The 71,643-nt window shown below is 44.6% G+C and overlaps 1 long non-coding RNA gene and 1 pseudogene across 17 annotated transcripts; one reads left to right on the top strand and one right to left on the bottom strand.

Annotated features, from left to right (window-relative positions):
• The first annotated feature begins 37,809 nt into the window (after positions 1–37,809).
• On the top strand, positions 37,810–61,735 carry LOC309654099. 16 transcript variants are annotated; one of them, XR_014259835.1, is made up of 6 exons: positions 37,810–37,928; positions 50,478–50,625; positions 53,414–53,470; positions 59,427–59,600; positions 59,758–59,804; positions 60,512–61,735. It is a non-coding gene; the product is annotated as an uncharacterized lncRNA (long non-coding RNA). The 16 variants fall into 16 exon arrangements; XR_014259838.1 differs by lacking the exon at positions 37,810–37,928 and adding an exon at positions 41,913–42,017; XR_014259842.1 differs by lacking the exon at positions 37,810–37,928 and adding an exon at positions 42,013–42,146.
• Positions 54,645–58,724, bottom strand: LOC309654098 (RING finger protein 11-like; annotated as a pseudogene). Its single transcript has 3 exons — positions 56,630–58,724; positions 54,906–56,415; positions 54,645–54,770 (listed from the first exon to the last, which is right to left on the bottom strand). The product of its transcript is annotated as an RING finger protein 11-like (transcript).
• Positions 61,736–71,643: the final 9,908 nt, after the last annotated feature.

Here is a 71,643-nt window from a genome sequence, read left to right as displayed (position 1 = left end):
TCTTACTGGTGATCATTTCATGTCACTGATCCTTGGCTCTCTTTGTATCTCATAGGACTGTTGTAAGTCCAATACAAAATGAGTCTTCTTTTTAAAAAACTGAAATGTTTTACAAAGCCTAGCATTCTCATAGAGAGTCCTTTGAATTCTCCCCACTTTCCCGAGAGGCTAAGAACACTTCACACCATGAACTAGGAGAGGGGGTAGAGCCCTTTCTGATGAAATATAGAAACAAAGACAGAGTCTTAGCCTGCTTGCTCTCTGGACAGGATCTCGGACCACAAGGTCTTAAATCCTGGTATAAATGACGGAAGTGAGGACAGTTCAACTGGCACTCTCATAACAAGAGTTCTGAAACACCTTCCAAAGAGACTGTAGCAGTAGACGAGGGAAGGGAGTGCTACAGTGTGGTAGTACAGGGGGAATGCTCGGCTACAGCAGTGAAAAATGTGGTACCTATTGGTGTGCTCTTGGGGTTCTTGTACATGTAGCATAGATGACCTTTACAGTGTCCCTCCCACCTTCCCACCTGCATTAGGTGTTCTGTTTTTTTGTTTGCTTTTTTTTTTTAATTTACGTTTATTGATTGATTGATTGATTGAACTTATTTATTCTACGTATTTATTTTTTTGGCTGCACTGGGTCCTCATTGGTGTGCACGGGCTTTCTCTAGTTGCGGCTAGCGGGGTCTACTCTTGGTTGCGGTGTGCGGGCTTCTCATCGCGGTGGCCTCTCTTGTTGCGGAGCATGGGCTGTAGGCGCGTGGGCTTCGGTAGTTGCGGCTCACGGGCTCTGGAATGCTGGCTCAGTCGTTGTGGCACATGCGCTTAGTTGCTGCACGGCATGTGGGATCTTCGCAGACCGGGGCTCGAAGCCGTGTCCCCTGCATTGGCAGGCGCCACCAGGGAAGCCCTAGCTGTTCTTATATAGAGTCTAAAAACAGAGAGCACTGAGAGAAGGTAGTGGTTATTAAAGGCTCAGGATCTAAATTCTACCTGTCTCTACACCCCTTCCCAGCTGTCGATTTGACCCCGTTTGTGAATGCCGACCTCATTCTTCAACTTTCTCTGCCGTTTGTATACTCACCTTGAAAACTTGTTTCTGTGATGCGTTGAGCAGACACAGGGTGGCAGATTGCAGAGGTGGAAGCTGGTGGTCGGATATTTGTGGGCTGAATCTCCTTCAGTCCCATTCCCATTTCTGGTTGCGCAGAGGCCCTACTTCCTGTGTATGACGCGGAGCCATAGGATTGCGGTCAGGAGCCAAGTTCTCCATACAGTGAAGACCCCAGTGTGCCTTGGTTATAGTAATATACCTGGCTTCCTTCCTGGTAGGGAAGTGACAGGCGGCTATGCCCCTGATTTGTTCGTGGGCCTCCTGATACAGCAGTTCCCTTGGCTCTGGCCCTGTCGTCAGCTGCCCCTAGGAGGACTCTGAGCCCTAGCCACTTCTCTGGTAGATTTGCCTATTCCCCCACTATAATCACACCTGAATAAGGCAACTCAAACCTTTCAGAGATGTGTCGTGAACCTCTTGTTTTCTGAAATACCTATCTGGTGGTTGTGAGACTTAAGGCCAACCTCCCCGAGAGACTTTGTTTCTATTTCTCCTAGTAAACCTAGACTCATCTCCTGTCACCTTCAACTCTACTCCAATTGTGTTCTTTCAACCCAGACCCCTGACCCTGCTTTTTACTTCTGCCATTTCATCCTCACTCCTGCTTCCTTTCCTAAATCCATACGTCTCTTTTGGCCTTCCTAGCCCTGGGCCAAGTTCCTTCCTCTTTCCTCAGTTTTTACCCCTTTCCTTCATTCTCCCATCCAACTTTCAGGCCTTCCTTTCTCACGCCCCAGTTAGCAGCATCTCAAAATTCGAAAGGTTTATTACTCATCTATTAATTCTATTCCATTTACTTATTCGGTTCTATACCTATCTTACCTATGTATGGAAGAACCGCTGGTAGCCAAGGTGGCAGCAAGAATCCTAGCAGCTGTCACCTGACGTATCCGTAGTAGTCAGCAATTTCCATTTCTTTGTCCCTCTGGGTGAAAAATTGCAGCTTCCCCGAAGAGGTGTATCTGGCAGCATTCTCCCGTTGTTGTTGAGCCCGCCTCTTCATGGCCTCTCGCTCTGGCCTCTGCTCTTGTTCGATGGGCTTTGACATGACTGGCTCAGGCACGTTGGGTTCCCTCCATGGAACTCGTTGCTTGCTGAAGTCTTGGAGTAGAAGTTGGGTTTGGAGCTTGGGTGGGGACTGGCGCTTAGTCACAGCAGGGGGAACAGGCTCGCGCTGGAGAGAAGCGCCAGATGAAGTTTTGTAGGGTGCAGGCCTAGGAGCAGCAGGCTGAGGGACACGAGGCTGGGTATGGTTGGTCCAAGCCGGTTGGGTTGGGTTGGCCACAGTTGGCTGAGCTGGTTTGGCGGGACCTGGCAAAGAGGCAGGAGCTGGCTGGGATGAATTGACTGCAGCAGGTTGAGCTGAGTCAGTAGAACCAGGCTGGGCACGGTAAGCCACAGCAGGCCGATGTGAGGCCAGAGACTGTGGCCTCCGAGGAGCGGGTCGAGCTTGAGGCTTGTCCCAGGCAGAAAAAGGCAGAGGTATCAACTTGACCTTCCCAGGAGGAGGCCGCTCACACTGGGATGGAGATGGACACTCTGTTTCAGCACTGCTGTCTGGTTTCTGGGCTTGGACTTGCGTTTTCTCAGGCCTCTTACCCTCACGTGGGGTATGCCGCCGTGGCTGGATCGCTGGGGGTGGCTGGGGGTCTTTGGGGTTGCTTGAATTTCCCAAGAGCCGACAGGAAGAGAGCCCAGTTTTCGTCTCATTCTTCTTCCCCAGCGCATGAAGAACCTTCACAGACTCCAGCATGCGCACGCCAAGGGAGGTTCGAGGCTTTTGAAAGCTCTCTTGGCGAAGCTCAGTTTGGTGTTCCTTTCGCTTCGTGTTGGGGATTGCTGGCTTGTCTTCTGCCTTGACTTTGTTCCCTGACTGCTTGTTCTCTTCAGCCTTGTTTCTTCCTCTGGTCCTTTTGGTCTTTTCCTGCCCATGGCTCTCAGTTTTGCTGATCTTTCCGGATGCAGCTTTCTGAGGTTTGCCTTGAGAGTGCTTGGCCGTGTTCGCAGGAGCCCTGTCACTGACTGCAGCAGTGCATATAACCGCTTCTCCCCCTAACAGGCACTCTGGATCCTTTGGCTGGATTTTGGCCTTGGGAGCACCACCGATAGGCTCAGAGGCTTTCTGTTTGTTCTTCCTGGGTTGATCAGAGGGAACCTTTACGACACTTGGCTTTTCCTGCACCTGATTCACCTTAATGGCTCTGGTGTCTTCAGCTTTGATCACGTTGGGACCTTGGGATCGATCAAGATCTTTCCAAGAATTAAAGAGCTGGGGAAGGTGAATATCCTCCGCCAGTGTAGTAATGTCTGCAAGACCACTGCTAGGTTCAGTCCCATTTTCAAGTGTCCCTAGGTCCTGACGACTCAGGCTGTTCTCTCCCAGATCAGCATTTTCAGAACCAGGCTGCTCCTCTTGGCTGAGGGGATCGGTGCAGGCCAGCGGCTGGGGAATATCAGGGATTCCCAAAGGGAGTAGTGGAGGATCTTGGTTTTCTATTGGGATCTGGTAGGCCTCCAGAGGCTTTGACAGCTTGGTTTTGATATCCTCCACGTTCTTACTCTCTGTTTGTCCCTGGCTTGGAGCTGGAGGCAGGGCCAGGAGACGCCTGGCACTCTGGACTGGAGCTGTCACTGAAATGTCCCCAAGTTCAGATGGTGGGTTACTCTCAAGTATGTGACTGTTTCTGCTACTGCAGGACTTGGGGAGTTCTTGAGTTTGTGTCACACAAAACGTCTGGCTTGGAGGTTGCAATCCCAGGGAATTTTTCATCACCAGGGAAGTCTCCATCACTACAAAGGGATCAAGGGAGAAGTCAGTCCCTGGTAAATGAGATGCTCCCCCTAAACACCAACACAGCAGTCATGTACCTTTCAAGGGGTTCAGGGGCAAGATGGGCAAGGCATTTCTACTAACTCTTCTTAAGGATCATGGACAGTGCCCTATGCTACGAGGTAAGCGGTGACTGTTGTAATGCTTAACTGGTGATCATTTCATGTCACTGATCCTTGGCTCTCTTTGTATCTCATAGGACTGTTGTAAGTCCAATACAAAATGAGTCTTCTTTTTAAACAACTGAAATGTTTTACAAAGCCTAGCATTCTCATATAGAGTCCTTTCAATTCTCCCCACTTTCCCGAGAGGCTAAGAACACTTCACACCATGAACTAGGAGAGGGGGTAGAGCCCTTTCTGATGAAATACAGAAACAAAGACAGAGTCTTAGCCTGCTTGCTCTCTGGACAGGATCTCGGACCACAAGGTCTTAAATCCTGGTATAAATGACGGAAGTGAGGACACTTCAACTGGCACTCTCATAACAAGAGTTCTGAGACACCTTCCAAAGAGACTGTAGCAGTAGACGAGGGAAGGGAGTGCTACAGTGTGGTAGTACAGGGGGAATGCTCGGCTACAGCAGTGAAAAATGTGGTACCTATTGGTGTGCTCTCGGGGTTCTTGTACATGTAGCATAGATGACCTTTACAGTGTCCCTGCCACCTTCCCACCTGCATTAGGTGTTCTTTTTGTTTTTTTGTTTTTTTTAATTTACGTTTATTTATTGATTGATTGTTTGAACTTATTTATTCTACGTATTTATTTTTTTGGCTGCACAGGGTCTTCATTGCTGTGCACGGGCTTTCTCTAGTTGCGGCTAGCGGGGTCTACTCTTGGTTGCGCTGTGCGGGCTTCTCTTGTTGCGGAGCATGCGCTCTAGGCGCGTGGGCTTCGGTAGTTGCGGCTCACGGGCTCTAGAATGCAGGCTCAGTCGTTGTGGCACATGGGCTTAGTTGCTCCACGGCATGTGGGATCTTCCCAGACCAGGGCTCGAACCCGTGTCCCCCGCATTGCATTGGCAGGCGGATTCTTAACCACGGCGCCACCAGGGAAGCCCTAGGTGTTCTTATATAGAGTCTAAAAACAGAGGGCACTGAGCGAAGGTAGTGGTTACTAAAGGCTCAGGATCTAAATTCTACCTGTCTCTACACCCCTTCCCAGCTGTCGATTTGACCCCATTTGTGAATGCCGACCTCATTCTTCAGCTTTCTCTGCCGTTTGTATACTCACCTTGAAAACTTGTTTCTGTGATGCGTTGAGCAGACACAGGGTGGCAGATTGCAGAGGTGGAAGCTGGTGGTCGGATATTTGTGGGCTGAATCTCCTTCAGTCCCATTCCCATTTCTGGTTGCGCAGAGGCCCTACTTCCTGTGTATGACGCGGAGCCATAGGATTGCGGGCAGGAGCCAAGTTCTCCATACAGTGAAGACCCCAGTGTGCCTTGGTTATAGTAATATACCTGGCTTCCTTCCTGGTAGGGAAGTGACAGGCGGCTATGCCCCTGATTTGGAATCTGAGATGGTGCTCCCTGAGCAAGCCTGGCAGAAAGTGATGGATATAGAGGGACCATGTTATTGGCGTCTGAAGTTTTATCATACTGGGCTGCCATAAACATGGAGGAAGCAGCTGGGTGCCGGTCAGTGAGTGCCAGAGTAAAGTCTCCGAGTGAAGAGGAATTCTTTTCAGTGCTTCCTGTGATGTCCCACTCAAGAACACCTGGATAGGAAGGAGCTGAAGTGGAGATCTGGCTGTGGTCAGTAACTCCAGATAACATAGTCGTGCTGGAATGTTGGTAAAGGTAGGCACTACCCATGAGTGTCTGGAAAGAGGTACCGGTAGCCGATGCCGAACTGACGGCAGGGGCAGAGACTCTGGAGAAGTTGCAGACACTTCGTGTTAGGGAAGTTGCATTGCTCACCACAGGAAGAGAATGCTGCAGAGAATTTAGAGTTCCAAGTAGAGATGGATTTTGGAAATTTTCTGTAAGAACAAGAGGGTCATGAAAAACTCAGGGAGGTTGAGAAATTCTCACTACGTTTGAGGAACAGCATTATCTTAAGGTTCTTGCTCTCAGGACACCTCTACTATCGACCCTTCCTGAGAAACCCAAAATCAGACAGTTAATGATGGCTGTAAGGACTGAGCAGTTTTCCACTCTTCTGTATTAACTGCCTGTGCTCCCATCTTGGGCACAGATGGGCAGAAGAGCCAAGTGGTATGGTTCAGACATTGTTCTCTAGGCTGGAAGCAACCTTCTCCCTGCCCTGTCTTTCCCTTCAGCCTGCACTCGTATTGACTTCTATGCTATTTCCTAGACTGGAAGCATTTTAGAACTAGGAGGCCCTTAGAGAACTTTCTCTTTTTTCAGTCTCATTTCACGAGTAAGGAAACTGAGGCTCAGAGAGGTCGGGTTGACTTGTTCAAGTTCTCTCATTATGTTAGTGTCATTACCAGGTTTCAGAACCTAAGTATCCTGACTTCCTTGCCAGGACTCCACTCTGAGCATGATAGTGCCAGAAAGCAGGAGAAATAGAACTTATAATATAAGCATTTTTTTTGTCCATTAGAAAACAGTACGGCCATTACCATTGTCATCTTCAGTGTCTCCCTTTGCTTGTGCAGTTCCCACGCTATTACCTAGAGTTGACGTATAGCTCAGTCCAACTGGTGAACTGAAAGAGTCATTTTTGCCCTCTTCAAGCCTGGTTTCTCATCCTACCTCAAAATGATTACCCGAAAGTGGATTTCTTAAGTGCTTTTGGAAAGAGAAAAGTTATCTGATTACTTCAGATTACTCATCTATAAAGTGGTTATAACACCACCACCAATAATAATAGCAGTAATAATTAATAGATGAATAAGCTGATCTATTGCGTATGATTTATATGGAGGAAGATACAATAAGTTCTAGAAAGACAAAGAAAAATCATGAAAAACATGTTACGTAACGAAAAAGAAATCCATAGATATTAATGAAAACTGGGGTATGTGGGCAAGTATCAAAGCCTAATGAATTTACTAACAAATGACATTCTGTACCATACATGCAATATTATGAAAGTGAATTTTGCCCACTCTATTTTAGTGAATACTATTAACCAAAAAACACGATGGAGGTGATAGAGGTGAATGAATTCCTAGCCAATGCATACAGACAGAGACGATAAATCAGTAAAAAATGCACAACAAGCAACAGAATGCAACAAATGTGAATGTATAGGTAGCCACAACATATATAGACAAGTATTTCAATGAAAACCGGTACAAAGCAGACAGCAAAATAGTAAGTGTAAAAGAGTTTCATTATTGTGCTCATTCATATTTTTACCCAGCAAGTAACAGGTATTAAGCCTAGGAGAAATATATCTTTCCATGAATATAACTCATATAATAAGCAGAAAGGAAGCTTAAAAAGTATCAAGAAGGTTTTTGTATTTATCCTAGAACTTAGAATCATCTTCCACATCCAAGAAGACGACATCCCAAGACCTCAAAAAACCATCATCCCTAGAATCCAATTAAAAAAGATTTTCAAATGTAAGAAAATCCAAAGGACTCCACAACATTGTTTTAGATAAATGTGGATGTTTGTGTTTTCTTTTTTTCTCTTGCCGCGCCGCGTGGCCCTGGCCGTGAAAGCACCGAGTCCTAAAGCGCTGGACCGCCAGGGAATTCCCTAAATGGGGAATTAGAGATGTGGGGCTTGACTTTTTCTTTTTCTTCTCCGGTAGCTAAGATCTACAAGCGAACGATGGCTGTTGATCAATGTGCTCTCTGTGTTAGGAAGGAAATAACTGTAAAAATGAAAAGCAACCTTGCCTTAGAAGCTACATATCACACAAAGGAAATAGTCCTTCTGATTCAATGTAGAAGATATCATTTAAAATGTTTAATTGGTCAAATGTCTACCTAGTTTAAAAATTAGAAAGAATAGAACACTGAAAAGCAGCCCCCTAGATAACCACTTTGGTTTCTGGTTTCTAGGAAGCATCATTTCTAAAACATACTTCTAAAATGTTTCTATTCCAAACTGTCAAGTGCCAGCTGTATTCAGAGAGGCAATAAAAGAAAGAAAACGGAGTATGACTTTTCTGATAGGCTGCCCTTCCTGGTGATCCCCTGTTCTGGCCTTACTTTCCTTCTTAGTCTGTTAATGTAAGGATTTGCTACCATCAGCTTTGTTTTGCCCTGCTCTGAGCAGATTTCCCTCTGTGCTGTTTCTGCTTTAATTTAAAATCTTTGGCTCCCATCAACATTCCATGGCAAACTGCCTCTTTCTTGAGAGCTCCTCTATGCTTTCCCTCTTCATTCTTATATTTTTTTCCCATCTCTTGGTTCCTGTTGGCCTGTGCTAATGAAAACAATCCTAAACTTGCTTACGTTTGACTCTGTGCCTCCCTATATAGCCCAGTACTCTCCATCCTCTCTCCCTATTCTCTCTTTTCAACTAGTCGAAATACTAGTGGAGGGAGACCATTGGAGATGAAACATCTTGGTATATATCGCTAGTTTTCTGTGTCACCTGGCTTTTCTATGTTTCTGTTGAAACACTCTTTTGAGAAGTCTCTGATTTCATTTTCTACATGGGTACCCTTTAAGGCTCAATATTGGAAAAGAAGGGGATCAGAGTGATCAACCCAATGTGGTATCCTAACGTAACAGATAAGGAAAGCAGCAGGCTTTGTGAGGCAGTCAGTGATTTGTCCAAAGTCACACAGACAGTAAACGTCAAAGTCAAAACTGAAATTAGGTCTCCAGACTTGTAGTTCAATACTTTCCCTCATTATTCCACGCTATTTTGAATCTCCTCCTCAATTTAGGGGCAAAAGAAATCGAACGCAAAACTTTCCAAAGTTTCTTTTCTTACCTGACATGGTCAGAGAAGAGGAGACATCAACTGCAGGTACAAGGGATGAGGAGACAACACTAGAGGATGTCTGAGTGGCTGCAGCTGAACGGCGCACGTGTCCAGTACAAAGGTCACTGGTTACTGGTCCAAACGGCTCCACGGAAACCCCAAGACCTCTACCAAGTGGTAGTAGGTTTGGTAGGAGAGTGATGTCACAAAGCAGGCAGTTGAAAGGTATGAGCTAGCCAATAGGGAGGTCCGATCCCCAACAGGAGGGCGGGCTTGGGTGAAGAGAGCGTAGGAGAGCTAAAACAACCCCTCAATTTCTGAGCTCTGGGGAGGAAATCCTAGAAGACAGATTTACCTCCCCCAGGCTCTTCCATTAGGGAAATCATTGCAACATTTCTTACAGACGTTCATTAATATAATTAACTAACAGTTACTTATATTCTACAGAGTATTCTATTTTATGTATCATATACTTAGAGCTATATAGATCTTATTTAACTAGTATCCTTAGGAAGGAAAGAGCCATGTAGTTTGAACTATTACAGTTGTAACTTGGTTAAAGAGCAGGGTGAAGTTTGTTGAGTGTACCCTGTGGAGAATGTTGTGGTCCAAGGCTCTTCTCTTTTAGTTTCTTCTCCTTGACTCCTACCTTCCTTGGGCTGGGCTAGGCTGGGGGCCAGGTTGGACTTGCGACTTAACATTTCTCTTCCGCTTTCTTTTTTTTTTTTTTTCTTCCATTATGGGCATTGCTTCTAGGACAAGCCTTGGTCTTGCATTGGATGTTCCTTCCTGTCAACTTCCAGCAGCAGGAGTCTTCTTTTCAGTGCTTGATGCTTCACGAAATAGACTCTGCCCATTGGCAGCAAATACCAGAGAGCCAGGAGACAGAGCTGGTTGCAGACCTTTCCTCTTCCAGCCTTTGGTTGCAATTGTTTTGCCCATGATTTGCTAGCTCTAGTTCCTTGGGCCACACAGGTATCCTGCCATCCAGCTCTTTTTATATGTGAGAGACATTCTGAACACTGTCCCTCTTTCTTTGCACAGAAGTATATACAGTGTGGCAGTTACCGTAATCTCCTCCCCCTTGCAAACAGCCCCTCTAGAATCTCGGACCTCTAGGACTCTCTGTCTTGCATGCTTGGGTGCAAGGCCAAGCACAATGAAGAGGAGAATAATTAGAGAAAGAGGAGGACATTGGTGGAGAACTGGGAGCAGGTAAGGTGAAAGGGCACCGGAGAAAAGAGATGCATGTAGGTTTTTTGGTTTCTGTGGGAAACAAGTTGACACACTTGGGCCTCATTTTGTATTAACAGAACAGAGAGTTGTAGATATAAGTAGCTAGATCGTGCAGCAACTGCCATGAAGTCTGTACACTGAAGAGAACAGTCTCACATCTAGTTTTCATTTTGTTTTATGTCATATTACCTTATTTATAGCATTCACTGGTATGTTTGTAGAACGCAGATGTTTTCAAATGCTCTGGTTTTGTCTACATGGTTATTTCCTTGTCCTATTTGTAAGGAATCCAACATTGTAAGACATATTGCATGTTTTTCTCTTGACGATTGTTTACCTTGAAGCGTCATGAGCTAACTTGAGCTGTTGGATTTTGTGGAGAAACTTTAAAAAGGGTCTGTGAAAAAGGCATTGTGGTGAGTCGCATTATGCACCCGAGCGTAAGGAGCAGATATCTGCCACCAGCCCAGCTTGGCCTGGATTGCCTCTGTGTTAGTTCCCCTGGTTAGTGCTTTTCTCCCTAACCACTCTTGTGACTGTGATAATGTGAGTTAAGGGCTGAGTTGCTAGTGATTTATGTGTGAGGTAGGCTGGTTTGAGGGAGGAAATCTATGGACCTAGTCATTTTCCTTGGTGGTAAGCTTTCAGGGGTGCAAAGATCGATCTTCCTGGGGACTTCTCTGGTACCAGGAAGATATCGCATAGATGGGACCTCCAAAGACACACATTTAATTTTTAGGCCTGTTGTTCCTATTATGAGATGTGAGTTTCTTCACTGATGGGGATGCTGCTTATCTGAGAAGAAACTGTGAAAGGTGGTGTAGTATAGAGGTGTGGCTTAAGCTTTTAAGTTTTCTTCAAGGTTTTTCCCCTAAGCTTCATACTTCAGACGGCCTACTTACATGAGACTAGTATGTGATGTCAGGCTAACAACTTCCTAAATACCTGCAAGCCAGATCAGTGTCTCTTTTCTCTATATTCCCATGGAAATCAAGGGTCCCGCCGAATTTTCCATCGAAACAGTTGATTTGTGCTGTCTCTAGGAATTCTAAAGGGCGTACCGTTGCTTCCTAACCGGTGTCATTTGGGAGATCCCCCTCTGTACGTTCAAATGATTAATTTTGAGACTCTGCTCATGTGTGCAGTAAACCCTTTAATTCCCTAAGACCTTCCTTTCCTCCATCTCATACCCCATTAAGCCCGCCTCAGTTTATCTCCTGAATTTCTTTGGAATCTGTCAGCTCTCCCTCAACATCCTAATACTGAACTTGCCTGTCTGTTGCGATTAGGTCCTAACTAGTGTCCATATATCTTGTTTCCCTCCAATCCATTCTTCACACAAGAAACCTTCAAAGCAAGTTGGAACATTGCTCATAAACATCGCTCACAAACATTGTTTTGAGAATAGAAAACACACTGGTGGCCTTTAAGACTCTGCGTGCTCTAGAATCCTCTCTGCTTCTCTAGCCCCATCTTGTGCCACGTTTGCCCTCACTTTCTATGCTTCAGATACACTGAATTAACCTTAGTTCTCACTCATCTGACAGAAGTCAGTTGAGAAATTATTTTTCACTGTGATTCCTAGCATTAAGGAATTTGATGATCAGGTTTTGTATGAGGACTAAAACTAAACTGGGAAGTGGAAGAATTGCGTTTCAACTGTTTCAGTCAACACGCATGTATTAATGATACCTAAGTATTGAACACCGGGCTAGGTTTCATGAGGGATACAGAAGTTCTGGCCATCTCTGGTTTTGGGTATCCCTTATTTGTTGAGACCTTTGCGTTGTTTGGTTGCCTTTTGTCTGTTTTCCAGATGGGAAAACAGGAACAAGGGAAGTATAGGTTATTACTAGGTGGGGTTGAACAAGTGGAGCAGCAAACTGCAAAGCAGAAAGAAGAGGGACGTACTATAGAGGGATGTGATTTCCATTTTCAAGGCGCCTGCGTCCTGTGCAGGGAGACAGCCTAACATAAAATGTGCCTAACAAAAGATCTATTGACTTCTTACTAAAAATCTCCAGTTCATATAACCCAGGGGTTTATACCTTCTCCTTTAAAAGTTCTATTCCTGGGACTTCCCTGGTGGTCCAGTGGTGAAGACTCTGCGCTTCCAATGCAGCAGGCGTGGGTTCAATCCCTGGTTGGGGAGCTAAGATCCCACATGCTGCGCAGCCAAAGAAATTTTTTTCAAAAGTTATACTCCTGTGTTGTTGAATTTAGTGGTTTAGATTTTGTTTGAATGTTAAGAAGATTTCAGTTTATTTACCAGGAACAAACAAAACATAATGTAAAAATAGTTTCCCAGAAACGATTTCCATCGTTCTCTTCTTCCCTTTCTCCCGCAGACTGACTGGTGTTTCATCTTGACAAGTTCTCTGAAGTTCTCTGTCATTCCATAGGAAAGCGGTCTGGCTTGGAGGTTGCAATCCCAGGGAATTTTTCATCAGCGGGGAAGTCTCCATCACTACAGAGGAATCAAGGTTGAAGTCAGTCCCGGGTAAGTGAGATGCTCCCCCTAAACACCAACACAGCAGTCGTGTACCTTTCAAGGGGTTCAGGGGCAAGATGGGCAAGGCATTTCTACTAACTCTTCTTAAGGATCATGGACAGTGCCCTATGCTACGAGGTAAGCGGTGACTGTTGTAATTCTTACTGGTGATCATTTCATGTCACTGATCCTTGGCTCTCTTTGTATCTCATAGGACTGTTGTAAGTCCAATACAAAATGAGTCTTCTTTTTAAAAAACTGAAATGTTTTACAAAGCCTAGCATTCTCATAGAGAGTCCTTTGAATTCTCCCCACTTTCCCGAGAGGCTAAGAACACTTCACACCATGAACTAGGAGAGGGGGTAGAGCCCTTTCTGATGAAATATAGAAACAAAGACAGAGTCTTAGCCTGCTTGCTCTCTGGACAGGATCTCGGACCACAAGGTCTTAAATCCTGGTATAAATGACGGAAGTGAGGACAGTTCAACTGGCACTCTCATAACAAGAGTTCTGAAACACCTTCCAAAGAGACTGTAGCAGTAGACGAGGGAAGGGAGTGCTACAGTGTGGTAGTACAGGGGGAATGCTCGGCTACAGCAGTGAAAAATGTGGTACCTATTGGTGTGCTCTTGGGGTTCTTGTACATGTAGCATAGATGACCTTTACAGTGTCCCTCCCACCTTCCCACCTGCATTAGGTGTTCTGTTTTTTTGTTTGTTTTTTTTTTTTAATTTACGTTTATTGATTGATTGATTGATTGAACTTATTTATTCTACGTATTTATTTTTTTGGCTGCACTGGGTCCTCATTGGTGTGCACGGGCTTTCTCTAGTTGCGGCTAGCGGGGTCTACTCTTGGTTGCGGTGTGCGGGCTTCTCATCGCGGTGGCCTCTCTTGTTGCGGAGCATGGGCTGTAGGCGCGTGGGCTTCGGTAGTTGCGGCTCACGGGCTCTGGAATGCTGGCTCAGTCGTTGTGGCACATGCGCTTAGTTGCTGCACGGCATGTGGGATCTTCGCAGACCGGGGCTCGAAGCCGTGTCCCCTGCATTGGCAGGCGCCACCAGGGAAGCCCTAGCTGTTCTTACATAGAGTCTAAAAACAGAGAGCACTGAGAGAAGGTAGTGGTTATTAAAGGCTCAGGATCTAAATTCTACCTGTCTCTACACCCCTTCCCAGCTGTCGATTTGACCCCGTTTGTGAATGCCGACCTCATTCTTCAACTTTCTCTGCCGTTTGTATACTCACCTTGAAAACTTGTTTCTGTGATGCGTTGAGCAGACACAGGGTGGCAGATTGCAGAGGTGGAAGCTGGTGGTCGGATATTTGTGGGCTGAATCTCCTTCAGTCCCATTCCCATTTCTGGTTGCGCAGAGGCCCTACTTCCTGTGTATGACGCGGAGCCATAGGATTGCGGGCAGGAGCCAAGTTCTCCATACAGTGAAGACCCCAGTGTGCCTTGGTTATAGTAATATACCTGGCTTCCTTCCTGGTAGGGAAGTGACAGGCGGCTATGCCCCTGATTTGTTCGTGGGCCTCCTGATACAGCAGTTCCCTTGGCTCTGGCCCTGTCGTCAGCTGCCCCTAGGAGGACTCTGAGCCCTAGCCACTTCTCTGGTAGATTTGCCTATTCCCCCACTATAATCACACCTGAATAAGGCAACTCAAACCTTTCAGAGATGTGTCGTGAACCTCTTGTTTTCTGAAATACCTATCTGGTGGTTGTGAGACTTAAGGCCAACCTCCCCGAGAGACTTTGTTTCTATTTCTCCTAGTAAACCTAGACTCATCTCCTGTCACCTTCAACTCTACTCCAATTGTGTTCTTTCAACCCAGACCCCTGACCCTGCTTTTTACTTCTGCCATTTCATCCTCACTCCTGCTTCCTTTCCTAAATCCATACGTCTCTTTTGGCCTTCCTAGCCCTGGGCCAAGTTCCTTCCTCTTTCCTCAGTTTTTACCCCTTTCCTTCATTCTCCCATCCAACTTTCAGGCCTTCCTTTCTCACGCCCCAGTTAGCAGCATCTCAGAATTCGAAAGGTTTATTACTCATCTATTAATTCTATTCCATTTACTTATTCGGTTCTATACCTATCTTACCTATGTATGGAAGAACCGCTGGTAGCCAAGGTGGCAGCAAGAATCCTAGCAGCTGTCACCTGACGTATCCGTAGTAGTCAGCAATTTCCATTTCTTTGTCCCTCTGGGTGAAAAATTGCAGCTTCCCCGAAGAGGTGTATCTGGCAGCATTCTCCCGTTGTTGTTGAGCCCGCCTCTTCATGGCCTCTCGCTCTGGCCTCTGCTCTTGTTCGATGGGCTTTGACATGACTGGCTCAGGCACGTTGGGTTCCCTCCATGGAACTCGTTGCTTGCTGAAGTCTTGGAGTAGAAGTTGGGTTTGGAGCTTGGGTGGGGACTGGCGCTTAGTCACAGCAGGGGGAACAGGCTCGCGCTGGAGAGAAGCGCCAGATGAAGTTTTGTAGGGTGCAGGCCTAGGAGCAGCAGGCTGAGGGACACGAGGCTGGGTATGGTTGGTCCAAGCCGGTTGGGTTGGGTTGGCCACAGTTGGCTGAGCTGGTTTGGCGGGACCTGGCAAAGAGGCAGGAGCTGGCTGGGATGAATTGACTGCAGCAGGTTGAGCTGAGTCAGTAGAACCAGGCTGGGCACGGTAAGCCACAGCAGGCCGATGTGAGGCCAGAGACTGTGGCCTCCGAGGAGCGGGTCGAGCTTGAGGCTTGTCCCAGGCAGAAAAAGGCAGAGGTATCAACTTGACCTTCCCAGGAGGAGGCCGCTCACACTGGGATGGAGATGGACACTCTGTTTCAGCACTGCTGTCTGCTTTCTGGGCTTGGACTTGCGTTTTCTCAGGCCTCTTACCCTCACGTGGGGTATGCCGCCGTGGCTGGATCGCTGGGGGTGGCTGGGGGTCTTTGGGGTTGCTTGAATTTCCCAAGAGCCGACAGGAAGAGAGCCCAGTTTTCGTCTCATTCTTCTTCCCCAGCGCATGAAGAACCTTCACAGACTCCAGCATGCGCACGCCAAGGGAGGTTCGAGGCTTTTGAAAGCTCTCTTGGCGAAGCTCAGTTTGGTGTTCCTTTCGCTTCGTGTTGGGGATTGCTGGCTTGTCTTCTGCCTTGACTTTGTTCCCTGACTGCTTGTTCTCTTCAGCCTTGTTTCTTCCTCTGGTCCTTTTGGTCTTTTCCTGCCCATGGCTCTCAGTTTTGCTGATCTTTCCGGATGCAGCTTTCTGAGGTTTGCCTTGAGAGTGCTTGGCCGTGTTCGCAGGAGCCCTGTCACTGACTGCAGCAGTGCATATAACCGCTTCTCCCCCTAACAGGCACTCTGGATCCTTTGGCTGGATTTTGGCCTTGGGAGCACCACCGATAGGCTCAGAGGCTTTCTGTTTGTTCTTCCTGGGTTGATCAGAGGGAACCTTTACGACACTTGGCTTTTCCTGCACCTGATTCACCTTAATGGCTCTGGTGTCTTCAGCTTTGATCACGTTGGGACCTTGGGATCGATCAAGATCTTTCCAAGAATTAAAGAGCTGGGGAAGGTGAATATCCTCCGCCAGTGTAGTAATGTCTGCAAGACCACTGCTAGGTTCAGTCCCATTTTCAAGTGTCCCTAGGTCCTGACGACTCAGGCTGTTCTCTCCCAGATCAGCATTTTCAGAACCAGGCTGCTCCTCTTGGCTGAGGGGATCGGTGCAGGCCAGCGGCTGGGGAATATCAGGGATTCCCAAAGGGAGTAGTGGAGGATCTTGGTTTTCTATTGGGATCTGGTAGGCCTCCAGAGGCTTTGACAGCTTGGTTTTGATATCCTCCACGTTCTTACTCTCTGTTTGTCCCTGGCTTGGAGCTGGAGGCAGGGCCAGGAGACGCCTGGCACTCTGGACTGGAGCTGTCACTGAAATGTCCCCAAGTTCAGATGGTGGGTTACTCTCAAGTATGTGACTGTTTCTGCTACTGCAGGACTTGGGGAGTTCTTGAGTTTGTGTCACACAAAACGTCTGGCTTGGAGGTTGCAATCCCAGGGAATTTTTCATCACCAGGGAAGTCTCCATCACTACAAAGGGATCAAGGGAGAAGTCAGTCCCTGGTAAATGAGATGCTCCCCCTAAACACCAACACAGCAGTCGTGTACCTTTCAAGGGGTTCAGGGGCAAGATGGGCAAGGCATTTCTACTAACTCTTCTTAAGGATCATGGACAGTGCCCTATGCTACGAGGTAAGCGGTGACTGTTGTAATGCTTAACTGGTGATCATTTCATGTCACTGATCCTTGGCTCTCTTTGTATCTCATAGGACTGTTGTAAGTCCAATACAAAATGAGTCTTCTTTTTAAACAACTGAAATGTTTTACAAAGCCTAGCATTCTCATATAGAGTCCTTTGAATTCTCCCCACTTTCCCGAGAGGCTAAGAACACTTCACACCATGAACTAGGAGAGGGGGTAGAGCCCTTTCTGATGAAATACAGAAACAAAGACAGAGTCTTAGCCTGCTTGCTCTCTGGACAGGATCTCGGACCACAAGGTCTTAAATCCTGGTATAAATGACGGAAGTGAGGACACTTCAACTGGCACTCTCATAACAAGAGTTCTGAGACACCTTCCAAAGAGACTGTAGCAGTAGACGAGGGAAGGGAGTGCTACAGTGTGGTAGTACAGGGGGAATGCTCGGCTACAGCAGTGAAAAATGTGGTACCTATTGGTGTGCTCTCGGGGTTCTTGTACATGTAGCATAGATGACCTTTACAGTGTCCCTGCCACCTTCCCACCTGCATTAGGTGTTCTTTTTGTTTTTTTGTTTTTTTTAATTTACGTTTATTTATTGATTGATTGTTTGAACTTATTTATTCTACGTATTTATTTTTTTGGCTGCACAGGGTCTTCATTGCTGTGCACGGGCTTTCTCTAGTTGCGGCTAGCGGGGTCTACTCTTGGTTGCGCTGTGCGGGCTTCTCTTGTTGCGGAGCATGCGCTCTAGGCGCGTGGGCTTCGGTAGTTGCGGCTCACGGGCTCTAGAATGCAGGCTCAGTCGTTGTGGCACATGGGCTTAGTTGCTCCACGGCATGTGGGATCTTCCCAGACCAGGGCTCGAACCCGTGTCCCCCGCATTGCATTGGCAGGCGGATTCTTAACCACGGCGCCACCAGGGAAGCCCTAGGTGTTCTTACATAGAGTCTAAAAACAGAGGGCACTGAGCGAAGGTAGTGGTTACTAAAGGCTCAGGATCTAAATTCTACCTGTCTCTACACCCCTTCCCAGCTGTCGATTTGACCCCATTTGTGAATGCCGACCTCATTCTTCAGCTTTCTCTGCCGTTTGTATACTCACCTTGAAAACTTGTTTCTGTGATGCGTTGAGCAGACACAGGGTGGCAGATTGCAGAGGTGGAAGCTGGTGGTCGGATATTTGTGGGCTGAATCTCCTTCAGTCCCATTCCCATTTCTGGTTGCGCAGAGGCCCTACTTCCTGTGTATGACGCGGAGCCATAGGATTGCGGGCAGGAGCCAAGTTCTCCATACAGTGAAGACCCCAGTGTGCCTTGGTTATAGTAATATACCTGGCTTCCTTCCTGGTAGGGAAGTGACAGGCGGCTATGCCCCTGATTTGGAATCTGAGATGGTGCTCCCTGAGCAAGCCTGGCAGAAAGTGATGGATATAGAGGGACCATGTTATTGGCGTCTGAAGTTTTATCATACTGGGCTGCCATAAACATGGAGGAAGCAGCTGGGTGCCGGTCAGTGAGTGCCAGAGTAAAGTCTCCGAGTGAAGAGGAATTCTTTTCAGTGCTTCCTGTGATGTCCCACTCAAGAACACCTGGATAGGAAGGAGCTGAAGTGGAGATCTGGCTGTGGTCAGTAACTCCAGATAACATAGTCGTGCTGGAATGTTGGTAAAGGTAGGCACTACCCATGAGTGTCTGGAAAGAGGTACCGGTAGCCGATGCCGAACTGACGGCAGGGGCAGAGACTCTGGAGAAGTTGCAGACACTTCGTGTTAGGGAAGTTGCATTGCTCACCACAGGAAGAGAATGCTGCAGAGAATTTAGAGTTCCAAGTAGAGATGGATTTTGGAAATTTTCTGTAAGAACAAGAGGGTCATGAAAAACTCAGGGAGGTTGAGAAATTCTCACTACGTTTGAGGAACAGCATTATCTTAAGGTTCTTGCTCTCAGGACACCTCTACTATCGACCCTTCCTGAGAAACCCAAAATCAGACAGTTAATGATGGCTGTAAGGACTGAGCAGTTTTCCACTCTTCTGTATTAACTGCCTGTGCTCCCATCTTGGGCACAGATGGGCAGAAGAGCCAAGTGGTATGGTTCAGACATTGTTCTCTAGGCTGGAAGCAACCTTCTCCCTGCCCTGTCTTTCCCTTCAGCCTGCACTCGTATTGACTTCTATGCTATTTCCTAGACTGGAAGCATTTTAGAACTAGGAGGCCCTTAGAGAACTTTCTCTTTTTTCAGTCTCATTTCACGAGTAAGGAAACTGAGGCTCAGAGAGGTCGGGTTGACTTGTTCAAGTTCTCTCATTATGTTAGTGTCATTACCAGGTTTCAGAACCTAAGTATCCTGACTTCCTTGCCAGGACTCCACTCTGAGCATGATAGTGCCAGAAAGCAGGAGAAATAGAACTTATAATATAAGCATTTTTTTTGTCCATTAGAAAACAGTACGGCCATTACCATTGTCATCTTCAGTGTCTCCCTTTGCTTGTGCAGTTCCCACGCTATTACCTAGAGTTGACGTATAGCTCAGTCCAACTGGTGAACTGAAAGAGTCATTTTTGCCCTCTTCAAGCCTGGTTTCTCATCCTACCTCAAAATGATTACCCGAAAGTGGATTTCTTAAGTGCTTTTGGAAAGAGAAAAGTTATCTGATTACTTCAGATTACTCATCTATAAAGTGGTTATAACACCACCACCAATAATAATAGCAGTAATAATTAATAGATGAATAAGCTGATCTATTGCGTATGATTTATATGGAGGAAGATACAATAAGTTCTAGAAAGACAAAGAAAAATCATGAAAAACATGTTACGTAACGAAAAAGAAATCCATAGATATTAATGAAAACTGGGGTATGTGGGCAAGTATCAAAGCCTAATGAATTTACTAACAAATGACATTCTGTACCATACATGCAATATTATGAAAGTGAATTTTGCCCACTCTATTTTAGTGAATACTATTAACCAAAAAACACGATGGAGGTGATAGAGGTGAATGAATTCCTAGCCAATGCATACAGACAGAGACGATAAATCAGTAAAAAATGCACAACAAGCAACAGAATGCAACAAATGTGAATGTATAGGTAGCCACAACATATATAGACAAGTATTTCAATGAAAACCGGTACAAAGCAGACAGCAAAATAGTAAGTGTAAAAGAGTTTCATTATTGTGCTCATTCATATTTTTACCCAGCAAGTAACAGGTATTAAGCCTAGGAGAAATATATCTTTCCATGAATATAACTCATATAATAAGCAGAAAGGAAGCTTAAAAAGTATCAAGAAGGTTTTTGTATTTATCCTAGAACTTAGAATCATCTTCCACATCCAAGAAGACGACATCCCAAGACCTCAAAAAACCATCATCCCTAGAATCCAATTAAAAAAGATTTTCAAATGTAAGAAAATCCAAAGGACTCCACAACATTGTTTTAGATAAATGTGGATGTTTGTGTTTTCTTTTTTTCTCTTGCCGCGCCGCGTGGCCCTGGCCGTGAAAGCACCGAGTCCTAAAGCGCTGGACCGCCAGGGAATTCCCTAAATGGGGAATTAGAGATGTGGGGCTTGACTTTTTCTTTTTCTTCTCCGGTAGCTAAGATCTACAAGCGAACGATGGCTGTTGATCAATGTGCTCTCTGTGTTAGGAAGGAAATAACTGTAAAAATGAAAAGCAACCTTGCCTTAGAAGCTACATATCACACAAAGGAAATAGTCCTTCTGATTCAATGTAGAAGATATCATTTAAAATGTTTAATTGGTCAAATGTCTACCTAGTTTAAAAATTAGAAAGAATAGAACACTGAAAAGCAGCCCCCTAGATAACCACTTTGGTTTCTGGTTTCTAGGAAGCATCATTTCTAAAACATACTTCTAAAATGTTTCTATTCCAAACTGTCAAGTGCCAGCTGTATTCAGAGAGGCAATAAAAGAAAGAAAACGGAGTATGACTTTTCTGATAGGCTGCCCTTCCTGGTGATCCCCTGTTCTGGCCTTACTTTCCTTCTTAGTCTGTTAATGTAAGGATTTGCTACCATCAGCTTTGTTTTGCCCTGCTCTGAGCAGATTTCCCTCTGTGCTGTTTCTGCTTTAATTTAAAATCTTTGGCTCCCATCAACATTCCATGGCAAACTGCCTCTTTCTTGAGAGCTCCTCTATGCTTTCCCTCTTCATTCTTATATTTTTTTCCCATCTCTTGGTTCCTGTTGGCCTGTGCTAATGAAAACAATCCTAAACTTGCTTACGTTTGACTCTGTGCCTCCCTATATAGCCCAGTACTCTCCATCCTCTCTCCCTATTCTCTCTTTTCAACTAGTCGAAATACTAGTGGAGGGAGACCATTGGAGATGAAACATCTTGGTATATATCGCTAGTTTTCTGTGTCACCTGGCTTTTCTATGTTTCTGTTGAAACACTCTTTTGAGAAGTCTCTGATTTCATTTTCTACATGGGTACCCTTTAAGGCTCAATATTGGAAAAGAAGGGGATCAGAGTGATCAACCCAATGTGGTATCCTAACGTAACAGATAAGGAAAGCAGCAGGCTTTGTGAGGCAGTCAGTGATTTGTCCAAAGTCACACAGACAGTAAACGTCAAAGTCAAAACTGAAATTAGGTCTCCAGACTTGTAGTTCAATACTTTCCCTCATTATTCCACGCTATTTTGAATCTCCTCCTCAATTTAGGGGCAAAAGAAATCGAACGCAAAACTTTCCAAAGTTTCTTTTCTTACCTGACATGGTCAGAGAAGAGGAGACATCAACTGCAGGTACAAGGGATGAGGAGACAACACTAGAGGATGTCTGAGTGGCTGCAGCTGAACGGCGCACGTGTCCAGTACAAAGGTCACTGGTTACTGGTCCAAACGGCTCCACGGAAACCCCAAGACCTCTACCAAGTGGTAGTAGGTTTGGTAGGAGAGTGATGTCACAAAGCAGGCAGTTGAAAGGTATGAGCTAGCCAATAGGGAGGTCCGATCCCCAACAGGAGGGCGGGCTTGGGTGAAGAGAGCGTAGGAGAGCTAAAACAACCCCTCAATTTCTGAGCTCTGGGGAGGAAATCCTAGAAGACAGATTTACCTCCCCCAGGCTCTTCCATTAGGGAAATCATTGCAACATTTCTTACAGACGTTCATTAATATAATTAACTAACAGTTACTTATATTCTACAGAGTATTCTATTTTATGTATCATATACTTAGAGCTATATAGATCTTATTTAACTAGTATCCTTAGGAAGGAAAGAGCCATGTAGTTTGAACTATTACAGTTGTAACTTGGTTAAAGAGCAGGGTGAAGTTTGTTGAGTGTACCCTGTGGAGAATGTTGTGGTCCAAGGCTCTTCTCTTTTAGTTTCTTCTCCTTGACTCCTACCTTCCTTGGGCTGGGCTAGGCTGGGGGCCAGGTTGGACTTGCGACTTAACATTTCTCTTCCGCTTTCTTTTTTTTTTTTTTTCTTCCATTATGGGCATTGCTTCTAGGACAAGCCTTGGTCTTGCATTGGATGTTCCTTCCTGTCAACTTCCAGCAGCAGGAGTCTTCTTTTCAGTGCTTGATGCTTCACGAAATAGACTCTGCCCATTGGCAGCAAATACCAGAGAGCCAGGAGACAGAGCTGGTTGCAGACCTTTCCTCTTCCAGCCTTTGGTTGCAATTGTTTTGCCCATGATTTGCTAGCTCTAGTTCCTTGGGCCACACAGGTATCCTGCCATCCAGCTCTTTTTATATGTGAGAGACATTCTGAACACTGTCCCTCTTTCTTTGCACAGAAGTATATACAGTGTGGCAGTTACCGTAATCTCCTCCCCCTTGCAAACAGCCCCTCTAGAATCTCGGACCTCTAGGACTCTCTGTCTTGCATGCTTGGGTGCAAGGCCAAGCACAATGAAGAGGAGAATAATTAGAGAAAGAGGAGGACATTGGTGGAGAACTGGGAGCAGGTAAGGTGAAAGGGCACCGGAGAAAAGAGATGCATGTAGGTTTTTTGGTTTCTGTGGGAAACAAGTTGACACACTTGGGCCTCATTTTGTATTAACAGAACAGAGAGTTGTAGATATAAGTAGCTAGATCGTGCAGCAACTGCCATGAAGTCTGTACACTGAAGAGAACAGTCTCACATCTAGTTTTCATTTTGTTTTATGTCATATTACCTTATTTATAGCATTCACTGGTATGTTTGTAGAACGCAGATGTTTTCAAATGCTCTGGTTTTGTCTACATGGTTATTTCCTTGTCCTATTTGTAAGGAATCCAACATTGTAAGACATATTGCATGTTTTTCTCTTGACGATTGTTTACCTTGAAGCGTCATGAGCTAACTTGAGCTGTTGGATTTTGTGGAGAAACTTTAAAAAGGGTCTGTGAAAAAGGCATTGTGGTGAGTCGCATTATGCACCCGAGCGTAAGGAGCAGATATCTGCCACCAGCCCAGCTTGGCCTGGATTGCCTCTGTGTTAGTTCCCCTGGTTAGTGCTTTTCTCCCTAACCACTCTTGTGACTGTGATAATGTGAGTTAAGGGCTGAGTTGCTAGTGATTTATGTGTGAGGTAGGCTGGTTTGAGGGAGGAAATCTATGGACCTAGTCATTTTCCTTGGTGGTAAGCTTTCAGGGGTGCAAAGATCGATCTTCCTGGGGACTTCTCTGGTACCAGGAAGATATCGCATAGATGGGACCTCCAAAGACACACATTTAATTTTTAGGCCTGTTGTTCCTATTATGAGATGTGAGTTTCTTCACTGATGGGGATGCTGCTTATCTGAGAAGAAACTGTGAAAGGTGGTGTAGTATAGAGGTGTGGCTTAAGCTTTTAAGTTTTCTTCAAGGTTTTTCCCCTAAGCTTCATACTTCAGACGGCCTACTTACATGAGACTAGTATGTGATGTCAGGCTAACAACTTCCTAAATACCTGCAAGCCAGATCAGTGTCTCTTTTCTCTATATTCCCATGGAAATCAAGGGTCCCGCCGAATTTTCCATCGAAACAGTTGATTTGTGCTGTCTCTAGGAATTCTAAAGGGCGTACCGTTGCTTCCTAACCGGTGTCATTTGGGAGATCCCCCTCTGTACGTTCAAATGATTAATTTTGAGACTCTGCTCATGTGTGCAGTAAACCCTTTAATTCCCTAAGACCTTCCTTTCCTCCATCTCATACCCCATTAAGCCCGCCTCAGTTTATCTCCTGAATTTCTTTGGAATCTGTCAGCTCTCCCTCAACATCCTAATACTGAACTTGCCTGTCTGTTGCGATTAGGTCCTAACTAGTGTCCATATATCTTGTTTCCCTCCAATCCATTCTTCACACAAGAAAGCTTCAAAGCAAGTTGGAACATTGCTCATAAACATCGCTCACAAACATTGTTTTGAGAATAGAAAACACACTGGTGGCCTTTAAGACTCTGCGTGCTCTAGAATCCTCTCTGCTTCTCTAGCCCCATCTTGTGCCACGTTTGCCCTCACTTTCTATGCTTCAGATACACTGAATTAACCTTAGTTCTCACTCATCTGACAGAAGTCAGTTGAGAAATTATTTTTCACTGTGATTCCTAGCATTAAGGAATTTGATGATCAGGTTTTGTATGAGGACTAAAACTAAACTGGGAAGTGGAAGAATTGCGTTTCAACTGTTTCAGTCAACACGCATGTATTAATGATACCTAAGTATTGAACACCGGGCTAGGTTTCATGAGGGATACAGAAGTTCTGGCCATCTCTGGTTTTGGGTATCCCTTATTTGTTGAGACCTTTGCGTTGTTTGGTTGCCTTTTGTCTGTTTTCCAGATGGGAAAACAGGAACAAGGGAAGTATAGGTTATTACTAGGTGGGGTTGAACAAGTGGAGCAGCAAACTGCAAAGCAGAAAGAAGAGGGACGTACTATAGAGGGATGTGATTTCCATTTTCAAGGCGCCTGCGTCCTGTGCAGGGAGACAGCCTAACATAAAATGTGCCTAACAAAAGATCTATTGACTTCTTACTAAAAATCTCCAGTTCATATAACCCAGGGGTTTATACCTTCTCCTTTAAAAGTTCTATTCCTGGGACTTCCCTGGTGGTCCAGTGGTGAAGACTCTGCGCTTCCAATGCAGCAGGCGTGGGTTCAATCCCTGGTTGGGGAGCTAAGATCCCACATGCTGCGCAGCCAAAGAAATTTTTTTCAAAAGTTATACTCCTGTGTTGTTGAATTTAGTGGTTTAGATTTTGTTTGAATGTTAAGAAGATTTCAGTTTATTTACCAGGAACAAACAAAACATAATGTAAAAATAGTTTCCCAGAAACGATTTCCATCGTTCTCTTCTTCCCTTTCTCCCGCAGACTGACTGGTGTTTCATCTTGACAAGTTCTCTGAAGTTCTCTGTCATTCCATAGGAAAGCGGTCTGGCTTGGAGGTTGCAATCCCAGGGAATTTTTCATCAGCGGGGAAGTCTCCATCACTACAGAGGAATCAAGGTTGAAGTCAGTCCCGGGTAAGTGAGATGCTCCCCCTAAACACCAACACAGCAGTCGTGTACCTTTCAAGGGGTTCAGGGGCAAGATGGGCAAGGCATTTCTACTAACTCTTCTTAAGGATCATGGACAGTGTGCCCTATGCTACGAGGTAAGCGGTGACTGTTGTAATTCTTACTGGTGATCATTTCATGTCACTGATCCTTGGCTCTCTTTGTATCTCATAGGACTGTTGTAAGTCCAATACAAAATGAGTCTTCTTTTTAAAAAACTGAAATGTTTTACAAAGCCTAGCATTCTCATAGAGAGTCCTTTGAATTCTCCCCACTTTCCCGAGAGGCTAAGAACACTTCACACCATGAACTAGGAGAGGGGGTAGAGCCCTTTCTGATGAAATATAGAAACAAAGACAGAGTCTTAGCCTGCTTGCTCTCTGGACAGGATCTCGGACCACAAGGTCTTAAATCCTGGTATAAATGACGGAAGTGAGGACAGTTCAACTGGCACTCTCATAACAAGAGTTCTGAAACACCTTCCAAAGAGACTGTAGCAGTAGACGAGGGAAGGGAGTGCTACAGTGTGGTAGTACAGGGGGAATGCTCGGCTACAGCAGTGAAAAATGTGGTACCTATTGGTGTGCTCTTGGGGTTCTTGTACATGTAGCATAGATGACCTTTACAGTGTCCCTCCCACCTTCACACCTGCATTAGGTGTTCTGTTTTTTTGTTTGTTTTTTTTTTTTAATTTACGTTTATTGATTGATTGATTGATTGAACTTATTTATTCTACGTATTTATTTTTTTGGCTGCACTGGGTCCTCATTGGTGTGCACGGGCTTTCTCTAGTTGCGGCTAGCGGGGTCTACTCTTGGTTGCGGTGTGCGGGCTTCTCATCGCGGTGGCCTCTCTTGTTGCGGAGCATGGGCTGTAGGCGCGTGGGCTTCGGTAGTTGCGGCTCACGGGCTCTGGAATGCAGGCTCAGTCGTTGTGGCACATGCGCTTAGTTGCTGCACGGCATGTGGGATCTTCGCAGACCGGGGCTCGAAGCCGTGTCCCCTGCATTGGCAGGCGCCACCAGGGAAGCCCTAGCTGTTCTTACATAGAGTCTAAAAACAGAGAGCACTGAGAGAAGGTAGTGGTTATTAAAGGCTCAGGATCTAAATTCTACCTGTCTCTACACCCCTTCCCAGCTGTCGATTTGACCCCGTTTGTGAATGCCGACCTCATTCTTCAACTTGCTCTGCCGTTTGTATACTCACCTTGAAAACTTGTTTCTGTGATGCGTTGAGCAGACACAGGGTGGCAGATTGCAGAGGTGGAAGCTGGTGGTCGGATATTTGTGGGCTGAATCTCCTTCAGTCCCATTCCCATTTCTGGTTGCGCAGAGGCCCTACTTCCTGTGTATGACGCGGAGCCATAGGATTGCGGGCAGGAGCCAAGTTCTCCATACAGTGAAGACCCCAGTGTGCCTTGGTTATAGTAATATACCTGGCTTCCTTCCTGGTAGGGAAGTGACAGGCGGCTATGCCCCTGATTTGTTCGTGGGCCTCCTGATGCAGCAGTTCCCTTGGCTCTGGCCCTGTCGTCAGCTGCCCCTAGGAGGACTCTGAGCCCTAGCCACTTCTCTGGTAGATTTGCCTATTCCCCCACTATAATCACACCTGAATAAGGCAACTCAAACCTTTCAGAGATGTGTCGTGAACCTCTTGTTTTCTGAAATACCTATCTGGTGGTTGTGAGACTTAAGGCCAACCTCCCCGAGAGACTTTGTTTCTATTTCTCCTAGTAAACCTAGACTCATCTCCTGTCACCTTCAACTCTACTCCAATTGTGTTCTTTCAACCCAGACCCCTGACCCTGCTTTTTACTTCTGCCATTTCATCCTCACTCCTGCTTCCTTTCCTAAATCCATACGTCTCTTTTGGCCTTCCTAGCCCTGGGCCAAGTTCCTTCCTCTTTCCTCAGTTTTTACCCCTTTCCTTCATTCTCCCATCCAACTTTCAGGCCTTCCTTTCTCACGCCCCAGTTAGCAGCATCTCAAAATTCGAAAGGTTTATTACTCATCTATTAATTCTATTCCATTTACTTATTCGGTTCTATACCTATCTTACCTATGTATGGAAGAACCGCTGGTAGCCAAGGTGGCAGCAAGAATCCTAGCAGCTGTCACCTGACGTATCCGTAGTAGTCAGCAATTTCCATTTCTTTGTCCCTCTGGGTGAAAAATTGCAGCTTCCCCGAAGAGGTGTATCTGGCAGCATTCTCCCGTTGTTGTTGAGCCCGCCTCTTCATGGCCTCTCGCTCTGGCCTCTGCTCTTGTTCGATGGGCTTTGACATGACTGGCTCAGGCACGTTGGGTTCCCTCCATGGAACTCGTTGCTTGCTGAAGTCTTGGAGTAGAAGTTGGGTTTGGAGCTTGGGTGGGGACTGGCGCTTAGTCACAGCAGGGGGAACAGGCTCGCGCTGGAGAGAAGCGCCAGATGAAGTTTTGTAGGGTGCAGGCCTAGGAGCAGCAGGCTGAGGGACACGAGGCTGGGTATGGTTGGTCCAAGCCGGTTGGGTTGGGTTGGCCACAGTTGGCTGAGCTGGTTTGGCGGGACCTGGCAAAGAGGCAGGAGCTGGCTGGGATGAATTGACTGCAGCAGGTTGAGCTGAGTCAGTAGAACCAGGCTGGGCACGGTAAGCCACAGCAGGCCGATGTGAGGCCAGAGACTGTGGCCTCCGAGGAGCGGGTCGAGCTTGAGGCTTGTCCCAGGCAGAAAAAGGCAGAGGTATCAACTTGACCTTCCCAGGAGGAGGCCGCTCACACTGGGATGGAGATGGACACTCTGTTTCAGCACTGCTGTCTGCTTTCTGGGCTTGGACTTGCGTTTTCTCAGGCCTCTTACCCTCACGTGGGGTATGCCGCCGTGGCTGGATCGCTGGGGGTGGCTGGGGGTCTTTGGGGTTGCTTGAATTTCCCAAGAGCCGACAGGAAGAGAGCCCAGTTTTCGTCTCATTCTTCTTCCCCAGCGCATGAAGAACCTTCACAGACTCCAGCATGCGCACGCCAAGGGAGGTTCGAGGCTTTTGAAAGCTCTCTTGGCGAAGCTCAGTTTGGTGTTCCTTTCGCTTCGTGTTGGGGATTGCTGGCTTGTCTTCTGCCTTGACTTTGTTCCCTGACTGCTTGTTCTCTTCAGCCTTGTTTCTTCCTCTGGTCCTTTTGGTCTTTTCCTGCCCATGGCTCTCAGTTTTGCTGATCTTTCCGGATGCAGCTTTCTGAGGTTTGCCTTGAGAGTGCTTGGCCGTGTTCGCAGGAGCCCTGTCACTGACTGCAGCAGTGCATATAACCGCTTCTCCCCCTAACAGGCACTCTGGATCCTTTGGCTGGATTTTGGCCTTGGGAGCACCACCGATAGGCTCAGAGGCTTTCTGTTTGTTCTTCCTGGGTTGATCAGAGGGAACCTTTACGACACTTGGCTTTTCCTGCACCTGATTCACCTTAATGGCTCTGGTGTCTTCAGCTTTGATCACGTTGGGACCTTGGGATCGATCAAGATCTTTCCAAGAATTAAAGAGCTGGGGAAGGTGAATATCCTCCGCCAGTGTAGTAATGTCTGCAAGACCACTGCTAGGTTCAGTCCCATTTTCAAGTGTCCCTAGGTCCTGACGACTCAGGCTGTTCTCTCCCAGATCAGCATTTTCAGAACCAGGCTGCTCCTCTTGGCTGAGGGGATCGGTGCAGGCCAGCGGCTGGGGAATATCAGGGATTCCCAAAGGGAGTAGTGGAGGATCTTGGTTTTCTATTGGGATCTGGTAGGCCTCCAGAGGCTTTGACAGCTTGGTTTTGATATCCTCCACGTTCTTACTCTCTGTTTGTCCCTGGCTTGGAGCTGGAGGCAGGGCCAGGAGACGCCTGGCACTCTGGACTGGAGCTGTCACTGAAATGTCCCCAAGTTCAGATGGTGGGTTACTCTCAAGTATGTGACTGTTTCTGCTACTGCAGGACTTGGGGAGTTCTTGAGTTTGTGTCACACAAAACGTCTGGCTTGGAGGTTGCAATCCCAGGGAATTTTTCATCACCAGGGAAGTCTCCATCACTACAAAGGGATCAAGGGAGAAGTCAGTCCCTGGTAAATGAGATGCTCCCCCTAAACACCAACACAGCAGTCGTGTACCTTTCAAGGGGTTCAGGGGCAAGATGGGCAAGGCATTTCTACTAACTCTTCTTAAGGATCATGGACAGTGCCCTATGCTACGAGGTAAGCGGTGACTGTTGTAATGCTTAACTGGTGATCATTTCATGTCACTGATCCTTGGCTCTCTTTGTATCTCATAGGACTGTTGTAAGTCCAATACAAAATGAGTCTTCTTTTTAAACAACTGAAATGTTTTACAAAGCCTAGCATTCTCATATAGAGTCCTTTCAATTCTCCCCACTTTCCCGAGAGGCTAAGAACACTTCACACCATGAACTAGGAGAGGGGGTAGAGCCCTTTCTGATGAAATACAGAAACAAAGACAGAGTCTTAGCCTGCTTGCTCTCTGGACAGGATCTCGGACCACAAGGTCTTAAATCCTGGTATAAATGACGGAAGTGAGGACACTTCAACTGGCACTCTCATAACAAGAGTTCTGAGACACCTTCCAAAGAGACTGTAGCAGTAGACGAGGGAAGGGAGTGCTACAGTGTGGTAGTACAGGGGGAATGCTCGGCTACAGCAGTGAAAAATGTGGTACCTATTGGTGTGCTCTCGGGGTTCTTGTACATGTAGCATAGATGACCTTTACAGTGTCCCTGCCACCTTCCCACCTGCATTAGGTGTTCTTTTTGTTTTTTTGTTTTTTTTAATTTACGTTTATTTATTGATTGATTGTTTGAACTTATTTATTCTACGTATTTATTTTTTTGGCTGCACAGGGTCTTCATTGCTGTGCACGGGCTTTCTCTAGTTGCGGCTAGCGGGGTCTACTCTTGGTTGCGCTGTGCGGGCTTCTCTTGTTGCGGAGCATGCGCTCTAGGCGCGTGGGCTTCGGTAGTTGCGGCTCACGGGCTCTAGAATGCAGGCTCAGTCGTTGTGGCACATGGGCTTAGTTGCTCCACGGCATGTGGGATCTTCCCAGACCAGGGCTCGAACCCGTGTCCCCCGCATTGCATTGGCAGGCGGATTCTTAACCACGGCGCCACCAGGGAAGCCCTAGGTGTTCTTATATAGAGTCTAAAAACAGAGGGCACTGAGCGAAGGTAGTGGTTACTAAAGGCTCAGGATCTAAATTCTACCTGTCTCTACACCCCTTCCCAGCTGTCGATTTGACCCCATTTGTGAATGCCGACCTCATTCTTCAGCTTTCTCTGCCGTTTGTATACTCACCTTGAAAACTTGTTTCTGTGATGCGTTGAGCAGACACAGGGTGGCAGATTGCAGAGGTGGAAGCTGGTGGTCGGATATTTGTGGGCTGAATCTCCTTCAGTCCCATTCCCATTTCTGGTTGCGCAGAGGCCCTACTTCCTGTGTATGACGCGGAGCCATAGGATTGCGGGCAGGAGCCAAGTTCTCCATACAGTGAAGACCCCAGTGTGCCTTGGTTATAGTAATATACCTGGCTTCCTTCCTGGTAGGGAAGTGACAGGCGGCTATGCCCCTGATTTGGAATCTGAGATGGTGCTCCCTGAGCAAGCCTGGCAGAAAGTGATGGATATAGAGGGACCATGTTATTGGCGTCTGAAGTTTTATCATACTGGGCTGCCATAAACATGGAGGAAGCAGCTGGGTGCCGGTCAGTGAGTGCCAGAGTAAAGTCTCCGAGTGAAGAGGAATTCTTTTCAGTGCTTCCTGTGATGTCCCACTCAAGAACACCTGGATAGGAAGGAGCTGAAGTGGAGATCTGGCTGTGGTCAGTAACTCCAGATAACATAGTCGTGCTGGAATGTTGGTAAAGGTAGGCACTACCCATGAGTGTCTGGAAAGAGGTACCGGTAGCCGATGCCGAACTGACGGCAGGGGCAGAGACTCTGGAGAAGTTGCAGACACTTCGTGTTAGGGAAGTTGCATTGCTCACCACAGGAAGAGAATGCTGCAGAGAATTTAGAGTTCCAAGTAGAGATGGATTTTGGAAATTTTCTGTAAGAACAAGAGGGTCATGAAAAACTCAGGGAGGTTGAGAAATTCTCACTACGTTTGAGGAACAGCATTATCTTAAGGTTCTTGCTCTCAGGACACCTCTACTATCGACCCTTCCTGAGAAACCCAAAATCAGACAGTTAATGATGGCTGTAAGGACTGAGCAGTTTTCCACTCTTCTGTATTAACTGCCTGTGCTCCCATCTTGGGCACAGATGGGCAGAAGAGCCAAGTGGTATGGTTCAGACATTGTTCTCTAGGCTGGAAGCAACCTTCTCCCTGCCCTGTCTTTCCCTTCAGCCTGCACTCGTACTGACTTCTATGCTATTTCCTAGACTGGAAGCATTTTAGAACTAGGAGGCCCTTAGAGAACTTTCTCTTTTTTCAGTCTCATTTCACGAGTAAGGAAACTGAGGCTCAGAGAGGTCGGGTTGACTTGTTCAAGTTCTCTCATTATGTTAGTGTCATTACCAGGTTTCAGAACCTAAGTATCCTGACTTCCTTGCCAGGACTCCACTCTGAGCATGATAGTGCCAGAAAGCAGGAGAAATAGAACTTATAATATAAGCATTTTTTTTGTCCATTAGAAAACAGTACGGCCATTACCATTGTCATCTTCAGTGTCTCCCTTTGCTTGTGCAGTTCCCACGCTATTACCTAGAGTTGACGTATAGCTCAGTCCAACTGGTGAACTGAAAGAGTCATTTTTGCCCTCTTCAAGCCTGGTTTCTCATCCTACCTCAAAATGATTACCCGAAAGTGGATTTCTTAAGTGCTTTTGGAAAGAGAAAAGTTATCTGATTACTTCAGATTACTCATCTATAAAGTGGTTATAACACCACCACCAATAATAATAGCAGTAATAATTAATAGATGAATAAGCTGATCTATTGCGTATGATTTATATGGAGGAAGATACAATAAGTTCTAGAAAGACAAAGAAAAATCATGAAAAACATGTTACGTAACGAAAAAGAAATCCATAGATATTAATGAAAACTGGGGTATGTGGGCAAGTATCAAAGCCTAATGAATTTACTAACAAATGACATTCTGTACCATACATGCAATATTATGAAAGTGAATTTTGCCCACTCTATTTTAGTGAATACTATTAACCAAAAAACACGATGGAGGTGATAGAGGTGAATGAATTCCTAGCCAATGCATACAGACAGAGACGATAAATCAGTAAAAAATGCACAACAAGCAACAGAATGCAACAAATGTGAATGTATAGGTAGCCACAACATATATAGACAAGTATTTCAATGAAAACCGGTACAAAGCAGACAGCAAAATAGTAAGTGTAAAAGAGTTTCATTATTGTGCTCATTCATATTTTTACCCAGCAAGTAACAGGTATTAAGCCTAGGAGAAATATATCTTTCCATGAATATAACTCATATAATAAGCAGAAAGGAAGCTTAAAAAGTATCAAGAAGGTTTTTGTATTTATCCTAGAACTTAGAATCATCTTCCACATCCAAGAAGACGACATCCCAAGACCTCAAAAAACCATCATCCCTAGAATCCAATTAAAAAAGATTTTCAAATGTAAGAAAATCCAAAGGACTCCACAACATTGTTTTAGATAAATGTGGATGTTTGTGTTTTCTTTTTTTCTCTTGCCGCGCCGCGTGGCCCTGGCCGTGAAAGCACCGAGTCCTAAAGCGCTGGACCGCCAGGGAATTCCCTAAATGGGGAATTAGAGATGTGGGGCTTGACTTTTTCTTTTTCTTCTCCGGTAGCTAAGATCTACAAGCGAACGATGGCTGTTGATCAATGTGCTCTCTGTGTTAGGAAGGAAATAACTGTAAAAATGAAAAGCAACCTTGCCTTAGAAGCTACATATCACACAAAGGAAATAGTCCTTCTGATTCAATGTAGAAGATATCATTTAAAATGTTTAATTGGTCAAATGTCTACCTAGTTTAAAAATTAGAAAGAATAGAACACTGAAAAGCAGCCCCCTAGATAACCACTTTGGTTTCTGGTTTCTAGGAAGCATCATTTCTAAAACATACTTCTAAAATGTTTCTATTCCAAACTGTCAAGTGCCAGCTGTATTCAGAGAGGCAATAAAAGAAAGAAAACGGAGTATGACTTTTCTGATAGGCTGCCCTTCCTGGTGATCCCCTGTTCTGGCCTTACTTTCCTTCTTAGTCTGTTAATGTAAGGATTTGCTACCATCAGCTTTGTTTTGCCCTGCTCTGAGCAGATTTCCCTCTGTGCTGTTTCTGCTTTAATTTAAAATCTTTGGCTCCCATCAACATTCCATGGCAAACTGCCTCTTTCTTGAGAGCTCCTCTATGCTTTCCCTCTTCATTCTTATATTTTTTTCCCATCTCTTGGTTCCTGTTGGCCTGTGCTAATGAAAACAATCCTAAACTTGCTTACGTTTGACTCTGTGCCTCCCTATATAGCCCAGTACTCTCCATCCTCTCTCCCTATTCTCTCTTTTCAACTAGTCGAAATACTAGTGGAGGGAGACCATTGGAGATGAAACATCTTGGTATATATCGCTAGTTTTCTGTGTCACCTGGCTTTTCTATGTTTCTGTTGAAACACTCTTTTGAGAAGTCTCTGATTTCATTTTCTACATGGGTACCCTTTAAGGCTGAATATTGGAAAAGAAGGGGATCAGAGTGATCAACCCAATGTGGTATCCTAACGTAACAGATAAGGAAAGCAGCAGGCTTTGTGAGGCAGTCAGTGATTTGTCCAAAGTCACACAGACAGTAAACGTCAAAGTCAAAACTGAAATTAGGTCTCCAGACTTGTAGTTCAATACTTTCCCTCATTATTCCACGCTATTTTGAATCTCCTCCTCAATTTAGGGGCAAAAGAAATCGAACGCAAAACTTTCCAAAGTTTCTTTTCTTACCTGACATGGTCAGAGAAGAGGAGACATCAACTGCAGGTACAAGGGATGAGGAGACAACACTAGAGGATGTCTGAGTGGCTGCAGCTGAACGGCGCACGTGTCCAGTACAAAGGTCACTGGTTACTGGTCCAAACGGCTCCACGGAAACCCCAAGACCTCTACCAAGTGGTAGTAGGTTTGGTAGGAGAGTGATGTCACAAAGCAGGCAGTTGAAAGGTATGAGCTAGCCAATAGGGAGGTCCGATCCCCAACAGGAGGGCGGGCTTGGGTGAAGAGAGCGTAGGAGAGCTAAAACAACCCCTCAATTTCTGAGCTCTGGGGAGGAAATCCTAGAAGACAGATTTACCTCCCCCAGGCTCTTCCATTAGGGAAATCATTGCAACATTTCTTACAGACGTTCATTAATATAATTAACTAACAGTTACTTATATTCTACAGAGTATTCTATTTTATGTATCATATACTTAGAGCTATATAGATCTTATTTAACTAGTATCCTTAGGAAGGAAAGAGCCATGTAGTTTGAACTATTACAGTTGTAACTTGGTTAAAGAGCAGGGTGAAGTTTGTTGAGTGTACCCTGTGGAGAATGTTGTGGTCCAAGGCTCTTCTCTTTTAGTTTCTTCTCCTTGACTCCTACCTTCCTTGGGCTGGGCTAGGCTGGGGGCCAGGTTGGACTTGCGACTTAACATTTCTCTTCCGCTTTCTTTTTTTTTTTTTTTCTTCCATTATGGGCATTGCTTCTAGGACAAGCCTTGGTCTTGCATTGGATGTTCCTTCCTGTCAACTTCCAGCAGCAGGAGTCTTCTTTTCAGTGCTTGATGCTTCACGAAATAGACTCTGCCCATTGGCAGCAAATACCAGAGAGCCAGGAGACAGAGCTGGTTGCAGACCTTTCCTCTTCCAGCCTTTGGTTGCAATTGTTTTGCCCATGATTTGCTAGCTCTAGTTCCTTGGGCCACACAGGTATCCTGCCATCCAGCTCTTTTTATATGTGAGAGACATTCTGAACACTGTCCCTCTTTCTTTGCACAGAAGTATATACAGTGTGGCAGTTACCGTAATCTCCTCCCCCTTGCAAACAGCCCCTCTAGAATCTCGGACCTCTAGGACTCTCTGTCTTGCATGCTTGGGTGCAAGGCCAAGCACAATGAAGAGGAGAATAATTAGAGAAAGAGGAGGACATTGGTGGAGAACTGGGAGCAGGTAAGGTGAAAGGGCACCGGAGAAAAGAGATGCATGTAGGTTTTTTGGTTTCTGTGGGAAACAAGTTGACACACTTGGGCCTCATTTTGTATTAACAGAACAGAGAGTTGTAGATATAAGTAGCTAGATCGTGCAGCAACTGCCATGAAGTCTGTACACTGAAGAGAACAGTCTCACATCTAGTTTTCATTTTGTTTTATGTCATATTACCTTATTTATAGCATTCACTGGTATGTTTGTAGAACGCAGATGTTTTCAAATGCTCTGGTTTTGTCTACATGGTTATTTCCTTGTCCTATTTGTAAGGAATCCAACATTGTAAGACATATTGCATGTTTTTCTCTTGACGATTGTTTACCTTGAAGCGTCATGAACTAACTTGAGCTGTTGGATTTTGTGGAGAAACTTTAAAAAGGGTCTGTGAAAAAGGCATTGTGGTGAGTCGCATTATGCACCCGAGCGTAAGGAGCAGATATCTGCCACCAGCCCAGCTTGGCCTGGATTGCCTCTGTGTTAGTTCCCCTGGTTAGTGCTTTTCTCCCTAACCACTCTTGTGACTGTGATAATGTGAGTTAAGGGCTGAGTTGCTAGTGATTTATGTGTGAGGTAGGCTGGTTTGAGGGAGGAAATCTATGGACCTAGTCATTTTCCTTGGTGGTAAGCTTTCAGGGGTGCAAAGATCGATCTTCCTGGGGACTTCTCTGGTACCAGGAAGATATCGCATAGATGGGACCTCCAAAGACACACATTTAATTTTTAGGCCTGTTGTTCCTATTATGAGATGTGAGTTTCTTCACTGATGGGGATGCTGCTTATCTGAGAAGAAACTGTGAAAGGTGGTGTAGTATAGAGGTGTGGCTTAAGCTTTTAAGTTTTCTTCAAGGTTTTTCCCCTAAGCTTCATACTTCAGACGGCCTACTTACATGAGACTAGTATGTGATGTCAGGCTAACAACTTCCTAAATACCTGCAAGCCAGATCAGTGTCTCTTTTCTCTATATTCCCATGGAAATCAAGGGTCCCGCCGAATTTTCCATCGAAACAGTTGATTTGTGCTGTCTCTAGGAATTCTAAAGGGCGTACCGTTGCTTCCTAACCGGTGTCATTTGGGAGATCCCCCTCTGTACGTTCAAATGATTAATTTTGAGACTCTGCTCATGTGTGCAGTAAACCCTTTAATTCCCTAAGACCTTCCTTTCCTCCATCTCATACCCCATTAAGCCCGCCTCAGTTTATCTCCTGAATTTCTTTGGAATCTGTCAGCTCTCCCTCAACATCCTAATACTGAACTTGCCTGTCTGTTGCGATTAGGTCCTAACTAGTGTCCATATATCTTGTTTCCCTCCAATCCATTCTTCACACAAGAAAGCTTCAAAGCAAGTTGGAACATTGCTCATAAACATCGCTCACAAACATTGTTTTGAGAATAGAAAACACACTGGTGGCCTTTAAGACTCTGCGTGCTCTAGAATCCTCTCTGCTTCTCTAGCCCCATCTTGTGCCACGTTTGCCCTCACTTTCTATGCTTCAGATACACTGAATTAACCTTAGTTCTCACTCATCTGACAGAAGTCAGTTGAGAAATTATTTTTCACTGTGATTCCTAGCATTAAGGAATTTGATGATCAGGTTTTGTATGAGGACTAAAACTAAACTGGGAAGTGGAAGAATTGCGTTTCAACTGTTTCAGTCAACACGCATGTATTAATGATACCTAAGTATTGAACACCGGGCTAGGTTTCATGAGGGATACAGAAGTTCTGGCCATCTCTGGTTTTGGGTATCCCTTATTTGTTGAGACCTTTGCGTTGTTTGGTTGCCTTTTGTCTGTTTTCCAGATGGGAAAACAGGAACAAGGGAAGTATAGGTTATTACTAGGTGGGGTTGAACAAGTGGAGCAGCAAACTGCAAAGCAGAAAGAAGAGGGACGTACTATAGAGGGATGTGATTTCCATTTTCAAGGCGCCTGCGTCCTGTGCAGGGAGACAGCCTAACATAAAATGTGCCTAACAAAAGATCTATTGACTTCTTACTAAAAATCTCCAGTTCATATAACCCAGGGGTTTATACCTTCTCCTTTAAAAGTTCTATTCCTGGGACTTCCCTGGTGGTCCAGTGGTGAAGACTCTGCGCTTCCAATGCAGCAGGCGTGGGTTCAATCCCTGGTTGGGGAGCTAAGATCCCACATGCTGCGTAGCCAAAGAAATTTTTTTCAAAAGTTATACTCCTGTGTTGTTGAATTTAGTGGTTTAGATTTTGTTTGAATGTTAAGAAGATTTCAGTTTATTTACCAGGAACAAACAAAACATAATGTAAAAATAGTTTCCCAGAAACGATTTCCATCGTTCTCTTCTTCCCTTTCTCCCGCAGACTGACTGGTGTTTCATCTTGACAAGTTCTCTGAAGTTCTCTGTCATTCCATAGGAAAGCGGTCTGGCTTGGAGGTTGCAATCCCAGGGAATTTTTCATCAGCGGGGAAGTCTCCATCACTACAGAGGAATCAAGGGAGAAGTCAGTCCCGGGTAAGTGAGATGCTCCCCCTAAACACCAACACAGCAGTCGTGTACCTTTCAAGGGGTTCAGGGGCAAGATGGGCAAGGCATTTCTACTAACTCTTCTTAAGGATCATGGACAGTGTGCCCTATGCTACGAGGTAAGCGGTGACTGTTGTAATTCTTACTGGTGATCATTTCATGTCACTGATCCTTGGCTCTCTTTGTATCTCATAGGACTGTTGTTAAGTCCAATACAAAATGAGTCTTCTTTTTAAAAAACTGAAATGTTTTACAAAGCCTAGCATTCTCATAGAGAGTCCTTTGAATTCTCCCCACTTTCCCGAGAGGGTAAGAACACTTCACACCATGAACTAGGAGAGGGGGTAGAGCCCTTTCTGATGAAATATAGAAACAAAGACAGAGTCTTAGCCTGCTTGCTCTCTGGACAGGATCTCGGACCACAAGGTCTTAAATCCTGGTATAAATGACAGAAGTGAGGACAGTTCAACTGGCACTCTCATAACAAGAGTTCTGAAACACCTTCCAAAGAGACTGTAGCAGTAGACGAGGGAAGGGAGTGCTACAGTGTGGTAGTACAGGGGGAATGCTCGGCTACAGCAGTGAAAAATGTGGTACCTATTGGTGTGCTCTCGGGGTTCTTGTACATGTAGCATAGATGACCTTTACAGTGTCCCTCCCACCTTCCCACCTGCATTAGGTGTTCTGTTTTTTTGTTTGTTTTTTTTTTTTTAATTTACGTTTATTGATTGATTGATTGAACTTATTTATTCTACGTATTTATTTTTTTGGCTGCACTGGGTCCTCATTGCTGTGCACGGACTTTCTCTAGTTGCGGCTAGCGGGGTCTACTCTTGGTTGCGGTGTGCGGGCTTCTCATCGCGGTGGCCTCTCTTGTTGCGGAGCATGGGCTGTAGGCGCGTGGGCTTCGGTAGTTGCGGCTCACGGGCTCTGGAATGCAGGCTCAGTCGTTGTGGCACATGCGCTTAGTTGCTGCACGGCATGTGGGATCTTCGCAGACCGGGGCTCGAAGCCGTGTCCCCTGCATTGGCAGGCGCCACCAGGGAAGCCCTAGCTGTTCTTACATAGAGTCTAAAAACAGAGAGCACTGAGAGAAGGTAGTGGTTATTAAAGGCTCAGGATCTAAATTCTACCTGTCTCTACACCCCTTCCCAGCTGTCGATTTGACCCCGTTTGTGAATGCCGACCTGATTCTTCAACTTGCTCTGCCGTTTGTATACTCACCTTGAAAACTTGTTTCTGTGATGCGTTGAGCAGACACAGGGTGGCAGATTGCAGAGGTGGAAGCTGGTGGTCGGATATTTGTGGGCTGAATCTCCTTCAGTCCCATTCCCATTTCTGGTTGCGCAGAGGCCGTACTTCCTGTGTATGACGCGGAGCCATAGGATTGCGGGTAGGAGCCAAGTTCTCCATACAGTGAAGACCCCAGTGTGCCTTGGTTATAGTAATATACCTGGCTTCCTTCCTGGTAGGGAAGTGACAGGCGGCTATGCCCCTGATTTGTTCGTGGGCCTCCTGATACAGCAGTTCCCTTGGCTCTGGCCCTGTCGTCAGCTGCCCCTAGGAGGACTCTGAGCCCTAGCCACTTCTCTGGTAGATTTGCCTATTCCCCCACTATAATCACACCTGAATAAGGCAACTCAAACCTTTCAGAGATGTGTCGTGAACCTCTTGTTTTCTGAAATACCTATCTGGTGGTTGTGAGACTTAAGGCCAACCTCCCCGAGAGACTTTGTTTCTATTTCTCCTAGTAAACCTAGACTCATCTCCTGTCACCTTCAACTCTACTCCAATTGTGTTCTTTCAACCCAGACCCCTGACCCTGCTTTTTACTTCTGCCATTTCATCCTCACTCCTGCTTCCTTTCCTAAATCCATACGTCTCTTTTGGCCTTCCTAGCCCTGGGCCAAGTTCCTTCCTCTTTCCTCAGTTTTTACCCCTTTCCTTCATTCTCCCATCCAACTTTCAGGCCTTCCTTTCTCACGCCCCAGTTAGCAGCATCTCAAAATTCGAAAGGTTTATTACTCATCTATTAATTCTATTCCATTTACTTATTTGGTTCTATACCTATCTTACCTATGTATGGAAGAACCGCTGGTAGCCAAGGTGGCAGCAAGAATCCTAGCAGCTGTCACCTGACGTATCCGTAGTAGTCAGCAATTTCCATTTCTTTGTCCCTCTGGGTGAAAAATTGCAGCTTCCCCGAAGAGGTGTATCTGGCAGCATTCTCCCGTTGTTGTTGAGCCCGCCTCTTCATGGCCTCTCGCTCTGGCCTCTGCTCTTGTTCGATGGGCTTTGACATGACTGGCTCAGGCACGTTGGGTTCCCTCCATGGAACTCGTTGCTTGCTGAAGTCTTGGAGTAGAAGTTGGGTTTGGAGCTTGGGTGGGGACTGGCGCTTAGTCACAGCAGGGGGAACAGGCTCGCGCTGGAGAGAAGCGCCAGATGAAGTTTTGTAGGGTGCAGGCCTAGGAGCAGCAGGCTGAGGGACACGAGGCTGGGTATGGTTGGTCCAAGCCGGTTGGGTTGGGTTGGCCACAGTTGGCTGAGCTGGTTTGGCGGGACCTGGCAAAGAGGCAGGAGCTGGCTGGGATGAATTGACTGCAGCAGGTTGAGCTGAGTCAGTAGAACCAGGCTGGGCACGGTAAGCCACAGCAGGCCGATGTGAGGCCAGAGACTGTGGCCTCCGAGGAGCGGGTCGAGCTTGAGGCTTGTCCCAGGCAGAAAAAGGCAGAGGTATCAACTTGACCTTCCCAGGAGGAGGCCGCTCACACTGGGATGGAGATGGACACTCTGTTTCAGCACTGCTGTCTGCTTTCTGGGCTTGGACTTGCGTTTTCTCAGGCCTCTTACCCTCACGTGGGGTATGCCGCCGTGGCTGGATCGCTGGGGGTGGCTGGGGGTCTTTGGGGTTGCTTGAATTTCCCAAGAGCCGACAGGAAGAGAGCCCAGTTTTCGTCTCATTCTTCTTCCCCAGCGCATGAAGAACCTTCACAGACTCCAGCATGCGCACGCCAAGGGAGGTTCGAGGCTTTTGAAAGCTCTCTTGGCGAAGCTCAGTTTGGTGTTCCTTTCGCTTCGTGTTGGGGATTGCTGGCTTGTCTTCTGCCTTGACTTTGTTCCCTGACTGCTTGTTCTCTTCAGCCTTGTTTCTTCCTCTGGTCCTTTTGGTCTTTTCCTGCCCATGGCTCTCAGTTTTGCTGATCTTTCCGGATGCAGCTTTCTGAGGTTTGCCTTGAGAGTGCTTGGCCGTGTTCGCAGGAGCCCTGTCACTGACTGCAGCAGTGCATATAACCGCTTCTCCCCCTAACAGGCACTCTGGATCCTTTGGCTGGATTTTGGCCTTGGGAGCACCACCGATAGGCTCAGAGGCTTTCTGTTTGTTCTTCCTGGGTTGATCAGAGGGAACCTTTACGACACTTGGCTTTTCCTGCACCTGATTCACCTTAATGGCTCTGGTGTCTTCAGCTTTGATCACGTTGGGACCTTGGGATCGATCAAGATCTTTCCAAGAATTAAAGAGCTGGGGAAGGTGAATATCCTCCGCCAGTGTAGTAATGTCTGCAAGACCACTGCTAGGTTCAGTCCCATTTTCAAGTGTCCCTAGGTCCTGACGACTCAGGCTGTTCTCTCCCAGATCAGCATTTTCAGAACCAGGCTGCTCCTCTTGGCTGAGGGGATCGGTGCAGGCCAGCGGCTGGGGAATATCAGGGATTCCTAAAGGGAGTAGTGGAGGATCTTGGTTTTCTATTGGGATCTGGTAGGCCTCCAGAGGCTTTGACAGCTTGGTTTTGATATCCTCCACGTTCTTACTCTCTGTTTGTCCCTGGCTTGGAGCTGGAGGCAGGGCCAGGAGACGCCTGGCACTCTGGACTGGAGCTGTCACTGAAATGTCCCCAAGTTCAGATGGTGGGTTACTCTCAAGTATGTGACTGTTTCTGCTACTGCAGGACTTGGGGAGTTCTTGAGTTTGTGTCACACAAAACGTCTGGCTTGGAGGTTGCAATCCCAGGGAATTTTTCATCACCAGGGAAGTCTCCATCACTACAAAGGGATCAAGGGAGAAGTCAGTCCCTGGTAAATGAGATGCTCCCCCTAAACACCAACACAGCAGTCGTGTACCTTTCAAGGGGTTCAGGGGCAAGATGGGCAAGGCATTTCTACTAACTCTTCTTAAGGATCATGGACAGTGCCCTATGCTACGAGGTAAGCGGTGACTGTTGTAATGCTTAACTGGTGATCATTTCATGTCACTGATCCTTGGCTCTCTTTGTATCTCATAGGACTGTTGTAAGTCCAATACAAAATGAGTCTTCTTTTTAAACAACTGAAATGTTTTACAAAGCCTAGCATTCTCATATAGAGTCCTTTCAATTCTCCCCACTTTCCCGAGAGGCTAAGAACACTTCACACCATGAACTAGGAGAGGGGGTAGAGCCCTTTCTGATGAAATACAGAAACAAAGACAGAGTCTTAGCCTGCTTGCTCTCTGGACAGGATCTCGGACCACAAGGTCTTAAATCCTGGTATAAATGACGGAAGTGAGGACACTTCAACTGGCACTCTCATAACAAGAGTTCTGAGACACCTTCCAAAGAGACTGTAGCAGTAGACGAGGGAAGGGAGTGCTACAGTGTGGTAGTACAGGGGGAATGCTCGGCTACAGCAGTGAAAAATGTGGTACCTATTGGTGTGCTCTCGGGGTTCTTGTACATGTAGCATAGATGACCTTTACAGTGTCCCTGCCACCTTCCCACCTGCATTAGGTGTTCTTTTTGTTTTTTTGTTTTTTTTAATTTACGTTTATTTATTGATTGATTGTTTGAACTTATTTATTCTACGTATTTATTTTTTTGGCTGCACAGGGTCTTCATTGCTGTGCACGGGCTTTCTCTAGTTGCGGCTAGCGGGGTCTACTCTTGGTTGCGCTGTGCGGGCTTCTCTTGTTGCGGAGCATGCGCTCTAGGCGCGTGGGCTTCGGTAGTTGCGGCTCACGGGCTCTAGAATGCAGGCTCAGTCGTTGTGGCACATGGGCTTAGTTGCTCCACGGCATGTGGGATCTTCCCAGACCAGGGCTCGAACCCGTGTCCCCCGCATTGCATTGGCAGGCGGATTCTTAACCACGGCGCCACCAGGGAAGCCCTAGGTGTTCTTATATAGAGTCTAAAAACAGAGGGCACTGAGCGAAGGTAGTGGTTACTAAAGGCTCAGGATCTAAATTCTACCTGTCTCTACACCACTTCCCAGCTGTCGATTTGACCCCATTTGTGAATGCCGACCTCATTCTTCAACTTTCTCTGCCGTTTGTATACTCACCTTGAAAACTTGTTTCTGTGATGCGTTGAGCAGACACAGGGTGGCAGATTGCAGAGGTGGAAGCTGGTGGTCGGATATTTGTGGGCTGAATCTCCTTCAGTCCCATTCCCATTTCTGGTTGCGCAGAGGCCCTACTTCCTGTGTATGACGCGGAGCCATAGGATTGCGGGCAGGAGCCAAGTTCTCCATACAGTGAAGACCCCAGTGTGCCTTGGTTATAGTAATATACCTGGCTTCCTTCCTGGTAGGGAAGTGACAGGCGGCTATGCCCCTGATTTGGAATCTGAGATGGTGCTCCCTGAGCAAGCCTGGCAGAAAGTGATGGATATAGAGGGACCATGTTATTGGCGTCTGAAGTTTTATCATACTGGGCTGCCATAAACATGGAGGAAGCAGCTGCGTGCCGGTCAGTGAGTGCCAGAGTAAAGTCTCCGAGTGAAGAGGAATTCTTTTCAGTGCTTCCTGTGATGTCCCACTCAAGAACACCTGGATAGGAAGGAGCTGAAGTGGAGATCTGGCTGTGGTCAGTAACTCCAGATAACATAGTCGTGCTAGAATGTTGGTAAAGGTAGGCACTACCCATGAGTGTCTGGAAAGGGGTACCGGTAGCCGATGCCGAACTGACGGCAGGGGCAGAGACTCTGGAGAAGTTGCAGACACTTCGTGTTAGGGAAGTTGCATTGCTCACCACAGGAAGAGAATGCTGCAGAGAATTTAGAGTTCCAAGTAGAGATGGATTTTGGAAATTTTCTGTAAGAACAAGAGGGTCATGAAAAACTCAGGGAGGTTGAGAAATTCTCACTACGTTTGAGGAACAGCATTATCTTAAGGTTCTTGCTCTCAGGACACCTCTACTATCGACCCTTCCTGAGAAACCCAAAATCAGACAGTTAATGATGGCTGTAAGGACTGAGCAGTTTTCCACTCTTCTGTATTAACTGCCTGTGCTCCCATCTTGGGCACAGATGGGCAGAAGAGCCAAGTGGTATGGTTCAGAAATTGTTCCCTAGGCTGGAAGCAACCTTCTCCCTGCCCTGTCTTTCCCTTCAGCCTGCACTCGTATTGACTTCTATGCTATTTCCTAGACTGGAAGCATTTTAGAACTAGGAGGCCCTTAGAGAACTTTCTCTTTTTTCAGTCTCATTTCACGAGTAAGGAAACTGAGGCTCAGAGAGGTCGGGTTGACTTGTTCAGGTTCTCTCATCATGTTAGTGTCATTACCAGGTTTCAGAACCTAAGTATCCTGACTTCCTTGCCAGGACTCCACTCTGAGCATGATAGTGCCAGAAAGCAGGAGAAATAGAACTTATAATATAAGCATTTTTTTTGTCCATTAGAAAACAGTACGGCCATTACCATTGTCATCTTCAGTGTCTCCCTTTGCTTGTGCAGTTCCCACGCTATTACCTAGAGTTGACGTATAGCTCAGTCCAACTGGTGAACTGAAAGAGTCATTTTTGCCCTCTTCAAGCCTGGTTTCTCATCCTACCTCAAAATGATTACCCGAAAGTGGATTTCTTAAGTGCTTTTGGAAAGAGAAAAGTTATCTGATTACTTCAGATTACTCATCTATAAAGTGGTTATAACACCACCACCAATAATAATAGCAGTAATAATTAATAGATGAATAAGCTGATCTATTGCGTATGATTTATATGGAGGAAGATACAATAAGTTCTAGAAAGACAAAGAAAAATCATGAAAAACATGTTACGTAACGAAAAAGAAATCCATAGATATTAATGAAAACTGGGGTATGTGGGCAAGTATCAAAGCCTAATGAATTTACTAACAAATGACATTCTGTACCATACATGCAATATTATGAAAGTGAATTTTGCCCACTCTATTTTAGTGAATACTATTAACCAAAAAACACGATGGAGGTGATAGAGGTGAATGAATTCCTAGCCAATGCATACAGACACAGACGATAAATCAGTAAAAAATGCACAACAAGCAACAGAATGCAACAAATGTGAATGTATAGGTAGCCACAACATATATAGACAAGTATTTCAATGAAAACCGGTACAAAGCAGACAGCAAAATAGTAAGTGTAAAAGAGTTTCATTATTGTGCTCATTCATATTTTTACCCAGCAAGTAACAGGTATTAAGCCTAGGAGAAATATATCTTTCCATGAATATAACTCATATAATAAGCAGAAAGGAAGCTTAAAAAGTATCAAGAAGGTTTTTGTATTTATCCTAGAACTTAGAATCATCTTCCACATCCAAGAAGATGACATCCCAAGACCTCAAAAAACCATCATCCCTAGAATCCAATTAAAAAAGATTTTCAAATGTAAGAAAATCCAAAGGACTCCACAACATTGTTTTAGATAAATGTGGATGTTTGTGTTTTCTTTTTTTCTTTTGCCGCGCCGCGTGGCCCTGGCCGTGAAAGCACCGAGTCCTAAGCGCTGGACCGCCAGGGAATTCCCTAAATGGGGAATTAGAGATGTGGGGCTTGACTTTTTCTTTTTCTTCTCCGGTAGCTAAGATCTACAAGCGAACGATGGCTGTTGATCAATGTGCTCTCTGTGTTAGGAAGGAAATAACTGTAAAAATTGAAAAGCAACCTTGCCTTAGAAGCTACATATCACACAAAGGAAATAGTCCTTCTGATTCAATGTAGAAGATATCATTTAAAATGTTTAATTGGTCAAATGTCTACCTAGTTTAAAAATTAGAAAGAATAGAACACTGAAAAGCAGCCCCCTAGATAACCACTTTGGTTTCTGGTTTCTAGGAAGCATCATTTCTAAAACATACTTCTAAAATGTTTCTATTCCAAACTGTCAAGTGCCAGCTGTATTCAGAGAGGCAATAAAAGAAAGAAAACGGAGTATGACTTTTCTGATAGGCTGCCCTTCCTGGTGATCCCCTGTTCTGGCCTTACTTTCCTTCTTAGTCTGTTAATGTAAGGATTTGCTACCATCAGCTTTGTTTTGCCCTGCTCTGAGCAGATTTCCCTCTGTGCTGTTTCTGCTTTAATTTAAAATCTTTGGCTCCCATCAACATTCCATGGCAAACTGCCTCTTTCTTGAGAGCTCCTCTATGCTTTCCCTCTTCATTCTTATATTTTTTTCCCATCTCTTGGTTCCTGTTGGCCTGTGCTAATGAAAACAATCCTAAACTTGCTTACGTTTGACTCTGTGCCTCCCTATATAGCCCAGTACTCTCCATCCTCTCTCCCTATTCTCTCTTTTCAACTAGTCGAAATACTAGTGGAGGGAGACCATTGGAGATGAAACATCTTGGTATATATCGCTAGTTTTCTGTGTCACCTGGCTTTTCTATGTTTCTGTTGAAACACTCTTTTGAGAAGTCTCTGATTTCATTTTCTACATGGGTACCCTTTAAGGCTCAATATTGGAAAAGAAGGGGATCAGAGTGATCAACCCAATGTGGTATCCTAACGTAACAGATAAGGAAAGCAGCAGGCTTTGTGAGGCAGTCAGTGATTTGTCCAAAGTCACACAGACAGTAAACGTCAAAGTCAAAACTGAAATTAGGTCTCCAGACTTGTAGTTCAATACTTTCCCTCATTATTCCACGCTATTTTGAATCTCCTCCTCAATTTAGGGGCAAAAGAAATCGAACGCAAAACTTTCCAAAGTTTCTTTTCTTACCTGACATGGTCAGAGAAGAGGAGACATCAACTGCAGGTACAAGGGATGAGGAGACAACACTAGAGGATGTCTGAGTGGCTGCAGCTGAACGGCGCACGTGTCCAGTACAAAGGTCACTGGTTACTGGTCCAAACGGCTCCACGGAAACCCCAAGACCTCTACCAAGTGGTAGTAGGTTTGATAGGAGAGTGATGTCACAAAGCAGGCAGTTGAAAGGTATGAGCTAGCCAATAGGGAGGTCCGATCCCCAACAGGAGGGCGGGCTTGGGTGAAGAGAGCGTAGGAGAGCTAAAACAACCCCTCAATTTCTGAGCTCTGGGGAGGAAATCCTAGAAGACAGATTTACCTCCCCCAGGCTCTTCCATTAGGGAAATCATTGCAACATTTCTTACAGACGTTCATTAATATAATTAACTAACAGTTACTTATATTCTACAGAGTATTCTATTTTATGTATCATATACTTAGAGCTATATAGATCTTATTTAACTAGTATCCTTAGGAAGGAAAGAGCCATGTAGTTTGAACTATTACAGTTGTAACTTGGTTAAAGAGCAGGGTGAAGTTTGTTGAGTGTACCCTGTGGAGAATGTTGTGGTCCAAGGCTCTTCTCTTTTAGTTTCTTCTCCTTGACTCCTACCTTCCTTGGGCTGGGCTAGGCTGGGGGCCAGGTTGGACTTGCGACTTAACATTTCTCTTCCGCTTTCTTTTTTTTTTTTTTTTTTTTCTTCCATTATGGGCATTGCTTCTAGGACAAGCCTTGATCTTGCATTGGATGTTCCTTCCTGTCAACTTCCAGCAGCAGGAGTCTTCTTTTCAGTGCTTGATGCTTCACGAAATAGACTCTGCCCATTGGCAGCAAATACCAGAGAGCTAGGAGACAGAGCTGGTTGCAGACCTTTCCTCTTCCAGCCTTTGGTTGCAATTGTTTTGCCCATGATTTGCTAGCTCTAGTTCCTTGGGCCACACAGGTATCCTGCCATCCAGCTCTTTTTATATGTGAGAGACATTCTGAACACTGTCCCTCTTTCTTTGCACAGAAGTATATACAGTGTGGCAGTTACCGTAATCTCCTCCCCCTTGCAAACAGCCCCTCTAGAATCTCGGACCTCTAGGACTCTCTGTCTTGCATGCTTGGGTGCAAGGCCAAGCACAATGAAGAGGAGAATAATTAGAGAAAGAGGAGGACATTGGTGGAGAACTGGGAGCAGGTAAGGTGAAAGGGCACAGGAGAAAAGAGATGCATGTAGGTTTTTTGGTTTCTGTGGGAAACAAGTTGACACACTTGGGCCTCATTTTGTATTAACAGAACAGAGAGTTGTAGATATAAGTAGCTAGATCGTGCAGCAACTGCCATGAAGTCTGTACACTGAAGAGAACAGTCTCACATCTAGTTTTCATTTTGTTTTATGTCATATTACCTTATTTATAGCATTCACTGGTATGTTTGTAGAACGCAGATGTTTTCAAATGCTCTGGTGTTGTCTACATGGTTATTTCCTTGTCCTATTTGTAAGGAATCCAACATTGTAAGACATATTGCATGTTTTTCTCTTGACGATTGTTTACCTTGAAGCGTCATGAACTAACTTGAGCTGTTGGATTTTGTGGAGAAACTTTAAAAAGGGTCTGTGAAAAAGGCATTGTGGTGAGTCGCATTATGCACCCGAGCGTAAGGAGCAGATATCTGCCACCAGCCCAGCTTGGCCTGGATTGCCTCTGTGTTAGTTCCCCTGGTTAGTGCTTTTCTCCCTAACCACTCTTGTGACTGTGATAATGTGAGTTAAGGGCTGAGTTGCTAGTGATTTATGTGTGAGGTAGGCTGGTTTGAGGGAGGAAATCTATGGACCTAGTCATTTTCCTTGGTGGTAAGCTTTCAGGGGTGCAAAGATCGATCTTCCTGGGGACTTTTCTGGTACCAGGAAGATATCGCATAGATGGGACCTCCAAAGACACACATTTAATTTTTAGGCCTGTTGTTCCTATTATGGGATGTGAGTTTCTTCACTGATGGGGATGCTGCTTATCTGAGAAGAAACTGTGAAAGGTGGTGTAGTATAGAGGTGTGGCTTAAGCTTTTAAGTTTTCTTCAAGGTTTTTCCCCTAAGCTTCATACTTCAGACGGCCTACTTACATGAGACTAGTATGTGATGTCAGGCTAACAACTTCCTAAATACCTGCAAGCCAGATCAGTGTCTCTTTTCTCTATATTCCCATGGAAATCAAGGGTCCCGCCGAATTTTCCATCGAAACAGTTGATTTGTGCTGTCTCTAGGAATTCTACAGGGCGTACCGTTGCTTCCTAACCGGTGTCATTTGGGAGATCGATCCCCCTCTGTACGTTCAAATGATTAATTTTGAGACTCTGCTCATGTGTGCAGTAAACCCTTTAATTCCCTAAGACCTTCCTTTCCTCCATCTCATACCCCATGAAGCCCGCTTCAGTTTATCTCCTGAATTTCTTTGGAATCTGTCAGCTCTCCCTCAACATCCTAATACTGAACTTGCCTGTCTGTTGCGATTAGGTCCTAACTAGTGTCCATATATCTTGTTTCCCTCCAATCCATTCTTCACACAAGAAAGCTTCAAAGCAAGTTGGAACATTGCTCATAAACATCGCTCACAAACATTGTTTTGAGAATAGAAAACACACTGGTGGCCTTTAAGACTCTGCGTGCTCTAGAATCCTCTCTGCTTCTCTAGCCCCATCTTGTGCCACGTTTGCCCTCACTTTCTATGCTTCAGATACACTGAATTAACCTTAGTTCTCACTCATCTGACAGAAGTCAGTTGAGAAATTATTTTTCACTGTGATTCCTAGCATTAAGGAATTTGATGATCAGGTTTTGTATGAGGACTAAAACTAAACTGGGAAGTGGAAGAATTGCGTTTCAACTGTTTCAGTCAACACGCATGTATTAATGATACCTAAGTATTGAACACCGGGCTAGGTTTCATGAGGGATACAGAAGTTCTGGCCATCTCTGGTTTTGGGTATCCCTTATTTGTTGAGACCTTTGCGTTGTTTGGTTGCCTTTTGTCTGTTTTCCAGATGGGAAAACAGGAACAAGGGAAGTATAGGTTATTACTAGGTGGGGTTGAACAAGTGGAGCAGCAAACTGCAAAGCAGAAAGAAGAGGGACGTACTATAGAGGCATGTGATTTCCATTTTCAAGGCGCCTGCGTCCTGTGCAGGGAGACAGCCTAACATAAAATGTGCCTAACAAAAGATCTATTGACTTCTTACTAAAAATCTCCAGTTCATATAACCCAGGGGTTTATACCTTCTCCTTTAAAAGTTCTATTCCTGGGACTTCCCTGGTGGTCCAGTGGTGAAGACTCTGCGCTTCCAATGCAGCAGGCGTGGGTTCAATCCCTGGTTGGGGAGCTAAGATCCCACATGCTGCGCAGCCAAAGAAATTTTTTTCAAAAGTTATACTCCTGTGTTGTTGAATTTAGTGGTTTAGATTTTGTTTGAATGTTAAGAAGATTTCAGTTTATTTACCAGGAACAAACAAAACATAATGTAAAAATAGTTTCCCAGAAACGATTTCCATCGTTCTCTTCTTCCCTTTCTCCCGCAGACTGGTGTTTCATCTTGACAAGTTCTCTGAAGTTCTCTGTCATTCCATAGGAAAGCGGTGTGGCTTGGAGGTTGCAATCCCAGGGAATTTTTCATCAGCGGGGAAGTCTCCATCACTACAGAGGAATCAAGGTTGAAGTCAGTCCCGGGTAAGTGAGATGCTCCCCCTAAACACCAACACAGCAGTCGTGTACCTTTCAAGGGGTTCAGGGGCAAGATGGGCAAGGCATTTCTACTAACTCTTCTTAAGGATCATGGACAGTGCCCTATGCTACGAGGTAAGCGGTGACTGTTGTAATTCTTACTGGTGATCATTTCATGTCACTGATCCTTGGCTCTCTTTGTATCTCATAGGACTGTTGTAAGTCCAATACAAAATGAGTCTTCTTTTTAAAAAACTGAAATGTTTTACAAAGCCTAGCATTCTCATAGAGAGTCCTTTGAATTCTCCCCACTTTCCCGAGAGGCTAAGAACACTTCACACCATGAACTAGGAGAGGGGGTAGAGCCCTTTCTGATGAAATATAGAAACAAAGACAGAGTCTTAGCCTGCTTGCTCTCTGGACAGGATCTCGGACCACAAGGTCTTAAATCCTGGTATAAATGACGGAAGTGAGGACAGTTCAACTGGCACTCTCATAACAAGAGTTCTGAAACACCTTCCAAAGAGACTGTAGCAGTAGACGAGGGAAGGGAGTGCTACAGTGTGGTAGTACAGGGGGAATGCTCGGCTACAGCAGTGAAAAATGTGGTACCTATTGGTGTGCTCTCGGGGTTCTTGTACATGTAGCATAGATGACCTTTACAGTGTCCCTCCCACCTTCCCACCTGCATTAGGTGTTCTGTTTTTTTGTTTGTTTTTTTTTTTTAATTTACGTTCATTGATTGATTGATTGATTGAACTTATTTATTCTACGTATTTGTTTTTTTGGCTGCACTGGGTCCTCATTGCTGTGCACGGGCTTTCTCTAGTTGCGGCTAGCGGGGTCTACTCTTGGTTGCGGTGTGCGGGCTTCTCATCGCGGTGGCCTCTCTTGTTGCGGAGCATGGGCTGTAGGCGCGTGGGCTTCGGTAGTTGCGGCTCACGGGCTCTGGAATGCAGGCTCAGTCGTTGTGGCACATGCGCTTAGTTGCTGCACGGCATGTGGGATCTTCGCAGACCGGGGCTCGAAGCCGTGTCCCCTGCATTGGCAGGCGCCACCAGGGAAGCCCTAGCTGTTCTTATATAGAGTCTAAAAACAGAGAGCACTGAGAGAAGGTAGTGGTTATTAAAGGCTCAGCATCTAAATTCTACCTGTCTCTACACCCCTTCCCAGCTGTCGATTTGACCCCGTTTGTGAATGCCGACCTCATTCTTCAACTTTCTCTGCCGTTTGTATACTAACCTTGAAAACTTGTTTCTGTGATGCGTTGAGCAGACACAGGGTGGCAGATTGCAGAGGTGGAAGCTGGTGGTCGGATATTTGCGGGCTGAATCTCCTTCAGTCCCATTCCCATTTCTGGTTGCGCAGAGGCCCTACTTCCTGTGTATGACGCGGAGCCATAGGATTGCGGGCAGGAGCCAAGTTCTCCATACAGTGAAGACCCCAGTGTGCCTTGGTTATAGTAATATACCTGGCTTCCTTCCTGGTAGGGAAGTGACAGGCGGCTATGCTCCTGATTTGGAATCTGAGATGGTGTTACCTAAGCAAGCCTGGCAGTAAGTGATGGATATAGAGGGACCATGTTATTGGCATCTGAAGTTTTATCATACTGGGCTGCCATAAACATGGAGGAAGCAGCTGGGTGCCGGTCAGTGAGTGCCAGAGTAAAGTCTCCGAGTGAAGAGGAATTCTTTTCAGTGCTTCCTGTGATGTCCCACTCAAGAACAGCTAGATAGGAAGGAGCTGAAGTGGAGATCTGGCTGTGGTCAGTAACTCCAGGTAACATAGTCGTGCTAGAATGTTGGTAAAGGTAGGCACTACCCATGAGTGTCTGGAAAGAGGTACCGGTAGCCGATGCCGAACTGACGGCAGGAGCAGGGACTCTGGAGAAGTTGCAGACGCTTCGTGTTAGGGAAGTTGCATTGCTACAACAGATTTTTAAGCAACAGAGCAATCCAGCCAAGTTTATATTTTAGAGAGAGAACATCTTCCATATGGAGGATCAGTTGAAATAGAAGAGATTGTTAGAATTGTAGGGTGGTAGTAATCCAGGCAGGAGATGACGAATGCCAGACACCACCTAGTCACAGACATAGCTTTTGCAGCGATCAGCTACATGTTGTTGTTTTTTATTTACTCTCTCATATAATTTTTTTTAAGTCCTGGACCACAAAATACTGTGGCATAGTTGGAAAAATCTGAGACTCGATTCTAGTCTTTTTTCTGTTTGCCTGCTGTGCAGCTTGGGCTTACGTCTCGAGCCTTACTTTTTCATTGTGAAATAAGAACAGTGCTACTTAACCCGAGAACTCCACAGGCACATAAACCCGTGGCGTGTGAGGAGCAGTGAAGGAGAGAAGGAATGGAAGTGCTTTGGGGGACCCCAAGAGCCCTTCAGAAACCGTTTGTTCTTTTTATTATTGAGCATTAAAAGTGAAGGCATTCCATTTGTTTCACTCAGAAACAAATTCTGTTCTTCTGATAGCCTGTTTTTTTTTTCCACTCCCTTTTTCTGTAGTCAGATCAGTTCCTGATGGGCATTCTCCAGTCCACACTATTGCATCTGATTGGAGGCTATGCAAAATTTCCCAGAGACAATGAATTTTGACTGTATAGTAGTTAATTCTTTATAGTATGTTCCTGCAAAAACACTCTTTTCTTCAGAGTTTTTCCTTTTCAGGATAGTGGTAGTGTTGTGGTAACTAATAAAGGCTACTCTTGAGAAAATTGTCTAACTTGTTTTTAGTGTATCTACTTCGCTTACTTAATTCCATATTCCCTGTTTTCTAGACAGACTTCTTGGTGTCCACTGTACCCATGGTTTCAACAGGACTGGCTACCTCATGTGCAGGTGAGTTGCCAACCCCAAGAGGCAGAGCATGTTTAAATTGTTCTGTTTACAATAGTAATGTAAGCTAATGTAAGCTGAATGCAAAAAATGCAGTCAGAGAAGTGTATGAAGTGGAAGGCAATTTTGCCCCCTACTCAGATGTTACCACCAGTAATAATTTAGCACATATTTTTTCAGACGTAAAAAATGCAGATATAAGCATATACAATGGTCCCTTGGTATCTGCAGGGGGATTGGTTTTAGGACTCCCCATGGATCCGAAAATCCTCGGATGCTCAAGTCCCGTATGTAAAATGGTGTAGTACAGTCGGGCTTCCATATCTGCAGGTTATGGAACCGTTGGATATACAGAACTGACTGTACATGTGATTTAATGGTATAGTGTTTTAGACATTCTGGTTTATAATTTAATATATGGAGGACATCTTCCTCTGACAATATTTGGAGACCTCATTCTTATTTATTTATTATTCTTTTTTTTCCTCCAAATTTGCTTTATGTAGTTGGATATAAATAAATGAGCACAAACTTAAGCAAGATACATGTAACAATTTAATAGAACCTGATACTCTAATTCTTTCAGTGTTTCTCCAACTCATCATGGGGCTCGTAAGAAAAGTAACCAACATGGATACTACTACAGTTGAATGTCAAATCTTTAAGTGCTTATGACATACTAAATCCTTGTATAATGCACTTATGAAGAACCCTTCAAGGGACTTGTGTTTTGTATGTAGCAAAAAGTGTTAAGAGTCAAATATTCAACTCAATATAAAATAATAAGAAACACTTCTGATTTGTTAGGTTGAGATTGCTTCTCCTTTTACTAATGAATGATTTTTTTAGCTGTAATATCACTGAGCTGAACAAATATGTCACCTTGGAGTACATAAGGAAAAATAAACACATGCTAAATGGGTAAAACATTACAACTACATCTTTACTAGACCATCTCTACTAACGCTTCAGAAGCTTAGAGATTCAGAGTGTTCTTACGTTATGTGCAAGAAAAATAGAAAGAGAGAAATTCCTTCTTTTTTGAGATCACAGCTGTGAAGTCGTGATTATACAGATTCTTCATTTGTGTGCGAAACATGAAACACATTTCTCTAAATTCTCCCTGCTTAGAATTGTCAGTCAACTAGCAGGACTTTCCTTCCAAGAAACAGAGACTGAGATGTGTTTTATATAACTTCAATAACCTCAGCACTACCGTAAGAAGACATGCAGTATCCTTTTGCTGTGCTTCAAGACAACAGGGAAGGAGGTCACAGGAAAGAATAAATCAAAATTGTTACAACTGAGAAACTTTTCTCAGTTTAACCATGGTGCCACTTTCATTTTTACATAAGCATGGTGGCATAAGTCAAGCTCCATACATCAGAATTCTTAATATTTAAAATTTACCTTGACTTTTAATTATCACCATGTTAACCACCAAAATAATTTGACGAAACTCATAAGAAAGGGTAATGTTAAACCCCACTTTACTAGAGTTAGTTTCTGGACACATTAGCTCATTTTTTTTATAGAAGAGGGACAGTGAATCTCAGTTTGCCTACAAGCTAGGAGATCACTTTGAATTCTGCATTTCTTAACTGCAAACAGATACAGCACTTGTAACAGGTTATAACTGGTTTTCAGCTGGTTTTCAAGCACAGAGCCAGCCCCAACAGTAATAGTACACTATTTAAAAAGACCTAAGGCAATGAATTCCATTTCCAGTGGAAAGAAAGAATCGTATGGTCTTGGACAAACAATTCTGATGGTTCACTTAACAGTCACTTAGTAGTTCTTCCTTGCTCATAGAACTTTATGACTTTTTTGAGGAGTGAAGCATTCAGCTTGAGTGGATAAATCCTTGTTAGGCTAAGACAATCATTATCATATCCCTCTTTGCCATGAATTGTCTTATGAATGGTCATATCAGTCTGTTTTGGCAAATGAGTAATTAAGGGAAGGCTGTTATTGTGCTTATGAGAATGATATTTTTCTCTGACAAAAGATAAATAGGCATTAGGAAAATGACCATTTGGGCTCTTTTTCTGCTTCCTCCTTGTTTTGTGAGAATATGATATTTGGTTTTACAGCAGCCATCTTGTGACCCTGAGATGATCATATGCCAATAATGACAAATGGTAGATTAGAAAGAACCAGCAAAGACAGAAAACAGCAACATCAGTAGTAACAACAATCACAGCAAAAGAACAATGGGACCTTAACTTGTAGAGTTCCTATAAAGTAAAAAATAAGTGCTCTATGTTTATTCTAAAACAAAAAAAGAACTATGCAAACCAGCTTAAAACTCCTTTTTTTGTGCCAGTGTTCTAAAATGTGGCTTTTAATAAAACCTTGACCCAAATGCCAGCAACTTCAGAAAAGAATTTGGGTAGGGGGAAGAAGAAAGTTATCTCACTTAGGAAAAACAACCACTATCTTTATCCTAATCTTTGACACACAATTGAAACATATATAGCTGCTGTAACACTTTACACAATTCCTATGTACTGGAGGAATAACAAGATCTAAATAACAATTATATTTTTCAACACGGGGTGAAGGCTTTACATAAAAATACCATCCTACTTTTTCCCCCTAAATTTCTAAAATATCACGTGCTTTTCCCCAACATCTGCAGCCGTTCAGGAATTTTTAGGAAACTTTCATGCATGATCTTAATTCCTAATCCCTGGCTCTTTGGGCTCAACGACAAAAGATCAAAACCACCAAAAATGATGGTTCACTTGAAGTCAGGTGAGAGACACTGGCTCAGTTAGTCTCGTAGGACAAAAGCAGTGCTGCATCAACTGTCTCCATGCAGGAGGGGCACGTGAAGGATCTCATCAGCCAGTCATCTGTACAGCCCAGGTGATCTGCATACACAGCAGAAATCAAATTGGGTTCTCATAAACAAAGTGCATCATACAGATCACACACTCCCCGATCTGTTTTTTAAATATTTGTTTTATTTTATTTATTCATTTATTTGGTTGCGCCGGGTCTTAATTGCAGTCGGTGGGCTCCTTAGTTGTGGCATGCAAACTCTTAGTTGCGGCATGGATGTGGGATCTAGTTCCCTGACCAGGGAACGAACCCGGGCCCCCTGCATTGGGAGTGTGGAGTCTTTAGCCGCTGCACCACCAGGGAAGTCCCCCGGATCCTTTTTTCTGATCCGTTTCTTCCAGGGTCATAAACTCCTTCAGGCTGATGCTGTATGAGGCCTATTCTTTGAGCTATCCTAATTTGCTCCTCTCAGCTGAGGTGCTAGGCGAGTCTGACTAGGTGTTGGATGAGAGACCAAAACTGGAACTTGATCCAGATATGGCAGCAGCAGCTCCTGATCCAGCTCCGTCCCCTTGCCAAAGCTAGCCCAGTCGGACTGAGACTTGTGAGGCAGGGAGATGTCATCCGAAGTGGGGGACTTAAGGCAGTTCCCCATCTTCCGGGACTTGAGTGTGTGATCTGTGTGCTGTTTTGACAGTCTCCCAACCTCATTCTTTTTTTTTTTTTTTTTTTTTTAATTAATTAGTTTATTTATTTATTTATTTTTGAATTTTTAAAATTTATTTATTTTTTATACAGCAGGTTCTTATTAGTTATCTGTTTTATACATATTAGTGTATATATGTCAATCCCAATCTCCCAATTCATCTCACCACCACCGGCCCCCGCCCTGCCCCGCTTTCCCCCCTTGATGTCCATACGTTTGTTCTCTACATCTGTGTCTCTATTTCTGCCTTGCAAACCGGTTCTTCTGTACCACTTTTCTAGATTCCACATATATGCATTAATATATAATATTTGTTTTTCTCTTTCTGACTTACTTCACTCTGTATGACAGTCTCTAGGTCCATCCACGTCTCTACAAATGACCCAAGTTCGTTCTTTTTTATCGCTGAGTAATATTCCATTGTATATGCGTACCACATCTTCTTTGTCCGTGCATCTGTCGATGGGCGTTTAGGTTGCTTCCGTGACCTAGCTATTGCGAATAGTGCTGCAGTGAACATTGGGGTGCATATGTCTTTTTGAATTATGGTTTTCTCTGGGTATATGCCCAGTAGTGGGATTGCTGGGTCATATGGTAATTCTATTTTTAGTTTTTAAGGAACCTGCATACTGTTCTCCATAGTGGCTGTATCAGTTTACATTCCCACCAGCAGTGCAAGAGGGTTCCCTTTCCTCACATCCTCTCCAGCATTTGCTGTTTGTAGATTCTCTGATGATGCCCATTCTAAGCGGTGTGAGGTGATACCTCATTGTAGTTTTGATTTGCATTTCTTTAATAATTAGTGATGTTGAGCAGCTTTTCGTGTGCCTCTTGGCCATCTGTATGTCTTCTTTGGAGAAATGTCTATTTAGGTCTTCTGCCCATTTTTTGATTGGGTTGTTTGTGTTTTTAATAGTGAGCTGCATGACCTATTTATATATTTTGGAGATTAATCCTTTGTCTGTTGATTGGTTTATTTATTATTTTTTTAAGGCTGCATTGTTCCTTTGCTTACTGATGAACATGTACAAGTCAGAAGTTTTTGATATTATAAAACGTCAAAGTAATGAACATTCCTGTGTGAACATCTTTGAATATATATGCTTTGTCTCAGTTAACTTCACTCAGAATGGGACTTCTGCATCAAGGAGTTTATGCCCTTATGCTTTTTGTGGGTGTTGCTACACTGTACCAATGTATGGTTGTTCGTGCAGGAAATACTTATTGAGCATCTGTTATGTTTAAGCACTGTGCTGGGTGCTAGCAAAAAGACTTGAGAAATTTTGTGAGTGAGGAGACTTGACCTGCCCTTTGTGAATTCTAGCAGTCCAGAGAGGGAATAGATATTCAAGTATCACACTCTGCATGTAGAATTACAACTCTGACAAGTGCCAAGGAGAGGGACATGGTACCATGAGAGCATATTTTAGGGAGGATTTGATCTCATCATGGAGATTAGAGAAGGTTTAGGGATGTTTCAGCTGATATCTGAAGGATGAGTAGGTATTAACCCGATAGGGACGTTGGGGAGAGATTTCTGAGCATAAGGAATAGCAAAAGACCCTATAAGAGGAAAGCATATGCTGTGTTGGAGGAACTGGCCAGGAAGGTGGGGCCGTTGGGGGAGCATGTCATTATAATGGAGCTGCAAGTGTGGGTAGGAGCTCGATCGTGCAGGCTTATGTTTAAGGTTTCAGACTTGAAGAGTAATAGAAAACCATTGAACTTTTTTTGTTGAAGGTGAGTGTGTGGAACATACCCAGTTGCATTTTCAACCTATCGTCTTGCTACCGAGTGGAGAATACACTGCAGGGAGAAAGAGTGGAAGCGAGGAAACAAGTTAGGAGACTTGTGTAGAAATTGGGCATAATGGTGGCTTGGACCAGGGTATGGTGGTCATTTTGGTGGAAAGATGTGGACAGATTCTAGAGGTATGTAGGCAGTATCATTGTCAGCACTGGTGGTGGGTTGAGGATGAGGGTGAGGGAGAAATAGCTGTCAGTGATGGTGATGCCTAAGTTTCTGGCTCCTATGGTTGGTTAGATGGGGTTTTTTTAGATATGATGTTAATATTTGTCCTAATTTGTCTTTTGTTATTTGTTGGTTCTTGATGAATACTCTGTCATATTAAGTCTCCTGTTTTTAGTGTACAAAGCATTTTGACCGAAACTGACCCGTTGTATGTTATCAGATAACTTTTTAACATCTGCCAGTTTGGTCCTGTATTTTATTCTCTTTCATTTATTAATTAAATTGTTGTATTAATGTAAATAACTATATTAATAGATTTTCTAAAGTTGCGTTATCCTTGCATCCTTGGTCCTTGGAATAAAGCCTTTTTTTTTTTTTTTTTGGCTGTGTTGGGTCTTTGTTTCTATGCGAGCGCTTTCCCTAGTTGCGGCAAGCGGGGGCCACTGTTCATCGCGGTGGGCGGGCCTCTCACTATCGCGGCCTCTCTTGTTGCAGAGCACAGGCTCCAGACGCGCAGGCTCAGTAGTTGTGGCTCACGGACCCAGTCGCTCCGGGGCATGTGCGATCTTCCCAGACCAGAGCTCGAATCCGTGTCCCGTGCATTGGCAGGCAGATTCTCAACACTGCGCCACCAGGGAAACTCCGGAATAAAGCCTTTTTGTAGTCATGGTATATATCATTCTTTAATAATTATTGATTAGATATGCTGATATTTTCTTAGGATTTTTCTATCTATATTTGTAAAGCACAATTGGACCCTTTTTTGTAAAAACTTGATTTTCTTTCCTTTTTATTTACAAATGACTCGAATTTTGTTGTTTTGTAGATATTTGATTGATGTAGAAGGCATGTGGCCAGATGATGCAATTGAATGTAAGTATAAGGGTTGTCACTACTTTTCCCTTGTTATAAAATTTGAAGGGAGAAATGTAAGGGAATTTCTCAAATTTTGGAAAAATAGAAAAGTCTGTAATTCATTTGTTCTGATATACGATAACCTTTTACCAAAAGTTTATAAAGGGATGTATCTGGAAATAGCAAGATATAATAGCCTGAATAATTAGTCAGTGGATTTCAGCATTTTTTTTCTTTTTTAAATTTATTTAATTAATTAATTTACTTTTGATATTATATCCACTGCCCCACCAAGGAAGTCCCTTTTTCTTCCTTCCTTCCTTCCTTCCTCCCTTCCTTCCTTCCTTCCTTTAAAGCTCCAAGTCATTTAAAATACATGACTTCTCACTAAAAATCTCCAGTTCATGTAACCAAGGGGTTTATAACTTCTCCTTTAAAAGTTATATTCCTGGGACTTCCCTGGTCGTCCAGTGGTGAAGACTCTGCGCTTCCAATGCAGCAGGCCTGGGTTCAGTCCCTAGTTGGGGAGCTAAGATCCCACGTGCTACGCAGCCAAAGAAATTTTTTTTAAAAGTTATATTCCTGTATTATTGAATTTAGTGGTTTAGTTTTTTTTTTAATGTTTAGAAGATTTCAGTTTCTTTACCAGGAACAAACAAAACGTAATGTAAAACTAGTTTTCCAGAAACGATTTCCATCATTCTCTTCTTCCCTTTCTCCTGCAGACTGGTGTTTTATCTTTACAAGTTCTCCATCATTCCATAAGAAAGCTGCTCGTCTTCTGGTTTCATAAGAGATGGTGAACAGTGGTAAAATATCGAGTTGACCGAAATTTCTAGAGTACACTTCAGGGAGCGAATGATGGGGTGGAATGTTGGGGCAGAGTGAGAGATACAGATTCTGGTGAGACTGAGAGTCATGCACAAAAATTACTGGGCTGTGGTGAAGGGAGAACAAAACTAAATCAGGTTCCTGCTGGTGGACAGGAAGCCAAAATGAAGAAGAATGGTGCGTAGCTGGGCAGTGTAATTAGGCCCCTAAGTGCTGTGTCTTCTGATAGTAATTATGAACAGAAACCAAATAATAGTTACTAATAACATGGAGGTGACCAATCCTTGAGAGCTGAGGCAGAGAGAAGGAAAGATGGCATTATGCCTTGTCTCTGGTTCCTTGAGTTTCCCAGGCTGGTTTGTGACCAATCTTGGGTGAAATCATAACTAAGTCATTTCTGCTAAGGTGATCAGCTTTCGTGGGGTCCTTTCTCTGCACTCTGTCCAATGATAAAGCCCACTGGTTTATGCCTCCTGGAAAACAGTTATTCCAAAGCAGTATAAGTGAAGCATTGATGAAACAGCCATGAAGAACATGTTTCCACATGGCCTCGCACCACCTTTTCAAAGTGCTGTAAAACTTTTTTCACCCAAAAATCAGTAACAGAAAAGGATTGGGATCAAATCCCGTACAGAGGTAGTGTAAGAAAAAAGAGAATAAGGAGCAGAATAGCATGTCTTCAGACAATAAAATCAAGTTGGAAAAGACAGGTCCACAAAACAGATCAAAACTGTAACCTATTATTTCAAAGTAGGCTAAAAGACGTTAGGAAAAACAATGCGAAAGATGAAAGAACATGGATCGAGGAGGGAATGGGAAGTTATTGTTTAGTGGCTATAGAGTCTCTGTTTGGGATGGTGAAAAAGTTCTGGAAATGGTAAATGCTGATAAATGCCACCTATGGGTGTTTGGTTTTAGTTGATCTTCTTCCATGAAAGGGTTTGGAGAGATTCAGAAACTATGCTGCTGCCTCCATCTTTCTGATGTCCTGCTCAATCTTTTGACATAATTATTTTGAATTTGCACAGTGGTGATGGTTGCACAGCATTGTGAATGTATTTAATGTCACTGAATTGTATACTTGAAAATGGTTGAAATAATAAATTTTGTTTTATGTATATTTTACCATAATAAAAAAAAGATGAAAGAACAGCATAAACCAGAATTAGGTAAGATGATAGAACTCAAGACAGAATTCAAAATAAAAGAAAAAAGTTTCAGAAGTGAGGACTAAATTTAAAATAATACAAGAGTGGGGACTTCCCTGGTTGTCCAGTGGTTAAGAATCCACCTTGCAATGCAGGGGATGCAGGTTCGGTCCCTGGTTGGGGAACTGAGATCCCACATGCTGCAGGGCAACTAAGCCCGCACGCCGCAACTACTGAGCCCACGTGCTCTGGAGCCCACGCGCCACAACTGGAGAGCCCACGAGCCGCAAGGAAGAGCCCACGCACTGCAACAAAGAGCCCACGTGCTGCAACTAATACCCGACACCTCCAAAAATAAATAAGTTAATTAATTAAATAAATTAAATAAAATAATACGAGTGAATGAACATAATGGATAATGCCTTAAGAGAAACAAACAAGAAGAGGAAAAAATTTTTTTAAATCTAAAAGAAGATAAAAAGAATTTTAGAGAAATGGCAAACATAACAGATAGGCAAAAAAGAGTCAGGACAGCTCTGAAAAGAGTAAATACGTATAAGGGGCTTTCCTGGTGGTGCAGTGGTTAAGAACCCTCCTGCCAATGCAGGGGATATGGGTTCGATCCCTGGCCCAGGAAGATCCCACATGCCGTGGAGAAGCTAAGCCCGTGAGACACAACTACTGAGCCTGTGTGCCACAACTACTGAAGCCCACGCGCCTAGAGCCCGTGCTCGGCAACACGAGGAGCCACCGCAATGAGAAGCCCGCTTGCCGCAACTAGAGAAAGCCTGCGCACAGCAACAAAGACCCAAAGCAGCCAAAAATAAATAAATAAATACATTTATATATATATATATATATATATATATATATATATATATATATGTATAAGAATCTGTTATACCATAAAAGTGACATTTCAAATCAGTGGGACAGATTAGTCAGTAAATTGTGATACATAAATGTTGGGGTATAAATATTTCTCTGGAAGGATCCACAGCACGGCCAAAGCAGATGTCTCTGAGGAGGGAAATGTGTGGCTGGGGAACGTGGGGAAAAGGGTCACTTTTCATTGAATACCCTTGTGTACCTTTTCTAGTGTTCTGTCATGTGAATCTATTACCTGTGAAGTTTGCCTGAGTTCAAACCCCAGTTCCCCCAATTGCTAGCTCTTAATCTTGGGCAAACTCTTCACACTCTCCAAGCCTCTTTATCTGTGAAGTAAGGTCAGTAACTTAGCCTGGTGCTGCCTGGCACAGAATAAACTCTCAAAAAATGGACATTATTAGTGAAAAAAGCCCAAATGCCCATCAGTGGATGAATGGATTTTTAAAATGTGGTGTATATGTGAAATATTATACAGCCATAAAAAGGAATGAAGTACTAACACATGCTACAACATGGACGAACTTGAAAACATTATGCTAAGTGAAAGAAGCCAGAGACAGCGGTCACATTTGTATTATTTCATGAAATGTCCAGAAAAGGCAAAAACCATAGCGACAGAAAGCAAATTAATGGTTGCCAGGACTGAAGGAAGAGGGGATGAAGAGTGCCTGCTGATGCTTAAGGGGGCTTCTTTTTGGGGTGATGAAAACGTGATGGGTTAGATGCCGGTGATGGTTGCATAGGCTTGTGGATGTACTAAATGACACTGAATTTGCAGTTTCAGAAGGTGAATTTTATGGCATGTGAATGACATCTCAAAAAAATAATTTTGAAAATGAAAATTGCCCGTTTTCCCATAGTCACTATCCACTGTCTCCATCTCTCCCTTCTCCCCACTGCATTCCTTTTCACGCCCACCCCTGCCGCTCTCTCCCATCGTCACTCCCTCGAGCTGCCCCACGAGGCCTCCCAGGGAGCCTCTGAACCCCTGGGCGCCTGCGTCCTGTGGCTGTTGGAGCTGCTGCCCAGTGCGCGTGCCCCCACCACTCTCACCCGTGAGAGTGGACGCTTCCGTCGGATTTTTTCTCATGCGTTTCAGTTGATGGTGATGTTTACAAAAGGCGGCACGTGCCCTGCTCAATGGAGGAAGCCCCTCAAGTTAATATTTAGGCGCGTGCAGAAGTTTGATCTCGTCCACCAGTAACCTCAGGATGCTGTGCTCTGAAAGCCAGGTTGGCCGCCTACGGGCATCTGCAAATACAGAGGACTTCAGAGGCATTTGGGCCTCAAGTTGAGTCCTTGTACCTCCACATGGGATGTGACCTCAGCCCTTTGCTGCACCTCTGTAAGTGAAGTGGCACAGGAATACCGGCCTTGCCCGTCGTTGCCAAGGTTAACTGAATAGTGCATTCGCTCCCCTCGTGCTTAGGTGTTGAGTACATCGTGATTTACATACCAGGCCCTATTCGTGGGCCTCCTGATGCAGCAGTTCCCTTGGCTCTGCCCCTGTCGTCAGCTGCCCCTAGGATAACTCTGAGCCCTAGCCACTTCTCTGGTAGATTTCCCTATTCCCCCACTATAATCACACCTGAATAGGGCAACTCAAACCTTTCAGAGATGTGTCGTGAACCTCTTGTTTTCTGAAATACCTATCTGGTGGTTGTGAGACTTAAGGCCAACCTCCCCGAGAGACTTTGTTTCTATTTCTCCTAGTAAACCTAGACTCATCTCCTGTCACCTTCAACTCTACTCCAATTGTGTTCTTTCAACCCAGACCTCTGACCCTGCTTTTTACTTCTGCCATTTCATCCTCACTCCTGCTTCCTTTCCTAAATCCATACATCTCTTTTGGCCTTCCTAGACCTGGGCCAAGTTCCTTCCTCTTTCCTCAGTTTTTACCCCTTTCCTTCATTCTCCCATCCAACTTTCAGGCCTTCCTTTCTCACGCCCCAGTTAGCAGCATCTCAAAATTCGAAAGGTTTATTACTCATCTATTAATGGTATTCCATTCACTTATTCAGTTCTATACCTATCTTACCTATGTATGGAAGAACCGCTGGTAGCCAAAGTGGCACCAAGAATCCTAGCAGCTGTCACCTGACGTATCCGTAGTAGTCAGCAATTTCCATTTCTTTGTCCCTCTCAGTGAAAAATTGCAGCTTCCCCGAAGAGGTGTATCTGGCAGCATTCTCCCGTTGTTGAGCCCGCCTCTTCATGGCCTCTCGCTCTGGCCTCTGCTCTTGTTCGATGGGCTTTGACATGACTGGCTCAGGCACATTGGGTTCCCTCCATGGAATTCGTTGCTTGCTGAAGTCTTGGCATAGAAGTTGGGTTTGGAGCTTGGGTGGGGACTGGCGCTTAGTCACAGCAGGGGGAACAGGCTCGCGCTGGAGAGAAGCGCCAGATGAAGTTTTGTAGGGTGCAGGCCTAGGAGCAGCAGACTGAGGGGACACGAGGCTGGGTATGGTTGGTCCAAGCCGGTTGGGTTGGGTTGGTCACAGTTGGCTGAGCTGGTTTGGCAGGACCTGGCAGAGAGGCAGGAGCTGGCTGGGATGAATTGACTGCAGCAGGTTGAGCTGAGTCAGTAGAACCAGGCTGGGCACGGTAAGCCACAGCAGGCCGATGTGAGGCCAGAGACTGTGGCCTCTGAGGAGCGGGTCGAGCTTGAGGCTTGTCCCAGGCAGAAAAAGGCAGAGGTATCAACTTGACCGTCTCAGGAGGAGGCAGCTCATACTGGAATGGAGATGGACACTCTGTTTCAGCACTGCTGTCTGGTTTCTGGGCTTCGACTTGAGTTTTCTCAGCACTCTTACCCTCACGTGGGGTATGCCGCCATGGCTGGATAGCTGGGGGTGGCTGGGGGTCTTTGGGGTTGCTTGAATTTCCCAAGACCCGACAGGAAGAGAGCCCAGTTTTCTTATCATCCTTCTTCCCCAGCGCATGAAGAACCTTCACAGACTCCAGCATGCGCACGCCAAGGGAGGTTCGAGGCTTTTGAAAGCTCAGTTTGGTGTTTCTTTCGCTTCGTCTCGGGAATAGTTGGCTTCTCTTCTGCCTTGACTTTGTTCCCTGACTGCTTGTTCTCTTCAGCCTTGTTTCTTCCTCTGGTCCTTTTGGTCTTTTCCTGCCCATGGCTCTCAGTTTTGCTGATCTTTCTGGATGCAGCTTTCTGAGGTTTGCCTTTAGAGTGCTTGGCCGTGTTCACAGGAGCCCTGTCACTGACTGCAGCGTTGCATATAACCACTTCTCCCCCTAACAGGCACTCTGGATTCTTTGGCTGGATTTTGGCCTTGGGAGCACCACTGATAGGCTCAGAGGCTTTCTGTTTGTTCTTCCTGGGTTGATCAGAGGGAACCTTTATGACACTTGGCTTTTCCTGCACCTGATTCACCTTAAAGGCTCTGGTATCTTTGGCTTTGATCCCGTTGGAACCTTGGGATTGATCAAGATCTTTCCAAGAACTAAAGAGCTGGGGAAGGTGAATATCCTCCGCCAGTGTAGTAATGTCTGCAAAACCACTGCTAGATTCGATCCCATTTTCAAGCGTCCCTAGGTCCTCACGACTCAGGCTGTTCTTTCCCAGATCAGCATTTTCAGATCCAGGCTGCTTCTCTTGGCCGAGGGGATCGGTGTAGGCCAGCGGCTGGTGAATATCAGGGATTTCTAAAGGGAGTAGTGGAGGATCTTGGTTTTCTTTTGGGATGTGTTAGGCATCCAGAATCTTTGAAAGCTTGGTTTTAATATCATCCACGTTCTTACTCTCTATTTGTCCCTGGCTTGGAGCTGGAGACAGGGCCAGGAGACGACTGGCACTCTGGGCTGGAGCTGTCACTGAAATGTCCCCAAGTTCAGGTGTTGGGTTACTCTTAAGTATCTGAATATTTCTGCTACTTCAGGGCTTGGGGAGTTCTTGAGTTTGTGTCACACAAAATGTCTGGCTTGGAGGTTGCAATCCCAGGGAATTTTTCATCACCTGGGAAGTCTCCATCACTACAAAGAAATCAAGGTAAAAGTCAGTCCCTGGTAAGTGAGATGCTCCCGCTAAACTCCAACACAGCAATCATGTACCGTTCAAGGTACATGATTGCTGTGTTGGTGTTTAGGGGCAGGATGGGCGAGGCATTTCTAGTAACTCTTCTTAAGGATCATGGACAATGCCCTATGCTACGAGATAAGCGGTGACTGTTGTAATTCTTACTGGTGATCATTTCATGTCACTGATTCTTGGCTTTCTTTGTATTTCATAGGATTGTTATAAGTCCAATACAAAATGAGTCTTATTTTTAAAAAACTGAAGTGTTTTACAAAGCCTAGCATTCTCATGTAGAGTCCTTCCAATTCTCCCCACTTTCCTGAGAGGCTAAGAACACTTCACACCATGAACTAAGAGAGGGAGTAGAGCCCTTTCTGATGAAATATAGAAACAAAGACAGAGTCTTAGCCTGCTTGCTCTGGACAGGATCTCGGACCACAAGGTCTTATATCCTGGTATAAATGAAGGAAGTGAGGACAGTTCAACTGGCACTCTCATAACAAGAGTTCTGAGACACCTTCCAAAGAGACTATAGCAGTAGATCAGGGAAGGGAGTGCTACAGTGTGGTAGTACAGGAGGAATGATCGGCTACAGCAGTGAAAAATGTGGTACCTATTGGTGTGCTCTCGGGGTTCTTGTACATGTAGCATAGATGACCTTTACAGTGTCCCTCCCACCTTCCCACCTGCATTAGGTGTACTGTTTTTTTTTTTTAATTTGTTTATTTTTTGAACTTATTTATTTTATGTATTAGTTTTTTTGGCTGCACTGGGTCTTCATTGCTGTGCACGGGCTTTCTCTAGTTGCGGCTAGCGGGGGCTACTCTTGGTTGCGGTGTGCGGGTGTCTCATTGCGGTGGCTTCTCTTGTTGCGGAGTATGGGCTCTAGGCGCGTGGGCTTCAGTAGTTGTGGCTCACGGGCTCTAGAATGCAGGCTCCGTAGCTGTGGCACATGCGCTTAGTTGCTGCACGGCATGTGGGATCTTCCCTGACTAGGCCTCGAACCCGTGTCCCCTGCCTTGGCAGGCCGATTCTTAACCACGGCGCCACCAGGGAAGCCCTAGGTGTTCTTATATAGAGTCTAAAAACAGAGAGCACTGAGCGAATGTAGTGCTTATTAAAGGCTCAGGATCTACATTCTACCTGTCTGTACACCCCTTCCCAGCTGTAGATGTGACCCCATTTTTGAATGCTGACCTCATTCTTCAACTTTCTTGCTGTTTGTGGGGCTTGCCCTTTGGCATTTTCTTAAAAGCTAAACATAAACTTACCATATGACCCAGCAATTCCAATCCTACGTATATATGCAAAAGAAATGAAAACATATGTCCACAGAAAAACTTTTACAAAAATGTTCATAGCAGCATGATTCACGTTATCCGAAAAAGAAAAAAAATGAAACAATCCAAATGTCCAACAACTGGCAACGGGATAAACAAAATGTGGTAGAGCTATACAATGGAATACTAACCAGCAATAAAAAGGAGTACTGGTACACACTATAACAAGGATGAATCTTGAAAACATCATGCTAAGAAGCTAGATGCAAAGACTAGATATTATATAATTCTATTTACGTGAAATGTGCAGAAAAGGAAAAAGGCAGATTGGAGGTTGTCTGGGGCTGGGAATGTGGATTGATTGCAAACAGGTATAAGGGACTTTTCTGGGTAACAGAAGTGTTCTAAAACTGGATTGTGGTGATGATTGCACAGCTCTGTAAATTTACTAAAAATAATTGAATTGTATACTTAAAATGGATGTATTTTATGGTATGTAAATTAAACTTCTATAAAGTGTTTTAAAAATCTCTGTAAAGATATGCAAGAACAAGTCACACTGAGTAGCTCTGGAAAAGAAAGATGGGTGCCTGGGAAACGGGAGAGGGAAGACACTTTATCAAATACTCCTTTATATATTTTTAATTTTGTACCATGTATTATCAGTTTAAGAAATGAGAATAAACAAAACAAAAACTTACAAGGAAGAGTGTGGCAATAAAGGTTTAATGGCTTTGGTGAGTTCAATAGGAGTAAAACATATGTAAGGCCATAGAAATGTTCTAGCTTACAGAAAGGAAGATGATAGATCCTCTGTCACCATCTGAAGCACAACATGCTTAGTTCAAAGGGACATGCTTAAAAACAGGATGTCAACAGATAGACCCAGAAGCTGTCAACTTAGGAAAGGGGAGTAGAAAGGATGACCTGTGAGAAATGGTTCAAAGAGTGAAGACCTGAGGGGAAATACTTCAGGGAAGGAAGTGGGGACCTGAGAGGTAGAAGATTAGGTCTCTTTTGTGCCTTCAGAGAGCAGAACTGGAAGCAGAGCCAGGAAATCTAGTACAGGCAGATTTTGGATCTTTTTAAGTTTTAAAACCTTTGCCAGCTGGAGCCTTAGACAAATGAAACAAGTTGCCAATGAGCGGCAAGTGAGTGGTGGAGCTGTTGAAGCAGAGGCTGGAGCACCCTGTGGAGCAGAGGCCGCGGGAGTGTTGACGGTCCCTTCCGAGAACGAGTCTGAGAACCTCTGGCACTTCCAGAGGACATGGTATGCACCGCTGGGTGTAAAGCACACACGTTTACATCGGATTAAATGAGGAGCCTTGGTGTGTGTGTTTCTGCTTCTAGTTTCAATCTTTCTGATTAAGTTCATTCCTGCCTATAAAACGGTAAACATTTAAAAATAGAAAATAGTCTAAAAATAAATTCTTTCTCAACAAAATGTATCTAGTTAGCCCTCTAGGATGGTGAAAATCAAAAGGACAGACGACAACAAGTGTTTTCAAGGATGTGGAGAAATGGGAACCTTCACACATTGCTGCTAGGAATGCAAAATGGTAACAATACTTTGCGTAACAGTCTGGTAGTTCCTCAAATGGTTAAATATAGAGTTAACCGTATTATCCAGAGTATATCCATTCGTCGGCATATGCCCAAAAGAAATGTAAAATACGTCCACACAAAAACTTGTACATGGATGTTCACAGCAGCTTTGTTAATAGTAGCCAAGCAGTGGAAGAAATGCAAATGTCCAGTAACTGATGAATAGATAAGTGAAATATGAGCATTCATACAGTGGAATATGATTTGGTCATAAAAAGGAATGAATACATGCTACAATGTAGATGAACTCTGAAAATATTAAGTGAAAGAAGCCAGTCACAAAAGATCACATGTTGTATGATTCCATTTACATGAAATGTCCAGAATAATGAAATCTATAGAGACAGAAAGCAGATTAGTAACCACAGCCGGGGCAGGGGCTGGGGCAGCGGTGGGAGATTGGGAGAAATGAGTGACTGCTAATGTACATAGTGTGCTTATGGTACGTGTTGAAAATGTCTTAAAATTAAATTGGGGTGATGGTTGCACAACTCGGTGAATACACTAAAACACACTTAACTGTACGCTTTAAATAGGTGACTTTTATGGTATGTTAAGGATCTCAAGAAAGCTATAACAATGTGTTTATTCATGTACGCAAACTGAAATACATGTCGATTATGAAGCCTTATTTGGAGAAAAAAGCTTCTCGGGCTCTCAGTTCTTACATCTTCTGTTACTGAATCAGGGGTACAAGAACAATGGAAGGTGACCAACAGCGTCATTTCCATTTAACAGTGGACAGTCCGAACAAAAATGTGGGCGCTGGGTATTGTACGTTTGGTGCAGCGCTACACACACTACGGCTAGCGCTAAGTGCAAACCGTCAGAACCGTGCCGTCACGCTAATTTGGCCTCCACAGATTGAATCAGTAACCACAATTCACAGGTCTGCACTGTGTGTGACAATTTGTGCTGAGGACCCACCATGGGATAGAACATAGAATTGTTGCTGAATTCATTTACAGATGCTGTCGGTAAACCACAACAATCCACTTTCCTTAGTCCGTGGGAGAGTCTCAGGCATTTCCTCTAATGATCTCATCATCCCTGAGCGCCTGGATGTGAATCAACCCACTCTGTTCTCTGCAACTGGGCTTACACATAAAGATTGAAGTGACTACAAGTCAACTCACATTATCAGCTACCATGATTTAAGCTTTCTGTTGCAGAGCGTCTTGAAAGGAGATACACACTGGCTGGCTTCTTCTGTTATAATTTCTATTATTGTGAGAGTAAACTCACCTGTTAATGCCTTATTACAACTGGGGAAAAAGTAACTGCCACCATCTCAGAGATGTTTCAGGCTTTTTGTAGTACTTTTTAGTTTAATTAAAATCTAGGTGAAATTCATTCCCGTGTTCATTGATCAGACAAACCATCATAGAGACCCGGGGGGGGGGGGGGAGAAAGCTTTTCAATTAAATAATGACTTCTTAGATGGAAACTGAACTTAGGAAAACATCTCTAATATAGGAAAAAGGCTGTATTTTCTTACATCACCGTATACAGCTATTCTTCATGTATGAAGATTGTTATTGCCGACCTGCTGCCAGCAAGGTGCCTGCCGAAAGATGCTTTTCTTTCAGAAAAATGGGTTTATGCTAATTTACTTATAACCACTAAAGTTTAGGACCAGAGATACACATTGATAAGACAGAGTCAAAATTAGAAATACAGTCGATGGCACCAAAAGACAGTCTTTTCTTGTGAAAAGTTTTTAGCTATGCACAGTTCAAACTGGCAACTGGCGTTTCAGTACCAAAACTTACTAGCTTGTCTGCCCCCAAAATAACATTTTGACGTAGATTTAATTCTGAAAGGCAAGATTAGAACTTCTAAAAGCAGGAACTAAGGTGATAACTGTCTATTAGTCACCATCAGAAAATCAGAACTGGTCAATTATTTCTGCAAGTGTGGTAGATGATAACTCTAATATATCCTCCCCCTCAAATCAAAAATGCATTGCGCCTGCAGAATGGTCCTCAGAAAATTTCTTTTCATACATGAATGAGTAAAGATTGCAGAGACATAACGAATCTGAATAATGCCAAAATTCAAAGTATGGCCAT

This window comes from Balaenoptera physalus (assembly GCF_965194825.1).
Source record: "Balaenoptera physalus genome assembly, contig: HAP1_SCAFFOLD_1958, whole genome shotgun sequence".
In the NCBI taxonomy this organism is placed as follows: domain Eukaryota; kingdom Metazoa; phylum Chordata; class Mammalia; order Artiodactyla; family Balaenopteridae; genus Balaenoptera; species Balaenoptera physalus.
This window is presented reverse-complemented; position numbering and strand designations above follow the sequence as displayed.